The following is a 58,274-nucleotide window of genomic DNA, read 5'->3' on the forward strand; positions in this document are numbered from 1 at the left end:
TAAAACTCCAACTGACTTATGATTTAAAAAGTCTAAAGAATAACAACCGAAGGATCACACCCCCCATGACTTGTTTTTCTTATTAGATAATCGAATTCCTGATTTTCCTCCGAAAAAAAAAATCTAAATGAAATGAATTCATGCATATATTTGTTGTGGATGTGCTAAGTTTTAAGGTTTGTACAATGTTAAATCTTATAGTAGGTAACAAATTATTACAATATAACAAAAAAACAATATAATAACATAATCCAAATTAAATAGATTAATATGATAAAATGTTTAAAAAATCAAACTATGTATTGCACCTATGTATTATATTTCATATAATAGTTGCAGCGGTGATCATTGTTGGAATACATTATATTTGTTGATGTATTCATGAGCTTGAAGAAATGTAAGAAAACTAGTATGTAAAATAAACTAATATTCTTACATTTTGTTTGTTATTGCCATAATTAAAAAGAAATAATTATATGTAAATCAAAATCCAGGCTATATGTCCTTGCATACGTATCTCAAGATATTGCTATGTGAAAAAAATAGCTAACCTGTATAAGTAGTGTATTCTGTCTAAAAGAAAATTATTGATTAATAATATCCGAGAGTATCAATTATATCTGACTTGTGAACGTCTGCATTTTTTGTTTCATAGCAATGTTTTCGTATAAAATATTGAAAAAAGTACTTTCTGAATTTTAAAGATTTTATTTAAGATGCTTTACTTATCTTAAGGACGCCGTTGTTTTAATTTGTTAAATAAAATGTTTGGATTATCATGATATATAAAATGAAAATTCAATGTTTATTTTAGAGTTAAAACAAACTATATGCATCCTTTTGCTTGGGCGTGTTATGAATATATCCACACACCGGAAACAGTTCATCACATGTAACTGAGATGTCGCCATTGTTAGCTAGAGTCTGTTTCCTCAAGTGACGTGGTTTATTATTGTCTCGAGTATAGTATGAGTAATTTTTTCTTAAACCTCTAATATATTCATCAAGGTCAATTATTTTTTTTCGAATCTGCGATGATGCGTGTATATATGTAAACGTATCTATATTTTGGTCATTGATATGGATTTATGCATCAACACTACGTACTATGCCTAAACTGAGTATATGTTTTGTGTTTGTTTTCACATAAAAAAGACAGGTTTATAAAAAAAAGCCCACTGAACTGTATTCACATATTTTTGAAGTTTGACTGGAGAATAGTCATGTAGGGTGAATTTACGATATTGTATTTGGTATACACTTTCAGATTCTACAAGTTCAGTACAATTGATATATTTCTTGACTACGTTAATTTCAGCAGTAAATGTTTGTTTTTATGCAAATATTTGTTTTTGTATTGATTTGTTTTGTTTTGTTTTTTTTTTTAATGTATATTAGATTAAATTACGTACATGCAATTGATATATGAATGGAAATAGTATTTTTTTAATTTAATTTCTCAATGAAGTAATTTTGACTGAGGTACATATAATAAAGGCTCTTTTCTAAACTGTGATGTATTTGAATTATTGTGGAGCTTTTTTTCCTCTGTGCTTGCATACCCACTTTACCTAGCTATTTATGCTTTCTTTTTTTATGATATGATTCTTTGGAATGAAAAATGAAAATGTTTTTACCTTCTATCTCAATAGACTTGGCAACGAGATGGTATTTATATAATAGTGTTGTGTTGTGCATGTACAAATGTACTATGCCTAAATAGTAGTCAGGGTTTGATACACGAGCCGGAGGCGAGTACACTATGTATCAAACCCTGACTACTATTTAGGCATGGTACATGCACAACACAGCACTATTATTATTATTATGCCGAGTGTTATATATACTGACGTGCTTTGCTATAAGTAGCTGTGACGTTTGAGTGTTGTCTTGTCCCAAAAAATAATCACTGGAAAAGCTACCGTTTGTTCTTTTAAATTAATCAATTGATTTCATATTGATTGATTATTTAATCAACAAGTTGTTGTACAATTAAAAATCAACAAAGGTTTATGTTCTTTTCAAGAAACGAATGACGTTTCACCATACCGAGAAAACTCGAAATGTTTAGCAGACGAAATCTCATTGAATGTTGTTCTTGTACATTCTTTATTAAGCGTCATTTAAAAAAGCGTTTTTGTGATTCTCATGTAGAATTTCTTTCGAAATTGTTTATTCCATTTGTTCAAAAGTTTATTAAAACTTTAACTTATAAAAATTATCGTCAATAATGAGGTCTTTTTGGAAAGATTCATAATTTTAATTGCTTGATGTCAATCGTATGTTTCTACGTTTTATATATAATATGTTTTACGGTGCGACCGTTGGGGCAGGCGCAGCGGGTGATCAATAAATGAATTATGATAAATCAATAAAAATAAAAGTAGTGTCGTAAAGTAAATGAATTTGAATGCAAAATAAAATAAATATACTTATTTTTCCAGTAAATTTTCATTATTCATAAGATTTTTTATTTATTTACATACCAATCTGATTAAAACCAGATCTTTGTAACTCTCCGAAATTCTGATAGTTGCTGAACAAAGTGTAGCGACATATCAGAATTTGTTGGAGCGGATCAAAGATCTGATTTTAATCAGATTGTTTATATACTGGTCGCACGCCAGTATAGAATTTATCTCAGATAAAATGTTGTTGAATAAAAAAGATATTAACATATAATGTACATTGCAGTTTATTTCCTCTTTTCTTGCAGCAGACATTTTTCTTAAACTTACAAATAAAAATTAACTTATCACAGATTACCCCCTCCCCCGTTTAAAAAAAATCAAATTTACGTATAAAAAAATTTTGTTGGTCACATAAGGAGCATGTAATACCGTAAATAGTAGTGAAAATAAAGACACTTTTGAGCAGCTAAAGAGCTAAAGGCATACCACGCACTCCCCATTCTTCACCCCGATTAGAATTTCCCTGATTTTGAGAATTTTATTTTTCTTTTTGCTTGTGAAGATTTTTTGAATGATGTTGCCACACCCAATTTAAAACACGTTCCTGGAAATTACTGTAAATATAGTGAATAAAATAAATGTGAGCATTCATCCAAATGAGAGCAAGTTACAGCTGTTTCCTATCTCTGAAGAAATGTCCCGATTCGTTAGCTCTGCAATATTTTGAGAAGATTTTGGTATTTATATTTCAGCAGATTTACAATAACTACTTAGAGTAGTTTCCCCTTGTTGTGACGTCAAAGTTCACGTCAGTCAAGTGTAGTCTGTCTCTTTGAAAACACACTAGAAAAAACTACGCGAAAAATACTTTTGTTTACTTAAAAAGCATGATGTTCTGGATATTACACAATTTATCTGTTTCTCAAAAGTTTTACATTGATTCTCGCGAGATGGTAACCAGTCTAGTGAGATCGGCCGACATTGAGGAATTGCATTGTGGGTCGAAATTTACTGACGCCGAAAAATTCTGTCGGATCAATGTGTAAGAAATCCATTGTGACGTCACTCGAAAGGACGATAACTCCGTTAGTCTTAAAAGTAATGGAAATTGGCGTTGTGTTTTTTTACAATTATGCATGTATATAGTCTTTTATCTTGTTCTCGTGAGAGTGTGAAATGGGAAACCATAATTACAGGGAACTACTGGGACGATTTAAACAAGGCATTACTGGTCCGATTTACTGACGCCAAAAAAATCCGTTGAATGAATGTGCAAATAGTCCAAATTTTCTATTCACACACGCCTTGCCGGTAGAGCTCGCTTCGCGCCGGCGCGCTCGCTATAAATACTGTCTGATACATCCTCGGCTGCTGTAGCGTACCGGTAACGCATTGGGCTTCAAGACGTAATGCTTTTAGTGGCAAGAGTTCGAAACCCACTGTCAGCGCTTGCAAAGTTTTCGTTGTAAACATGTTCCGTGCTCTATTTCGGAGTAGTATGCTTACGCTATATAAACCCATTGTATACTATGCGAAAATAGATGAATATTGAATATATAGCAACAAACTGACAGGAGGCATAATAATATACAATTTTGGACTTCATTGTAGGTCAATATGTGGTTATATGGACCCATGTCGAGTAATGTCGACCAAGGTCTGAGGTCGATATCACTTGACATAGGTCCATATAACCAAATATTGACCGTGAAATGAAGTCCATAATAGTTATATTATATAATCACTCACAATACAGTTAGGCCTAACGTTATGGCTGTCAAGACGTTCGTTTATAAATACAAAAAGGTTAATGAATTGTACATTACGACGTTAGAATAATCTTCAATCCTTTAAAATACTTAGCGCAATAGTAACGATTCAAGCTTTCCTAGTTTTAATTATCACTTTTAACATATGACATTACTTACAAAAGCGTCATCAGTCCTACAAAATAAAAAAAGCGAAAGGCCGATCTCACTGAACAGCTTACTATGACGTCATCTGCCTCTTGATGACACACAAAGTAAGGAGATAGTAGGCTTTCTATAACATATTTTAAACAACAAGAATTAGATTTTGCTGCAGGAGCCTATAGAAAAACGGATAATGGCTGAAGAGCATTTTGCACATTATCATTTTTGATATTTTGTATTAAACAATTTTCGTCGGTAAATTGTCTTTACAATAGAACCTAGTTCTGTTGATCCTGCAAAGTCGTGCAATATCAGATTCCGCTGATGGGCTTTTGCGTCGATATTGTAAAGGAACGAATTTCACGTGCTGTGAATTCAGCCGATCGAAATGACGAAAATTATTGCCTTATATAATATTAGATCCTACTGTAATGATACGAATTTAACTTAGATGAAATAAAAGAGAAATAAGTTGTTAGTTTTCTTAATGTTTACCGATTATATTGCAATCACGTCTTTTTCATTTTAACATCAAGGGACACATCCTACATAAGTTTCTCTGTGTAGAGAACGTAAAACATTAAAACATTTTTTATAACATTAAATTATGCTTTGACTTGCAAGACAAATGCTGTTGATAGTAATCACTACTGAATTCAAAATCCACTGATATTCCCAAAAATTGACTGACATTGTTTGACATCCACTGTATATTCACTGTACCCTACTGTATTTCCACTGTACACCCACTGTATAGAACTAGTGTACCACACTGTATCCCACTGTACAGAGCCACTGAAGGCCACTGTACTCCACTGTACCTACCCACTGACCAGCACTGTACCTCGATCACTGTACACCACTGTACGTGGCACTGACCAGCACTATTCCCCACTGTACACCACTGTATAGGGTACTGACAAACACTGTACACCACTGTAACCCACTGTACCTATGTTTTTATAAGTTATTAATATGTTTGAACAATGAATTGAATATTTACTTTATTTGAGACCAAAATCTGGATTAATTTTGTTTTGATTCTTTCCTATTGCTTACAAGAGAGAAAATGGGCTTCTATATCTTTAAGTTCATATAAAATTAAATGCGCGGTCAGGGAAAGAGCAGGGATATCATCGATTTCTCGGGGAGCTTAGACATATTTTGGATAGTTGTACAATGTAAGTTTTAAAAAATTGAATTATCCTCTGACCGCCCCCCCCCCCCCCCCCCCTCCGATCCATGCATGTACATGTATTAAAAACTCAGAATCCAATTATCATACGAAATATAGCAACTCATCCAATTAAAAGGAGGAAGTATTTATATATATTTCAATATCAATGTTTTAGTAACTAAATATTTAGTTGGTTTTTTTTTTTACAATGAATTTAATTTTATCAATATTGTCAAATAAATATTAGTTTACATGTTACATTAAAGTTTTAAAATTCAGAGAATCTAAAACTATGTATTACAATTTATAGATAAAAAAAAAAATTCCACTATATTGCTCAGCATACTGATTTTTTTCAAAAGAGAGAAGATAACCAACTGGTCTGGACTTTAAAATGTCTTTGAAGTTTTACTTCACATGAAGATCATTGAGGCAGTGTCTGTGTATAGTATACACACTTTCAGTAGATCAAAAGGTGTGAGTGTAGCAATATTCAACCTTGTAAATTGTCAGTCTGACACCTTGTTCAAGATATTATGTAATTCCCTTATAGGGGTATTTGTGGTCTTTAGAGTATTAAATCCAGTTGAAATTTTTAAAAATATAACATGTATGAATAAACGAAATTATCTTGATATTCATCATTTTAGACGCGTTTTTTATTATTTAAATCAAGTCAGATATTAAACATGTTAAATATTTATAAATCCTCACCCCCCCCCCCCCTTCCCCCAGCAGTCGCTGATATCAAAATAAGTATAGTGTTAAATTAAAATGAAATGTGGTGATAACGAACAGTGTTCAAATAATATTTCACTCTGTTACGGTACTTTAAATTATATACTTTTGAATTTTAACAGTGTTCTTTAGTTATCACCACATGTCATACATCTACATGTACCTTCTTTTGCACGGTTAAGAATGTTGCCATGATATAGTTACATAGTTTTAATAAGAAAAAAATCTCTCTCTCTCTCTCTCTCTCTCTCTCTCTCTCTCTCTCTCTCTCTCTCTCTCTCTCTCTCTCTCTCTCTCTCTCTCTCTCTCTCTCTCTCTCTCTCTCTCTCTCTCTCTCTCTCTCTCTCTCTCTCTCTCTCTCTGTTATGTTGTTACTATCAACCCAAATGTTTATGGACCAAGGTCAGGAACTTCAAGGCATAAACACCCCCAGTATTTTTGCTGCATCACAATTTAATTTGAACATCTCTTCAATTATAAGCGACACCTCAATAATTGGCAAACATATTTATTTTCTCTTTCCGTAATAGGCGAATTGTGTACAGGTCGGATACATGAGAAAAATATTTCAATATTCAGTAATTGAAAAATAATACGCAATTTATATTTGAATGTTTGTGACCTAATAAATTCCGCGAAGATAAATGAGCGTGAAGCCCAAATCATGCGTATAAATTTTCCTTATTAAAACAAACTTATGAGCTATTAAAACTGCATTTACTGGTTATACTATAGCATTGAATGATTCATTTTTGACGTCGTCGTGTCAATAACTGCCGTCAGGTGAGCAGACAAATTGAATAACGCGCGTTAGCGCGTTATGATAATTTGTCTGCTCACCTGACGGCAGTTATTGACACGACGACGTCAAAAATGAATCATTTAATGCTTATATTTACATTCCCTTACTGAAGAAATCAATTGTTTACTTAAATAAATCGATATAAAGTGCAGATCACGGAGGGAGTGAATAAGTAACAGCAGGAACAGCTGTTTTGTAAAACCGGTTTAAACTGGTTTTCACATAGACTGTTGAGATGAGATCGACGAGCATGAAAATATAATCCATGATAAATAACTCTTGAAATGGTGCTTTAAACAATAAAGTCAATTTTTTGTTGAATAATTATAAAACATGAAGTTTTTACAACATTCATGAAATACATTTTTTAACAAATAACATAGAAATCACTGTTTGAGAACTACTTATGTAAATTACTCGTAAATTCATACGCAGTGAATAGGTGTTGCATTTAGAGGCATTTAAACGTCACGGAATTTAATGGAAAAACACAGTAGAATGTAAATATAGACAATTGGAACTTGTTGCACGAAAACGTCACTCCATTGAGAACGAACTCCATTAGTTGTCATCGTATAATGGCTGCCTTTACATTCAATATTTTAACTGATCATATGGTTTTCTAAAAAAAGTATATTTGTTAAAATTAACGTCTTAAACAATGTCAAGTGCTAAACACAATGTACCGAGTAATTTTTTTTTTGGGGGGGGGGGGGGTCAGAATTACATGTAGTTGACTAAATTTTGCTTTACACACTTAGAAAAAAATCCGGACGATACGTAACATTTCCGTATAAAATCGCTTCCTGTTGTCTTTAGAACAATAAGATATTCAAACAAAGACCAATTCTGACTAATCATTTATATCTTGTGTAATATTTGCTTCCTGTGTATAGTGATTAGCAGCGTTCACGACCGCATGCGGGTAGACTTCCGGCCCCGGAGGCTTTCACACCTCTAGAAATTAAGCCCCGCCCTCACCTGAGATTTACCAACCGGTAAAAAAATGATTTTTCCTTTTTTTTTTTTACTTCATTCACTGAAACCAATATATTGGTATATTGTATCATAGCAAACAAGATAATTTCTATCTTCTATACTCTCTCTCTCTCTCTCTCTCTCTCTCTCTCTCTCTCTCTCTCTCTCTCTCTCTCTCTCTCTCTCCATGCTAACGTACAAATATTTTAGTATTTGAATAAAGTACCACCGGTAACATGTATAGTAATATTGACAGCGGCTAAATGTACATGTTGGCATAAAAAAAATTAATTCTAGTTACGGGATAATGTCCATGAATTCAAATGATTTGAAGCTCGTTATTGAATGATTGTCTAAAAAATTCATAATGAACAGTCTGGACGGGACTCCCAAAACGGAGTTAACTCCCAAAACGGAGTCTTTGGCTCCATCATGCATTGCGGTAAAATGGCGTTTCTAATGTAAACAACGTGTGAGTTATGCCCCTTAGTTCTAAATAAATCTCTAAAATTGGCCAAAAACACGACAAAAATTAATTCTAAATTTTCCAAAATATTTCTTAACGTTTATGGGTCATATTAATGTCATAAATTCATAACCATTTACTTGTATTACGTAAAATTAATTTTTAAAATGAAAAATTCACCCAAAACTTCTATCACGCACAACTATAACTGTTTTGAAATAAATTAAACGCTTGGATATGTTTATTTATCATTGTTTGTTAAAAGTATAGTCTCATTTTAATCATTTTCATGCTAAATTATTCAATTATCTTGAATAAATATGTATTAACATGGTTTCCTAACATCGCAAATGCCGCGAGCGATTATAATTGTTTTGATGATAATTATCAGTTCAATTTAAAGAGTTATTGTGTCTAGAGTGACAATTTGTTTCATTTTCTAGGCTTTTAAACAATCAATCCTATTTTTTAAATACAAATAAGACGTTTTTAATCATCGATAGAGCAGCCAGTATTTGTTTGTAATAGAAGCTTTTTTCGTTTACGCACTTATCAATTTGTATGTTTGGTGATTTTAAATTGTAACCCAATACGAAAAAGTAAAATTTAATGCAATTTACCTTTTATTAACGATAAAATTCCATGAAAAACACATAAATATCACTTTTTAAGCATCGTCCAAACGTCCAACTTCGAAGAGAAATAACTTTCTTAAGTGCAAATAAACCCCTATTTCGTGCAAATACGATCGATAGTAAATTATATCCTGGGTCTTTTAAAACATGTTAGAAGGCTGCCAACACATGCAGCTCTTTGCAAGACGATTTCTTGTTGACCCCATGTTTTCATCGAAAAAACGCCATATTTTGTACCAGTGCGCATGCGTAGACTCACAAAACGGAGTCCAAAATGCCTGCAGAAATTCACTTCCGTTGACTCCGTTTTGGGAGTCCGTCTAGACTGATGAATGAAAGTCAACGTTAAAAAGTATTCTTTTATATCGACGATGTATTGTCTCCTTCTTTGTGTATGTCTACAGATAAAAATCCTTTGGTCTGTCTGGGAACAACGAAAAACTCGGAACAAACAGAAAAGGGCGCAGACTATATACACGCGACCGGCTGACTGCGTCGAGGTGTGAAAACCGACCACCTGTGTATACGTGTTGTAGCCTAGGTATAAACAGATGTAAACGTCGGGGAAATAAAAAATCTGAATTTTCACTTTTGATTAAAAAAACCATTACGGTTGCCGGGTGGCATTTAGAATCTGTCTTAAAAGATTATTTTTATTTACTTACATGTACAATTAGGACTACTTGCATGTAATGCCTCAAAAGTGGGATTTATTATATGTATTTAATAGTTATTACACACCGAGGTCAAAATTAAACAAACATGCATTAATTTTATTAACATAATATTAATGCTTAACATACAATACAGTCAGAAAGTGATATACATGTAATCTCTCTCTCCCCCTCTCTCTCTGTTTAAAATTTGAAATGCATTCTGCAGTATATGTTATTTTGTAAAATTAAAACCCAACATTTGCAATGTATTTTTAAATATAATTTTAATCAAAAGAAATCAACATATGAGATAGAAACTCGCAGGCTTTCTTAAAAATGTACCTGTGAAGTCAAGCGCGCAGTCATGATACACGGACATGTGTACACGAACAAGCAGGAATATATATTGTGGATTCGGTGTTTAATTGGCTGTTTTTCAGTGGGTTAAAGACATTCAATAACAATAGACGTTAATAAATAAATTTAACGACCTGTTGCATTCATTTGTCAGGTTGTATCTATGCATAATGTTAATGCTACATGTATATACAGAATTAGAAATAAATATTGAAGAAAAAAATATCCTGAAGATTTAAAAATCCGATTTTTTCTCAAATTAATAGTACAGTGGCGTACATTGGGATACAGTGATGGTCAGTGCCCGGTACAGTGGCGTACAGTGGGGTACAGTGCTGGTCAGTGCCCTGTACAGTGGCGTACAGTGGGGTACAGTTGAAGTCAGTATAGGACTGTACAGTGGTGTACAGTGGGATACAGTGTTGTTCAGTAGAAATGTACAGAGGGGTACAGTGGAAGTCAGTGAAATGTACAGTGATGTACAGTCAATGTACAGTGGATGTCAGACTGGATAATATCAATGGATTTTGAATTCAGTAGTGAATGTGACTAACCGTTAAAGTCAATATCTAGTGAATAATTTGTTTATGTTTTTTTTGTTGCTTTATCATTATGATGTCATGATTGTTTCGATACATTTTTCTCGTACCTTATTTTCTTTTAAATGCGATCATATGATACTAATGTTTGTTAAAATGATCACATGCATGTAAGTAAAAATTGAATTACTGCGTTTTCTTTTATTCCCGTTTGGCCAAAATCATTCTATTTAAGAGGTCACAGCATCTTTTAAGGGGATATGATAAAGTACTGTTCCTTGTACTGAACCATCCTTTCATGCCGTTTACGGTATTAATGGTACTTTACGCGTGGGGGAAATTTAGACAAGTAAGGGGATAAGCTTAAAAAAGACTAAAATATCCCCGTACGTTGGTAAACAATCAAGACCTGCGTGTGGTTAATCACACACATGCGTCTTTAATACCCACACGCATTGTTTGACTCTAAAAACAAGTACTTTACTATCAGCCTAAATAACTAATTTAACAGTATGTAGATTTCAGTTTGTTGAAATCATTGCACATGACATGGCGGAGGGTTTTGATCTTTTTCAAGGTAATTGTTAGGTTTTCTGTTTATATGCTTGTGTAAAGAATATTCACATGGTTCGGTTTTGTACAGAGTAAATGCCAAAAAATTCAGAGATGTTTACAATAAACAACACAGAATTCTTAAATGACTTGAAAAAAATCTTTTAAAATCACTGATGGGTTTGTTGTTTACCCATTTTTTGGTACAATATATAATATAGGTATGAGAATTTTTTGTATATTTTTTTTTAGCAATCTAGCAACTTATTAGGATATTAAGGTGGAAAAACCTCTAATTGTTCGATAACAATTAATCTACTAGTCTGCTAATCAATATTGTTGCTCAGATAATATGGGTCCCATTCTGCTGATCAGTACTATATCAATTGTAATATTGTTAAATTAACAATTAACTAAATAAAAAGCTGATATTATTGTTTATCTTTATTGAAACACTTTTGAATTTCGTTAAATATCAATTTGGGTGAAATTATGTGAAGTTGGTACTTACGAAATTAGATTAAGTGCGGTATAAAGTTATAAATAGTTTTACAAGAATTAGTTTTCAAAAGGCGAACCGTACCGTTCACAAAATGAACTGTACCGTTCACAAAACGAACCATACCGTTCTAAAAGCGCACCGAACCGAACCGTGCAACTGGTGTAGAAGCACGTTTCAGGGACTGTATGGAAGTAAACATTTTATTCAAATTCATCGGCTTGTAAGAAGACTCAAAAAAGGGTTCCATCCTCTTGGATATAAATGCGTTACAAATGAAATCTTAATTTAAATGGACTTTTGGTTCCAATAAGATTTCACTCAATCTGTATAAAAAGGAGCCATGTACAATATCGCTCCTATATGCGTTTTGTAATTGACAAATAAATAATATACTTTCTAATATTTATGCACTTTGTGGCCCAGAAATAAATAGACACATAACGGATCTCACAACAGCTCAACCGTCGAATTCTCTAGTGTTTGTGGTGACTTTACGACCAAGAGGAAGGAAACAGTGATTATATAACGATAAGTACAATGTATATGTACTATCTTTATTATAAAGTCAATGACCAGAGTAAATCCCTGTTAAGACACGCAACGTAGTGTCAAAATGGAACTTACATTCAACTATCATATTGTGATATTTGTAATTATGTATCTGTCAGGTAATGCTTAATTTAGAAAGTTATTTTGTTTATGTCAGTTCATAGTTTTCGAATTAAATCGACCATCTCTCATTTAAGTCGTTTTTAAATAGGTAAACATGTGTTATTTTTATTTGCAGGTATCTATTGCAACCGTACAACACGTATTTCTACGACAACGGACTATGGATTAATGTATTTGGACGAATATGGAATTTCAACCAGTGGTTCAACTTACATCACTTTTCAGGTACAAGCTTGTAGCGACGCCCATATAGCCCTAAAATACCAGAAGAAAAAACAACCAATCGAAATTGTCATAGGTGGATGGAGAAATACACGATCTTGTATACGGCTCACCCCACAAGACAATTGCTCTGTTACAACCATGGGAGCGATGTTGGATTGCGCAGAAAATCGCCAATTTACTTTGTATTGGACAGGAAGCCAAATTTTTGTTAAACAAGGAAACAGAACGGCAGAGAAGTCAAACATATTTCTTAACCTTCCTTTAAACTTTAACATTTCTGATATAAAAGTAGGAATATCCACCGGCTATGGGTTTTCTGGAAAATGGATGCTTGAAGGTAAGTCGTTCGCAAGTTCGATTTCGATTCACATTAACGGCTCAGGTGAGCAATGGATTCCAATTTCCGTGGATTTTAATGATTAATCGAAATATAATGATTACTGAAATACAATTTATAATTACATACTTAGTCTATATTGATTGTAACATTTGACACGGATTTGCGTATCATTGTTCGTAAGTCCATGCAAATAAATGACCATGAATATCTATGAAATAACTGATAATTAAATTTCACGATAGAAAACGCTCACTTTAGGAATGATTAATGCATTAATTGAAGGTATTGAATATAATTCTTTAAGAATTAACAGGTGATTTTTTCCCTGAAAGGCTTTATAATAGATTTCAAGACACTCCGTTTATTATATTTCACGACAGCGTCCAAAGAATATTCAGAATTTTTAAAATTAAATATGAAAAAAATTAATGACATTTTTACGGGTTTTTTTTTATTTCGATTACTTACAAAAACCGTGCTTGCACCCCGATACTACCACGTTAACGACATTGATGAAATGTATTGAACAATACCTTAAAAGTTTGATTCGCAGTATGATCACAATAATACATTTGAAAATGTATAGATTTAACCTAGTGAGGCGAAAGAGGAATGAAATAATAACAAATACGAATAAGTACTTACACAACATGTTATAGAGTAAATGAGCTGCAAACACCCTTAAAGATCTAACTAACCTTATACCAACAAGTTACGTATTTCAAAGATGAACAGTTCTGGTTTCACTTACTCTTTACAATAAACAAACATATTAACTTACTGCGTATGTACGATATGAACAATTGCCATTTGTAGATATCAACTGTTTGCAAACAACATGTTTTTCTACATCAACTTCATATGGATACATGTACTTAAGGGATTATGGAATTTCAACCAGTGGTTCAACTTTCATCACTTTCATGGTGCAAGCATGTAGCGACGCCCATATAGCTTTAAGTTCCCCATCGAAAGAAAAACCAATCGAAATCGTCATAAGTGGATGGAATAACACACAGTCTTGCATACGGCTCAGGTCAAGAGGCGATTGCTCTGTCACAACTCTAGGGGCGGTTTTAGATTGTAGAGAATATCGCCCTTTTACGGTGTACTGGGGAGACGGAAACATCCGTGTAAAGAAAGGAAACAGCACGGCCAGGAAATCCAACATATTCCTCAGCCTTCCTTTGAATTATAATCTTGATGACCTTGACGTAGGGATATCTACTGGATTTGGGTCTTCTGGAAGATGGATTTTTGAAGGTATTTTAATTTTTTTTAACGATAAACGACGTTTATAGAACAATGTAATTTAAGTATTCTTAGTTTCAAATGATATCCATTGTCTTGAATTTCCTTCACATAGATAAATCTGCCAGTGTGACAAGTAAAACAACAAAAGAGCCTATGTCCATTGATCTATCCGTTGTAGTGGTCGTTACATTAGGTAAATAATATTCGTATTTCGTGTATTACTTCCTTAAGTTTTGCTATTGTTATCGCTAGATGCGGCTTTTTACATTAATTACGTTCAGGAATCCTTACTAACAAAATTGTTGTTCAATACTGAGTTGATATTTAAAATTACTTTTTCTGTGATAGATGACAAAACAAGCGTACCTTGCAGAAAAAGAAATAGAATTTGACACCCCCCCCCCCTAAAAATAATCAATATGATGATTACATTCCTACCACAAGCATATACGAAATGTATACATGTTGTTGATTTGTTGTTAATAAATTCAAAGGCTTGAAAGATATTAAATTTTACAGTAAGGCTGAGAAATATTTTTCACAAGATATAAAATGATGCACATTATTCAAATTAGTTAAAGAAAACTGCATGAAGTGTTTCAAATAATAAAGTTTTGCATCTTTCATTACATTTAACTCGATAGTTGGAGCGGTGGTCATTTTTGGAATAATTATTGGCGTATTCATGAGCTTGAAGAAGTGCAAGAAAACTGGTAGGTAGAATAAATCAATATTCTTACCGAATTGTTGTTCTTCCAGTAATTAACATTTTAAAGCAATGATGTATTTCATACTCTAAGCTACGTATTCCTGCTTACGAACGGAAAGCGATGACTAGAATCGACCATATATATATATATATATATATATATATATATATATATATATATATATATATATATATATACAAGGTAAAATAAGAAAACACGAAAAATATATAATGTATTTTGTCTATACATGATTCATATCCGATTGTGTCAGATGTAAGGACTATATCTGACGCAAGAACGTAGTCACATGATGTATGTAATAGAACATATAAAGCAATGTTTTTAAACAAAAACTTAGATTAAGTATTCTACATTAAGAACGCCGTTGTTTTAATAAATAATATTTTTGATTTATAATGGACAAATCTTCACGGTATACACAATTAAAATTCAATGTTTATTTAGATTTAAATTTTTTTTTACTTCTCTCTTACTGCTTATAGGGGTAGAAATGAATCCATATACCAGAAACAATTGAGCTGTTACCATTGTTATATAGCGGGTATTGTCTTAAATGACATGTCTATTATTGTCTCGAGTGTAGTAAATCAACGTCTAAAATGGTTTTGGAAAAACTAAAAAAAAAAAAAAAACACCAAACAACGTTAATGACCTTTACATTAAAGCGTTCAGACTTACGGGTTATAAAATTTGCCAAATTCAACACGTACGCAAACATTTTTGTTTTTCGTAAAATAATCTTATTTCTACTACACAAGTTTATTAATTGTTACAAACCATTCTTTTACTCTTTTCTCGATTTGTGTTTGCAATGTAATATAAAAAGCGCTTATGCTTTTAACCGTATGTAGATTGCAGCATTTTAATTTTTGGCTTAAATAGTCATTTTTCCTAACATTCGAAAAATATATACATGTAGGTTTTATACTTTTTTCCGAAACTGCTATAATGCATTAAATGCTTCTATTCTCTAGATATTGATATATTTATGTTAAGTATTTTTTGATAATGTATAGTAAACATTTTTCTGTTTTTTTTTTGTATCTTGAAATTCAGCAAAATCACCAAGTTCAGCAAGTTCTCAACCTGAAGGTTGTACCAAGGCAACCATTGAACCAGACAGGCAGCACAGATTGGGGATAGTGAACGACCACCTGTACGATTCAATAACAGACACCAGTGCTCATACATATATGGCTCTTCGCTAACAATAACGTAAATTGAAAATCATGACTAAAAAAACCCATAATAAAAGCGTTACAATTCATATATACCCATTAATTTCATAATCATAGTTTCGACTGTCCGCAATTACAGAAATGCAACTTTCAAAATCAGTATATAGGTTCTCAATTTCATTACAACACCTGTATAAGCAAACAACAGGGCAAGCATAGTTCGGTATTTATTTTTTGTTGGAAAAATTACACTTTTGCACTCTGTAAACGTCTAACTGTTATTTGCAAGGTTCCACAATTATTGTGCTACTGCATCATATCAGGTGATAATACAAAATAGAAAAAAACATGAACCATAAAAACAAATTCAGCTTTCTCATGATAGAAATCAAAGATATTGAATTTTTTGTGTATAAGGCAATTATGATTAATTTTGAAAAAATAAAACAATCTCATACCTAATTAATGTTTTTATATATTGAGGGAGGTATGAAAATTATATGATAAGGTGAGAGATTAAGTAGCATAAAATCATGTGATCTATTCAAAATATTATGCATTCTTTGTGTGTTAGAAAAAAAGAAGATCGAAAATAACTTAGTCTGTAATTTATTGAACTGAAAAGAAGTTTTCGAATTTTTATTCATTCAGTCTGATGTCTTTGTTTGCTTGTTATGTAGAATATGGAGTATCTATTAAACACTATTATACAGTCTCATCAGCTTTTGAGGAATGGTGCTCGTTTTTTCAAAAGGGATGATTAACACAAGTTTTAACACTATGTTCCGTCAAGATATGTAAGAAGTATGGTGGCATGTATCTGCCACCACTTGTCAGATAATTATGCTGACTTGTCAAATAATTATATCGACTTGTCAGATATTTATGTCAACTTGTCAGATCTTTATGTTGAGTTGTCAGAAAATTATCATATTGACTAGAAACTCAATATTGTGTTGTCAAAGCGTGTTAGTGCCACTAATTGTCATTAACTTGTCATCATAATGTCTAACAAGTCGACATAATCATCTGACAAGTCGACATAATTATCTGACAAGTCGACATAATGATCTTACAAGTTAACATAATTATTTGACAGAAAAAACAAAATGAAGAAAATTATCACTCATATGGTGGCATAGATCTGTCACCACTTGTCAGATAATTATGTCGACTTGTCAGATCTTGATGTCGACTTGTCAGATAATTATGTTAACTTGTCAGTTCTTTAAGTCGACTTGTCACTTATACACGTGTTTAAGAATTCAACACTTTAACCTTTCCACGCCCAATTTGTGCCATCCATTTGAAATATTTTCTGACAAGACGACGTAAGGATCTGACAAGTCGACATAATCATCTTTTAAGTCGATATAATTATTTATTATTTGACAAGTCGACATAATTATTTGACAAGACGACATTACATCTGACAAGTCAACATGATTATCTGACAAGTCGACTTACAATATGAATGAAAATTTTCTTTAAACTAGGGGCCATATTATGTTTTCTGTCAGATAATCATGTTAAATTGTCAGATCTTGATGTCGACTTGACAGATAATTATGTTAACTTGTCAGATCTTTATGTCGACTTGTCAGATGGTTATGTAAATTTTTCAGATATTTATGTCGACTTATATGATATTATGATAACAAGCAAATGACAGTAAGTTGCTATGGTGGCATAGATCTGCCACCACTTGTCAGATAATTATGTCGACTTGTCAGATCTTGATGTCGACTTGTCAGATAATTATGTTCACTTGTTAGTTCTTTAAGTCGACTTGTCACTTATTAACGTGTTTAAAAATTCAACACTTTAACCTTTCCACGTCCAATTTGTGTCATCCATTTGAAATAATATTTTCTGACAAGTCGACATAAGGATCTGACAAGTCGACATAATCATCTTTTAAGTCGATATAATTATTTGACAAGTCGACATAATTATCTGACAAGTAGACATAATTATTTGACAGGACGACAAAACATCTGACCAGACAACATCACTATCGGACAAGTCGACTTACACTATGAATGATAATTTTCTTTAAACTAGTGGCCATATTATTTTTTTCTGTCAGATGATTATGTTAACTTGTCAGATCTGTATGTCGACTTGTCAGATGATCATGTAAACTTGTCAGATATTTATGTCGACTTATATGATATTTTGATGACAAGTAAATGGCAGTTTGTGGCACTAACACGCTTTGATAACAAAATATTGAGTTTCTAGTCACTATGGTTATTTTCTGACAAGTCAACATAAAGATCTGACAAGTTGACATAAATATTTGACAAGTCGACATTATCATATGAGAAGTTAATATAATTATCTGACAAGTGGTGGCAGATCTATGCCACCATAAGTTGCACTAACACGCTTTGACAACAAAATATTGAGTTTCTAGTCACTATGTTTTTTTTTCTCTAAAAAGTCATTATAAAAATCTGACAAGTTGTCATAAATATCTGACAAGTCGACATTATCATATGAGAAGTTAACATAATTATTTGACAAGTGGCTGCAGATCTATGCCACCATACATTAATATTATAAGTCGACTTGTCAAATAATGAAGTTGACTTGTCAGATAATTATGTTGACTTGTCAAATAATGATGTCGACTTGTCAAATAATGATGTCGACTTGTCAGATGATTATGTCAACTTGTCCGAAAATATTATGTCAACTTGATGGCACAAATTTGGCGTGGAAACGTTTCAATGTTGAATTTTTTCAACATGTGAATAAGTGACAAGTCGACATAAAGATCTGACAAGTCAATATAATTATCTGACAAGTCGACATCAAGATCTGACAAGTGGTGACAGGTCTATGCCACCATAAAGAAGCACAGGTGCGTACAAGACGTTTAATATACTCTACTTAACGAAATAAAGAGAGCAACATTTCAAATGTAGTCTTTTATGGCTTAACACGATATTTATTGTCTAGAAAATCGTGTGCTTTCAGTTTGTACGTGTAAACCATACAAATAAATGAATTAATGTTTAACAAGGCGGCGTTTCTTAACATAAATATTGATATTTACAGTATATATTTGCAAATTATACAAATGAATTGCACTTAAAATATGTTTCGTTAAATAAACTTTTAACTATTTTTTAAAAATATTTATTAATATCAAATCTAGACCTTTCACAAAAGGGTACCCTTTTGTTGATAATTGGTGTACTATAAAATGATTTACTGTTTAGTTACGTCCCCGAAGCACAGTAACATTAAGCAGGTAATTAAGCCCGTTTTTATCAATTGTGAGGGTTTTTAAATTAATATCTATAATTAATAGCTATCTCTGCGCTTACACTTCTCATTTACCTAGACAATACTGTTTTGTGTCATTCGAAAATATATGTTCTATAAGAAAACATAACAAACAGCAATGCAAAATGCTAGTGTCCAACAAAGTCAATAAACCTGAGATTGTTTTGAATATGTTTTACTAGCAGACAAAAATAACACAAATTTTAAGTTTACTTTAGTATGCCGTTTGTTTACTTAATAACTAGCTATTATTCCCATTTCATAATTGCAATATTTTATCATTCATGATCAAATGGTAAAAAACCCCATAAAATCATCGTACATAAATGACGGAATGCATGTATTTTGGGGATCTGTTATCATTTAAACAATGAAATACTTTCTAAGGTGATTCATTCTGGATATGAAGATAGCGGTATTGCAGTAAAAATACATAACCCATGGAAGCGGGTAATGTAATTTTTTACATAACACACATGAATTATTAAAGAAATCATTTAATTTCTAACATTTTTCTTTGAACTTGTTCGTTAATTGATTATGAAAAGTAGGTACAATTCACTAAATAACTGTTGATATACATAAGTGCGTTAGTTAAAAGATACAGCCAAATTGTCTTCTGTGAGACTTTGTTTCTGATATCATCAATTTTAGTCCTGTCAGTTTCTTTTCAGTTTCAGACTCTGTATATTTCGACTAATCGATAAACGGGGCGTGTAGATTTTAGTCTTGCTGTTTCTATAGAGCTATGAATTAGCTTCAACTTTCCGTAAGAAATGGAGGAAATAATTCTTGGTAGATGTAAATATATGATGGTAGTCAAAACTTACCTAGTTTGATATCGATTAAATTTAAATTGTTTCCACAATTTAGCCAGTTTTTCTTAGTTGTATTTTTTTTTCTAATCAGATATGCAACAATGCTGTTACAGTAGTCCTGTAAAACATATGTCAATTCATAGTGTCTATTTTAAGGTTACAATCCAGAAAGTTTTCTATTCTACTGAGATAGGCACCGGTGATGGTTCAGTAGTCCTGTAAGATTTAAGTCAATTGATAAAGTCTACTTATCGATTACTGAAAAGGGACTTAATGGTATAGTTATGACATTTATGCACCTTTCAGTTAAATGCATGGGGCATTATTCAGACGATCTTTTTATTATTTTAGATAAAAACGATTCCGGGTATTAATAAGTTACTGTGTCCAATTATGAATCGTTTTTATACGTGGTAATCGATTCACTCATTGAGCTATCGTGCCATGATATCATTTAAGAATTATAAATACATCCTGCTTCTGCCTTTACAAAAAATAAAAAAAGTGTAACACTATCCTAAAGTTCATTTGTAGGTTTGAAACACTAATTTGAAAGGTAACTTATTCATGTGCAATGATATTACTGGTAGAATCCTGTATTCTATTGCATAAAATAAATATTGTAATTCTATACCGCAAACTCTCGGTACTTTCTTCGTTGAAAATACAACGTAATTTTCATTTACAACAACAAAGCAAAGAATTTTAGCATTACTTTTTAGGTAGTTTAAGTCATGTGCTTTTGATATTTGCCAATTTATTTTTCATAATATTTGGGGATGTGTTGTACAATTGCCTTTTTTGCACAAACTGACAGAGGAAAGGCCGATCGAGCCAAAATAAATGCATATATGCTTACCTTATAACAATTGCTGATGAAACAAAATCGCTATGCCTGTTTTGTCCTGACTATTTCCCAGCTGAAAGCCCTCTACATATTGGTTATCCGTATCAAATAGGTCTTATTTCGATGTTGTTTTCACTGCATTCCCGTGATTTGTCTTTCGACATAGATCTTATCTTAAACATGCCAGTGACGTCTTCAATTAAAATCATACGTAATACAATAAAATTAAATATAAATTCAATTAGTAGAATTTCAAATGACTAATTACGCCTATAGTTTTTAAGATTTGGCAAAGGGGTATAGTTATAGAAGACATATATTTTAAGTAATATATGTTATCATGCTGCTTATTGTGACGTCATAGTGATGGGATGACATTTTACTCGACCAAACACTAAGAGTTGCCTTATCATTCTTACCTGCGTTATGTTTGCATATTATGGTATCATCGAATTAACTTCAGATTATACGTCCAAACCCAATTTACGACCGAAATATACCTATATATGTAAGCAATTCTTTTATAAAACACGATTTTAAAGGTTTGCATTATAGAGCCCATCTACAGTCAATGATACGATACAGTTTAAGATTTACATTCCATACTTATCACTTTTCTATCGAATGGTTAAAACATTTTAGTTCTATATGCTTATGACATACTAGTATGCATAAATGGATAAATATTACATTAACATACTTACGACGCGTAAGATGACTCAGCCTTAAATACATAAAAGTTTGTATTAAAAATCTGCGCATATATATCTTCTTACGGAAGATAACATTTTGTTTGTAGGCTTCCCTGTTTGTTTAGCTGTTTAGCTGTCCAGATTTAAATTGCAATTACACCAATTGAATTCAAAATTTACAAATCAATGGATTGGACATTATTCCTGTTAAAGTTACTGAGTAGTTGCACCAAGTGATAATTATTTCTTATATTAAATCTTTCGTCAATAGTTGGCAGTGTATACTTTGTTTACAGCCACGTCACTATTCTTCAGGACATTATGAAGTTAATAATTGTTATCTTGTTTGGATTTCTCTGGGATAATATTAATTGCTTTGGTACGTATAACGATAATGCATTTATTCCAAAAAACATTTTGTTCTACTAAAAGAAGAAAAGCAGTTGTCAAAATGATTTAGAATACAAATGAGAAAATAAGTCGAAAAGGCGTTGTCATTGTATTAGAAATTCAACTTATTATATCTCTTTTTTTACTAAGTATAAACAAAGATTTTATTTTGGAACTACACAAGTTGGTTTTGATTTAAAACACTTTGTTATTGCCACATCTAATTTTTTATAAGGTTTTATTTAATAAGTGGGTCGTACATGTGTGTATAGTTAATTTAACTAACACATGAACATTCCAGATACGTTAAAAATAAATCCTTTATGTTTATATCTATGTTCGATTATTTCTTAACTAAATTATTATCAGTCATAAACATTAAATGTTCCGTAAAAAATATGATCAATGATATAAGCCATTTGATTTCGTTTGATGCTTTGATCATAGGTTCGTGTAATAAGACATTTGTTAGCTGGAGGTTTATTAGTCTATATACAACTTATTTTTAGGACGCATTACGTAGTATGAAGAAATTGCCATATATAATAAATTTCCATTATGGATGAAACCACCGTAATACATTCTTAGTAGAACTTAATAAACCGTTTTAGAACGTATAAGTTCGTTTTAACTCTGTATAAAGCCGTAGTTATTCGTATGTATCAATTTGAATCCATTCTGTAGTTTACCGTACGAACGATCATTAAATTGTCCGGTGCCATTTAAAACCCGATGAATTTGCATTGCTTAGGTTGCAGAATTAATTTTTGAGAATCGGTTTCTACAAATCTCTTAGTAAATATGATTGTTTTAACCTAATACCTTACGCAAGTTTGTTTATCGTAAAATACATTACATTTAATTTAGTACTCTCTGTACAAATACAAAGCACTGCAAATTTCAGATTTAAATACATGTAGGAGGGTTGTTGGAAAAGTTCGCGGACAAAGTGATTTACGGCAAACTTACTGTGTACTTTGCAGGATGGCGTATGTTTTACTAAATGACTGTCAATTAAAAATAAGTATACAAAGAATCTGATGAATTTGAATTTAAAAAAATACAACAATTATTACTTTGTATGAAATAAATCTATGGAGCACCATTTCATATTTCCACGACGTCATATTTTAATGTGCATTTAAAACATACAAATCTGTATATATTTCTGAGAAAATACGTCAAGTTTAAATCTGAAAAGTTTCTCTGGTATCATGTAAATAGTCCGCTCACAATCGAAATTGTCCGCGAACTTTTCCATTAACCTTTGTCCATGTTAAATATTACAATTTCTACGAGGACTGGATGGTCATTTTAAATCTATATTAACCTCTTTTAGACAAAATTCAGTATAAAGATATTGGGTGCTTAAGTTCTAATACAAAACTATTTTGGAACTTTCCATTACTAAATGAGAGTGTGAGGTCCAAAATATCATACTTCAACTCTCATGCAGATCTGATGGTTAATTTATTGACAATTAAGCCTCTTTAATATATTGTATTATGTCTAGGTTATATAGAAGACTAACGATTTATGATTTACTCACAGATAACATATGTAGAGGAAATTCGACAACTCTTTCACTGAGTTCAACATACATCAATCTCTTTGCAACGTTAGCAAATGACGGTAATTTTGACACGACGGCATCCTACTGTTCGCATACTGACATCAACAAAGACATTGCCTGGTTTCAAGTGGATTTTGGAAAATTGTATAGCATAGCAAACGTGAAAATATATTATAGAAAAGAGGGTGAGTTGTATATTCAATGAATAATAAACTTAGCTATAACACTGTAAACAAACGTAGACACAGTTTTTAATAATGAAGGAACACAATTTTACGTAATTCAATTATATATTTTTCCCTTTAAGTAGTTACTTTTTTCGGTATTTTTGTGCTCATTGTTAAACTGGTTAGCTCACCTGAGCTGAAAGTTTAAGTGAGCTTTTCTGATCACATTTTCTCTGTCGTCCGTCTGTCTTGCCGTCTATCTGTAAACGTTTCACATTTTCAACATCTTCTCAAGAACCACTGAGCCAATTTCTACCAAACTTGACACAAAGCACCCTTAGGCAAAGGGGATTTAAAGTTGTGAAAATTAATGACCATGTCCTTTTGCAAGAGGAAATAATTAGAAATTATTGAATATTTTCGTGAAATTTTCAAAAATCTCTTTATCAAGAATCATTTGGCCAGGAAATCTGAAACTTGTGTGGAAGCAACCTCATGTAGTGTAAATTCAAATTTGTAAAAAGTCATGACCCCCGAGGTAGGGTGGGACCACAATGGGGGGTCGAATTTTTACATAGGAATATATAGAGTAAATTTTTAAAAATCTTCTTATAAGAAACCAATCAGGAAGGAAAGCTGAAACGTACGTGGTTACATTCTCAGGTAGTGTAGATTTAAAGTTGTGAAAATCATGACTCCTGAAGGTAGTTATAGGCCACAATAGGAATATATAGAGTAAATTTTATCAAAATCTTTCTTCTCAGAAACCAATCAACCAGAAAAGATGAAACGTACAAGGAAGCATCCTTAGGTAGTGAAGATTCACAGTTGTGAAAATCATGACTCCTTAGGGTAGGGTGGGGGCCACCATTTAGGGTTGAAATTATACAAAGTGATATATAGAGTAAATGTTTAAAAATCATATTCTCAGAAACCAATCGGCCACAAAAGATACAACTTGTGTAGGTTCATTCTAAAGTAAAGTAAATTCAAGTGTGTTCAAATCATGATCCCCAGGAGCAGGATGGGGTCACAACTGGGGGGAGGTGGGCAAATTTTTAATTGGATAAATATGTGTATTTTATATGGATAAAAGTCAGAAAAAATCTTCTACTAAAACCATTTACTTAGAAAATATGTAACTATAGTGAATGCAACTTCAGATGGTGTAGATTCAAATTTGTTGAAAACAAAATCTTGAGGAATAGGTTGGGGCCACATTAGGGATCCAATTGTACAAAGCAAAACCTTTCCATTGTTCCAAAAAACCTAAATGTTATTATATATGGTTTTACGTCTATGCAATCAATCGACATATCGCTGATTCTTTAAAATTGTTTAGCCTTTGGCCCCTGGACGATTCTTGGGCCTCGCAAAGGGTTCAGAGTTTGATCTAGGTTTATATCCCGTATATAAACAATTATTTGGGATCGTTTCTAGAACTGCAATGTCAACATGTGATATGACTATAAAATCATCCTGTTAGAAATGAGACCTGATTATAAACATAAGAATATCCAGGGCGTCGGCGAGGAAAATTTATTTTTATTTATGCAGGATCTATATGTTTATACCACATTGTCCAGATATTTTGTAATATGACTCTATTTAACTGATTTTATCATGTCTATTGTTGCTTAGGCGAGCGATGGGGCCCATGGGCCTCTTGTTAGAGTTTATTGTCTAATAAAATTATTAGATTAAAGTAATGGATGTATGCCTTATTTAATAAAGATGATGACGGTATGCATTATTCAATCAGGTGATGACGGTATGCAGCCAATAAGATTTAGACAGTTCTACCTGGATGTCTCAAACTCATCAGCCACACAATCAAGTACAATACAAAGAGTACGATGTTATACTGACAAAACAACCGCCCCAGACGTACCTCGAAACATCCTAGACATACCGTGTAAACATACAGCAAGATATGTCATTGTAGAGACTACTTACGACGCCCCAGACGATGGGTTATATACAGGAGCCATGTTGGAAATATGTGAAATAGAGGTTTATGGTATTTCGGATTTATTTATTTTTAGTTTTCAGTATTTGACATGAGTTAATTTTTTCAGTATTTTATTTTAAAATAATATAGAATATTAATTGTTAACGTTCGTTTTTATTGTAAAAGTGGAAATGTTTAAATCAGACGACCAGATTCCTTCTTGTTTACATCTTTTATTTTGATAAATATTTTTGACTTTAGTGCATGCCGAATATCTTATTAAATCATATAATAGATAAACAATTAATAATTCTTAAAATAATCAAGTTCACGGAGACAAAAGTAAAATTGTAGAATCATACACTTAGAAGTGGATCAACCCTGATACATATGTTAAAGACCTGGTGAGACAACAGCAAGAAACCTTTAGGAATGAGTTAAATCTATATCGCAAATGTATAGCGATTTTATTACACAATAGTTTAAAATAGGAAATTCATTTTAAAGGGTACCTGCAGTGCCGGTCAATTTTTGATATAATGGAGATCTATGTGTAAAAACATCATCCTGAAAATTTTACAGCGATCGCATAAGTAGTTTTCGAGATATTTGGGGAAAACCCGATTTCACACCTGAACGAGTTTTGAATCAAGCCGATTTGGCGCGAGATGAACTGTGACGTCACGGGGTCAACGCGACTGTATGAGAAACAGGAATATCGTATGAAAACTGTTCGTTTTCTTGCATTGTTTTATCGATATATGAACATTTTTTTCTGTTGTTTTATTTGTTTATCAACCCTTGATGACTAAATATACTGTTGTTTGGGTTTAAACCCGTTTTTTATCGAACAAAAATGCCGAATTCGGAAAATTGTTTACTTCATGAATTTAGTCAAATGTGTAACACATTTTGCATATAAATGCACGGCATATGTAGCAAAATGGCAATTAATCAAACTTTTGTTTTAAGAAACATATTTTGTTAATATTGTCATTCTTTCGAATGATGTTTCGGTGACATTATTAACTGATTAATAATATTGATAATACATATTTCGTAAAAGGTAACGCGGGGTCTATTCCTCGTATAAGGCATAAAATTACAAATGATTTCGCCCGATTATTCAATAATAATGATATAGGACTAATAACAATCAAAATAGTATGCATTCTTTAACAAACAAACACGGGATTATAAACAGATCAAGGCGAAAGTCCAAGATAGCTGCATGATTAAGTCTGTCTCGTATTCTTTTAAAAATACGATAATGGAATTTCATTTTACATTTATTTACATCCTTTGTCAAAATGTTCAAGTTTATTCAGATTTCATAATTATTCGCTGTCAGTATAACAATTTAAGTAATGTGGAGTTAAAGCGTTAATTAAATTGCTGACCATAGCGCTCGAAAGAAAGTTGCACTTGATTACTTTAAATAAGAAATTTAGACCAACGTAAATGTAATTACTTCCGAAATAATTACTTGATCACATAAAAAAAAAAGGTTTAAATTGCTGGTTGTAAATTTGGTCATTATTTCAGTGATTAGATAAGTAACAATAAAGGCAATTACTTCGAACATTAGTTTTACTATTTGATACTCTTTAATCACTGATTGACGGACTATATAGAGGTATTAGCTTACGAATGCTTGATTCACACAGTCGAATTCATTTTTCTTTTTTATTGTTAAACAATCGAGTAGCTAATTATACACAATTCATTTTACCAGTCCAGAGGTGTGAAAACCTCTCTTTGTTCACCAGACTCGTGTACCATGTGTATACATACCCCATATACACGTGTGTCTGGAGCAGTGGCTTCGTTAGTTTACCTGTTTACCTGTGTCATTGTCTCGGATCACTCGTGTGTGAAAGGATATTATGTAATCAAAGAATGAATAATGAACATAAATCTGCCCATGCAAGCGTTTTAAGATATCGTATTCATCGGTAAAAGGGCGACGAGAATAGCAAATTTTAAAATCCTTTAAAAATAAATCTGACTGTAATAAAATAATTACGGATACAAATTTCTAAATCTACAATACTTAAAATAACTAGATACGTCAAAACATCAGACCTATATTAATCATTTTGGCTGAAAAATCGAATTTAATTTGTATAGCTTTGTAAAGAAATTTCCTCCCTGTTGACCTCGTGACGTCACTTCCGCTGAAGCCTCGTTATCGCCTAATTCTGTTTTCTCTTGATTAGATTTCCCAAAGCAGGTAAAAATAGCCACTTTGAAGCGGCGTAACTCCGTTATTTTTGCATCGATTTCGACGCGGTTTTTTGCATTAAATTTTGGTAATTAAACTCTTTGACATATGTTTCACATCGGCTTGGCTGCAGGTACCCTTTAAAGATGTTAACGTAATTACGATTTTGATGTTTGACCGTTTGACCGTTAAGTGTCAACATCGATATTGTCAGCTGGGGTGAATTTACAGTCATTTTGTTAGAATTTTTGTACGTAGAAACTGTTTACAAAAATATTTTTATGGATATTGCAAGGTAATATCACCAAACCTACAGAGTGATTTTTATGAAAAACTCAGTATTTAGCCCAATGAATAAAAAAAAAGCTCTTTAAAAAGTTGCATATGCATATGAACTTCGTTAATCACGTAATCAAATCCTGTAAATTACAAACAGCTTCTCAGAAAATTTGATCACGTACCAACCAAGTTCATATACTCTAAATATGCTAATGTTTCATGTCAGGATCTAGTAAATGACACGTGCCTACAGGATTTTGAAACCCAATATATAAGTTCTGTTAATGAAGCTTCATAACCATGGATTTGTTTGATAGGGTGTGCCAAAGGTTATATATTTGGAAAACACAATATCAATACAGTTTAAGTTTTAAACTATCATTTGTTTCAATATGAAGGAACAATCTCAAGGTTTTTTTTTTATTATTGACTGATGAATTATATCTAGAATGCCTTCTGTCTCTCCAAAAAACAAGATTAAACAGGTTTTGTAACATCCTCTTTAAAATGACGTCAAATTAGATATATGTATATGTCAAATAGAATATATCATACAGAAAATGATTTGTAATCATTTTTTTTATAGATATCAAGATACTTTTTTCTTGAAGGCCCTTAAATGCGGGAAAAAGTTTTATCAAATCAATTACGACGTCATAATAAATCAAGCACAAAAAGACACTCTTGAATTAATTTGAAATTAGATCACGAGAAAAACAACTCGTCTAGAATTAACAGTTCCGTGTCTTCATGTTTACAATAATGCAGCCGTTAAATGAACAGTTTAGTTATTCTATGAGTTCATATGAGGAAGCATATTTGTAAATGTAAATATTGTTGAGATAATGTATTAAGAGGAGATTAAATAGCAACGTCGTGTCATTTAGTCATCTCCGTTTTTAATATTAAGTTATTGTATGTTTGACTACTGAGAAGATTATAAGATCTGTCAAGGCTGAAGAAATGTACGCTTTGCAGCAGTGTACAATAAAGCTTAAATTACTGGGACTTTTTTCTATATTTATTTCTAATTCATGCAAAGATTATGGCACATTAGTGAAACGATCCCCTTAACAATCGATTGTGACATTTGCTGATATACCGGTATATGATTTCCTATTCTTTTTAACTGAAAATAATCTTTACTTTTCATACATTTCATTCATTTTAAACATACAAACTACATTATGTTATGTAGACTAAACCAAAGTACTAAGTTTTCACCCAATATAATGAATTGGGTATAAGAAATAGACAATTTCGATTTGGTTGAGTTTTCCCCCAAAGATTTCGATTGTTGTTAGCTGTCGATGAGAATGACGATACACTTATAACATTGAAAACTTATGTTGTAGAAAGCTTTTAAAAATACGGATTGTCAAATATATAAATAAAGAAATGAACAATAGTTTTAAAGTAAGGGCAACCCTTCCTAAGAACATTTATGCCCCCACTTTTGAACGGCTCTGATTCTGTACACTTTCAGTGCTGTCTATTTAGACTATTTGGAACTATTACTTAAGACTAATATAACTTTCGAAAAGTTTCCATTAAAATGCTTCACGTGCGGAGAAATCAAAAAAAAAAAAAAAAAAAAAAACCTCTTCATTTTGAAGCATTTCAAAGTTTTTAGTTTTGGAAAACGTTAGCTGTAAGAAGTGATGACGAGTTCTTTTTCAGGATGCGAGAGTGGCAAATATGGTGAAAATTGTATGCCGTGTCAAGGATGTGAAACATGTGATATAAACAGCGGGCAGTGTGGTAAGACCTAATATAAATCAATATTCATATTCAGTGTATTTCCCCTAATGTTAGCATTGGAAATCTGCGACGTTCAGTGTTCTATGAATACACTTTGCTAATTCATGCGCCATGAGCACAGATATAAAAGTCTTCAATTGTTTTGAGTATATTCATTTTATAAGATTACATGAAACATTCCAATTTACATGACTAATTTGATATTTACTCTTGAAAAATAATCATTGAATTATATCCACTCCTTAATGAAAAAGATTTTTCTATATTACAAAAATGTATGCTTTTAATGTAAGTAAATTTATCGCATCTTATAGAGGAGTGTACAGATGGACGGTATGGGCATAATTGTACAAGTATTTGTGGACATTGTGTGAATGGCAAACCATGTCAACGTGAAACAGGAGTTTGTGATCGAGGATGTGATCCGGGATACCAAACACTTCTCTGTTTAGAAGGTAATTAAAACTATCAAAACATATCGTTTAAAATATTGTTTTATGATTAACGCAGAACAATTTGACAAGCACATTACTTTAAGATGGTATTGAGATTTAAAATATTGTTTTATGATTTACGCAGAACAATTTGACAAGCACCCTACTTTAAGATGGTATTGAGAGTAAAACTTTTAAAAAGTTTTTTTCTTCTCTTACTTTACATGCTATAATCCTAAGTCGTTGTTTGTATTTAGTACAAATTATTTTTTCCATTGATGTTTTGTTATTTAAGTTATGTATACTATCATAAAAAATACATTAGGAACAGATTTAGGAACAGAAATCTTTCATTTAAGAAAATGAAAAAAAATATTTCAAAATTTCATTACGTTTATTACCTCAAAATTAGTTTTTGCAGGCAGAAGTTTTGAAAACGGTTTTTGTTCTTTAACATAATTTTAAAAACAGCACTTTCATTCATTTTCATCCCAAAACCGATCAACACTTCCTTGTGATTACATGTAAATTACACTGTCATTTCATTTGCTAATTCCATTTCAACTTTTCGATGAACTTGACAAAAAAGCTATTACATCACCCTTAAATGATTTCACAGCATGTTCAGGTGGTGTGTATGGACAAAATTGTAGCCTACCTTGTGGAAAATGCTTGGAGAACGAACAATGCCATCATATCAATGGAACATGCATGAATGGCTGTGGGAGAGGTTACCAAGGGTTAAACTGCACAGAAGGTCAGCGCTTACATCAGTTCACAACTTGTTTACTTCAATATTTTTGCGTGTCATATGGACATCAATTCCTTGTTTAATAAAATAGCTCTGCTTTTTATTAAAACATTTATGATACATATTTTCTTTTAAACATTATTTTGTTTCAGTAATGTGAATATGAAAATTTCGGAGAAAATTGAAATGAAAATGCAATTCAACCTATGAAAGTCTTTTTTAATACAATATATCCATGTATTTAAAGTTCATCATGACACTCAAAATAAGATGTTCTGATCACATGTCGTCTTCGATTAAATAATATCCCTATTGTTGAATTCTTGTCGGTGTGTTTAATTTATTAAAATTAAAGTTGACATTTAACATTAAAACACACAATCACAATAGTAAAACAAATCGGTAAGTATTAATTAACACATAACATATTTTGTTTATTGACAAGTGTGCACTGCTGGATATTATGGAGAGCACTGCAGCAGTATCTGTGGTCACTGTCTAAATAATTCGGCATGTGATCATATTACTGGAGTTTGTGAACTGGGATGCGAGTCCGGATTTCAAGGGGAAAATTGCACAAAAGGTATATGGCACTAAGGTAGAGATTCAGCAAATTATTATCTTGGAATGACAAATTTTATTGTAGGATTTATGAAATTTCATTTTACATTGGAAAAGTATGAATAGATTTGATATAAGATCTTGCCCCCATCCTCCCCCCAATAATAATAAAAAACTAAGCCAGAAAAGGTAGAGCACAATTTTCCTCTGTTTAGAAATAAGTTGGTTTCTCCATCTTTGATTAAGAAGAAAAAAATTAACATAGGCATACTATCAGAACCATCATCTCAGCGACTGCTTTCCAATTAAACGTCGCATGAATAATTTACTGATTTCCATAGTAATTTTGTAAAGAAATTAATCACAATCTTCATGTATTTAAAGATTTTAGGGTCATTTAAAATTGCAGGTATTAATGATGTCATATTTACAGTGCATTTTGATACAAATTGTCAAATATAAATATTACAGTTCAACACAATAAAATGTCCACAACATTTTAAGTAATGGTTCAAACTCACTGAAAATGATTATATCAAATTTTGTCATTCGTTATACATCCTATCAAAAGCTGCGAATTAATATTGACCTTGCCTGGTAAAAACTTATGAGTTATAGTGTCTGTACACGATATCCTTTGTACGGTTTTTCATTGAATTCAGTAATCGCGTCTAAACTCTTTAAATTGTTAGATTTTAATGTCATTTCACTTTATATAATTTATAGTGAACTAATGCAAGTTATAGATAAATAATGACAAAGCCAGAATATTACTCTAATAACATCATAGCCAATAACGGTAAAATATTCCGGAATTTTTCCGATGACGTCAAGCGACAATCGAATGACCTTACACCGAAACAATTATTAATATGATACATTTGACAACTGAATTCTGAATACTATGTTATGCAAAATTTATCAAATGATAATTATATTTATGTATTTATCTATATATTTATACATCTTACATTGTATAACGATACATTTGTTTACATCTTGTACTTATAGTTTCATAGATAATGTTTTTTAGCTTGTACTGGTGGAATGTATGGATCAAATTGCAGTGTGATTTGTGGAAACTGTTTTGAATCTCAGCAATGTCATCATATCAACGGAACGTGTATGAATGGTTGTAGTAGAGGTTACCAAGGTGTTCACTGCACAGAAGGTTTGCATTCATTCTAAAAGTGTAAACATTGTATAAAACAATATTTCTGCTTTTCATGAAGACATCGTTTTGATTCATTTTTCCTTGTAAATTATTTTTTCAAGAATGTGAAGATTACTTTTTCGGAGAGAATTGTGAGAAAAGATGCAATTCAACTTGTAAAAACTGTAACAAAACATCAGGTGAATGTGAAAACGGTTGTTATCCAGGGTGGACAGGGCGTTTCTGCCAGGAAGGTATCGTGTGTTTTTTATTAAAATCAAATAATGTATTTGGAACTGCTCATTTTTTCTACATGAATATCTTGATCACGTGTTTTGATTTCATGAAGCCAGAAGTGTTTATTATTGTTGGATTAACAGGATGAACCTCTGTCATTAAGTGACCCCCATGATTCCCGAAAGGTCTGGCATTGTTAAATCTGAACAACAGAGATTCATCCTGGTTTTGTTTCAATTTTTTTTAAGTATCAGCTGATGTTTACATTAACAAATAAGACAACACAAATCAAATTAAGCAAATAACGATTTACCACATAGGTAAAACAAATAAGTAAATAATGATTAATACACAAAATATTTGTTGAATTGACAAGTGTGCACTACTGGATTTTATGGAGAGAAATGCAGCAGCATTTGTGGACACTGTCTTAATAACTCGGTATGCGATCATGTTACTGGAGTTTGTGAACAGGGATGCGAACCCGGATATCAAGGGGAAAATTGCACAGAAGGTATGTGGCACCAAGGTAGAGATTTAGTAGATGAGACACTTGGAATAAAAAAGGACATTGGACATTTCATAAAATGTCCATTATAAAAAATAATCAGATATTATTATTTTTGAAATTAAGGATTTTGCCAAAATCTGTATTGTTTGATTTATAAAACTTATCTAGAAAAAAGTGCGTTATTTCCATCTTTCCATCTGTTAGACAGCAAATATATTTCAGCAGGAATATCTAGTTCAATGAAATTACCATTATATAAATTCAGAATGTTTAAAATATGTGTGTTTTAATGCTGCAATGTATACCCATACATTTTATATAGATTTCACGTAAAGTTTCTTGTATAATGTTGACAGTTTGTCTTTGGGGAATGTATGGATCAAATTGCCGTGTGACTTGTGGAAACTGTTTTGAGTCTAAGCAATGCCATTATATCAATGGAACATGTATGAATGGTTGTGGAAGAGGTTACCAAGGTGTTCACTGCATAGAAGGTTAGCACTTATTTTAATTCAGACCTTGTACAATTGTATAGAACTACATTTCTAGTTATGAAACAAGAGCCCCATGGGTCATATCGCTCACCTCGCGGGGGTGTTAAGGAAGCATATGGGCAATTTGCCGTCTTATTTTGACTGTTGTATTCAAAATCGTGAAATTAAATAATTATTTTGAATAAGATCAAAAACTTAGTATTATCCTTTAAAATAGATGTCAGTGCAATAAAATCGGGTAGTACATCACTGCCACATTGGTGCATTATCACGTGACAACTATAAATAGCTTACGTATATTCCTTAACATAAAATGAGATAGAACAACACTACCCCGCGGTTTCTAAAATAAAATAAACATACCAAGCGAAGGCAAAACATCCCCGTTTAATCAAAACCGCTGCTAGAATCCTATGTATTTCCTTATTAAAAAGTTATTCATCAGATTCTCGTAAAACCTTCCCAACATTTATAAAGTTTGCACGGAAAACGGCAAATTGCATTAAAACAACATACAACATGGGATTCTAGCAGCACTTTTTAATTTAAGCATTGATCAAACTAACGATACGTATAAAATTTCAAGTTCAATATACACGGGGTAGTGTTGTTCTAATCGGATTTTTATATCGTAAACAACGACAGAGGAAAGCCTGGCCGAGAAATAAAAGCAAATTTACATACCTTTTAGCGAATGATTGATGAAACTAACATCTACCCCAGTATTCTTATGTTCAATTCTCAATAAATCACACCACAATACTTTATTAGAGTTCTTAGATTAGTTATATTTTGAATTTGTTTACAATGCTTTCCGATCAAATTCACACGGCATTCAACTTTTAGTCATGACGTCATCAATGTGTAAATCTACGTAATACAAACTAATTTCTGGCGAAAATTGTCTTCAGTAATTTTTATTTGTTTTTGGTCTACGTTTCGTTGCTTATATTTTTGAATATGTACATAATAACTAAGATTTGTGATTTCACGGAATTACATGTAACTCAGATTCCATATGCTTCCTTAACACCCCCGCGCTGAGGAACAATAGGTATGATAAAATCAGCTTAATGGAGTCATAATACAAACTATCTGGACAATGTACAATAATACATGTAGATCCTGTATAAATAAAATCCATTTTCCCCTGGATATTCTTATGTTTATAATCATTAGACCCTTTTCTAACAGGATGATTTTATAGTCTTATCACATGTTGAGTATTGCAGTTCTCAAAAAGTTCTTAAGGAGGGAGTATTCTCGTTATCAAACATACTTCTTATAACAAGAAATTCATGAAATTTTGACACATTCAAACGGATCATGTTACCAAATGATTCTATCAGTTTAATCAACGTTGACCTTTTTGTTTTTGCATTAAGGTCAGGTCAAGGTCACTACCTTTTTCCTCAACGTAAAGGATAATAAAAATAAGTATAGCTCTTTGTAGTTCTGTAGACATTTGTTTAAGATTTGAAGATTCTATTCTTCAATGAAATGATAGAATATAAGAATGTCTATCAGCTTATCCTACTAAATTGGAATGGATATTTATACTAAAATTGATATTGCTTAATCCGCATTTCCTCTAATTATCTTAAATTTTGAAGAAATTTTATAAAATTTTTATGCTTCCAATAATAAAATATTTCCGATTTTTATGTATTATGGAGACTTTATGAAAAGATATAAATTGACAGAAAAGCTATTATATCGACCGTTTAATAAGAGATAACAACTTATTTTAGTGATTTTCTCTCAAAAACCAATGTATAGAAAGGGCGCTTTAAAACGCTTATAAAATGTAATTTGATAGGCAAATCATATTTTAAAAACATATTCTGAAACCCAAATATCATATCATTAGTTCACATTAGTAAAAAAAATCCAACATAAATGTTATTGTTTTTAAGATCAATTCTATGTAAGAATCAATGATTTATAAAGGGGTCTGGCCACGCATAGTCACCAATTTTCCTTATATTTCATACATGGACACACCTAGGTTTGAAACGCAAAAAACCACTAAAAGTTGGTTGCTGGGAGTTACCGTTGCCATGGTAATCGAGGCTAAAGATGGAAAAATAGCAAAACTTACCTACTTTGAAGCCATATTAGAAGGTTTTGCCCACTAATGTAAACTACCAAAGACATAAAACAGCCTTTATCCTATTTTCAACTTATATAAGAAAATTGATAGAGACACCAATACTTTAAGAATGTTACCATGGAAACCGTTATAAATTTTTAAAATCAGTTTTCTGCGGTTTTTTAATAAGCCCAAATGGGAAACTGTTAAATTTTTACATCCATATCAATGTCCATGCAATATATATTTTATCATGAAAATTGACATCCGTTGCTATGACAACAAAGCCAAAAATTAAGAAAAACTGAGAAATTGAATATTATTTTGATATGCTTTCATTCCTGATTTTAGAATGTATTTGCAATTGTTTTAGTTGAAACTTGTAAAAATATATCTAAATTTTTATTATGTACCACCAAAACCTTTGTTACGCAACAGAGAAGTGTTGTTGCTATGGAAAATTAAGTTGCGTAAAGAATCACACAGAAATTCTTACTTTTTGAAAAGTCCATAGCAACGGCAGTTATTTGTAAAAAATTTCAGATTTTTTTCAAGTGTCATAAAAGTTAAGGACATACTTCATTTTTTCTCACCATTTGATTTTATATATTTATTCATTATAAGTGAATAATATCCATTTAAAAATGCCTAAAAATTTGATAATTTTCCTAATTTTTAAGCTTGTTACCATAGCAACGGTTCTCAATTTTAATATCTATATTTTTAATTGCACAATCATAATAGTGTTTACTAAAAAATCCAAGATTTGCACTTTTTAATCAAATTAGATGAAGAAAACAGATTTTAAAATTTCTGTTTATTAACCATAGAAACGCTCTTAAAATATGCGTTTCTCCGTGAATTTTTTTCCTTCTTTTGAAAAATGACAACTATTTTTAATAATATATTCTACCCTGGAAACCCCAAGTTCTCCACATTACTCACAATATGTTCTCAAATTAGCATTAAAATGCCATTTTTACATCTTTACCATCGGTTACCATGGCAACGGGACCACATAGCAACCACCGAATGGTGTTAGGCTTTTGTACTTACCAAAGTCTATCAAATTATCAAGTATGAAGAAAATCCGTGACTTTGCGTGGCCACCGAATTTTGATTCTTACATAGAATTGATCTTAAAATGCTAAAACAGACTCATTAATCTGCAGCAATTCTGAATTGCGAAACATGTGATATTTTCCTACGCCAATATTACGCCAAAAATATAGTCCTTGTTAGATTCTATACATTGATTACTTTTTCTAAGCCAAGTTGTGTGATAGTAAAAGGGGAGAAAAATATACTATTTTAATTTCCTTTCATCTGGATTTAATGAACAATTAATCAAATTTACGTTTGACAAGTCGAAAACAAGAAAAGACTCCTTCCTTAACAATTGTTTATATATAGGATATAAACCTAAATCAAACTCTGAACCTTCTTGTGAAACCGAAGAATTGGGGACAAAGTCTTAACAATTATAAAGAATCATCTGGCTGATTAGTTTCTGAGAAGAAGATTTTTAAAGATTTATCCTACATATTCCAATGTAAAACTTTATACCCCCCCCCATTGTGGCCCAACCCTACTTCCGGGAGTGTCATAATTTTCACAACTTTGAATCTACACTACCTAAGAATGTTTCCAAACAAGTTTCAGTTTTCCTGGCTGATTAGTTTCTGAGAAGAATTTTTTTTAAAGATTTACTCCATATATTCCTATGTAAAAATTTAACACCCCCCCCCCCCATGTGGCTCCACCCTTATTCCATGGATCATGATTTTTCAGAACTTTGAATTTACACTACCTGAGGATAATTCCACACAAGTTTCAGCTTTCCTGCCTGATTGGTTTCTGAAAAGAATATTTCTAAAGATTAACTATATATATTCCTATGTTAAAATTTGACCCTCCACTGTGGCCCCACCCTACTCCTGGAGATCATGATTTTCACAACTTGAATCTACACTACCTGAGGATGCTTCCACACAAGTGTCAGCTTTCCTGGCAGATTAGCTTCTGAGAAGAAGATTTTTAAAGATTTACCATACATATTCCTATGTAAAACTTTGCCCCCCCCCCCCCAATTGTGGGCGAACTCTACTCCCGGGAGTGTCATGATTTTCACAACTTTGAATCTACAATACCTGAGGATGCTTCCACACAAGTGTCAGCTTTTCTTGCTGATTAGTTTCTGAGAATCTGAGAAGAAGATTTTTAAAGATTTACTATTTATATTCCTATGTAAAACTTTAACACCCCCCCCCCCCATGTGGCCCCACCCTACCCCGTGGGATTATGATTTTCACAACTTTGAATGAGGATGCTTCCACACAAGTTTCAGCTTTCCTGGCTGATTTGTTTCTGAGAAGAAGATTTTTAAAGATTTACTCATCATATTCCTATGTAAAACTTCGATCCCTCATTGTTGCCCAAACCTACCCCGAGGCGGTCATGATTTTCACAACTTTGCATCTAACCTACCTGAGGATGCTTGCTAAGAAGTTTCAGTTTTCCTGGCTGATTAGTTTTTGAAAAAAAGATTTTTAAAGATTTACTCTTTATATGAATATGTAAAAATTTGACACCCCCCCCCCCCATTGTGGCCCCTACCTTCCCCTGGGGATCATGATTTTCACAACCTTGAATCTACACTACCTGAGGATGCTTCCACACAAGTGTCAGCTTTTCTGGCTGATTAGTTTCTGAAAGGAAGATTTTTAAAGATTGACCCTATATATTCCTATGTAAGACTTTGACTCCCCCCCCCCATGTGGCCCCATCCTACCCCGTGGGATCATGATTTTCACAACTTTGAATCTACACTACCTGAGGATGCTTCCACGCAAGTTTCAGCTTTCCTGGCTGGTAATTTTCTGAGAAGAAATTTTTTAAAGATTTACTCTATATATTCCTATGTTAAACTTCGACCTCCATTGAGACCCCAGCCTACCCCCGGGGATCATGATTTGTACAATAGGAATCAAATTTGAATTGGATGCTTCAAAACAAGTTTCAGATTTCCTGGCTTAATGGTTCTGAGAAGACGATTTTGAAAATTTCTCAAAATTGTTCATTAATTTCTAATTATCTCCCCTTGAAAAAGGATGTGGCCCTTAGTTTTCACAACTTTGAATCTACACTACCAAAGGATGATTTGTACCAAGTTTGGTTGAAATTGGCTAAGTAGTTCTTGAGAAGATGTTGAAAATGTGAAAAGTTTACGGACAGACGGACGGACAGACGGACGGACAGACAAAATGTGATCAGAAAAGCTCACTTGAGCTTTTAGCTCAGGTGAGCTTAAAAGACATCGTTTTAATACAGTTTTCTTGTTTACTTTTTTTCAAGAATGTGATGATTACTTTTTTGGAGAGAATTGCGAAAAAAGATGTAATTCAACTTGTAGAAACTGTAACAAATCATCAGGTGAATGCGAATACGGTTGTTATCCAGGATGGACAGGGCGTTTCTGCCAGGAAGGTATCGCATTTTCTTTTTTAAAATCAAGAATGTACATTGTACTTTAAATTTATCCCTACAGTTAACAGGAACAACTTGATAACGTGTTGGTTTGATTTAATGAAACCAGTGAAGCTGTTTTCACAGGATACACCTCTGCCATTCGGTTAATCGAATGTTACCCAATCGGTCTTGAAATATGAACTCTGTATAGCAGATATTCATTCTGCTTTTGTTTCACTCTTTAAGTATAAATTGATGTTAACATTAAGAAACAAGACCACAATAAAACCTTAAGAAGCAAATCTATATTTGCCACAATAATGAAACAAATCAGTATATATTGAATAATAAAAACATATTTGATGAACAATAAAAAGAAATACAACAATGAAAATAAAATTAGTAAGTATTGATTAGTACAATATGTTTGCTAAATTAACAAGAATGTACCGCTGGATATTATGGAGGGCTCTGCAGCAGCATTTGTGGACACTGTCTTAATAACTCGACATGTGATCATATTACTGGAGTTTGTGAACAGGGATGCGAGCCCGGATATCAAGGGGAAATTTGCACAGAAGGTACAGATATAATTTTAAGTTAGAGGTTCGGCAAATTAGAGAGAAACTGTATTGTGTATTGAACGATTTATGACCCTTCGTTTGAAGCGTCGCTATATTTTCTCATTGAAAAAGTATGAATGGAATCTTACCAAAGTAAGAATGAACGAAACTGATCTAGGAAAAGCACGAAGTGCTTTATTTTAATCCCTTTAGAACGCAGTATTTCAACGAGATTGTCTCGCTCAATTTATTATGATAAGAATATTTATGACTATTTAAAAGTGAATATAGTGCTATTTAGCATTAATTTTAAATGAAAAAATAATTTTAATCTATTCTGTGTATATTATATATATATATATACATGTAGTTATTTGCAGCTTGCACGTCTAGTAACATATACAGTGTATAATGTTTACGGCCTGTAATGGTGTATAATGTTTACAGCCTGTAATGGTGGAATGTATGGTACAAATTGCAGTGTGACTTGTGGAAACTGTTTTGAGTCTCAGCAATGTCATCATATCAACGGCACATGCATAGATGGCTGTGACGATAGATATCAAGGCTTGAAATGTATTGAAGGTAAGGACAATCAAAGTAAGAAACGGAGTATCGGTGTGTACCTGTGCTTCTAAAAGAATGGTTTGCCTTTGTTAAACATTAATTGGATAGTTAATACTCCAGGATATTTTTTATTTTTCATAGATTAATTCAAATAAATAACTTTTAAAAAATTCTTCCGATTTGTGGATACACTGCAAGTTATCTCCGTCAAATTCTAACGATAACAATCCCAGCATTGATGCAGGCCATCTTTAAATTATAGGGTAATCAAGAGCCAGTTGTTCGATATATTTAAATTGTTGCTTAGAGTACCATAGTGATAATAACTTTGCTGCTAACATATATAATTTTGCCATTTTTATTTGTTCTTTGTGTAACAATATTATTTGTTTTTATAGGATAATAATGATCTTTGATTTACATGTGGAAATAGGTACATGTAACATCATTCAGAAGAAATTATGAAACTTTTTTATTAATTACGGAATTTGAATGGTAAAAGCACGATTCGAAAGTCTGAGCATATGCATTATTTCCTCTGGATGTGTTTGCTATTTTTGCAAATGTAACCTCCAAAGTGTTTTCATTTGGGGTAAGGTTCATCATTGATTTTCTAAAAAAAATGTATTCAACTAGTAACGAAATAAATATGACGATCCAGATTTTTTATTTCTTTTATTTCAGAGATACTACAAATACTTCAGTTTAAAAGTAACAGTTTGGAATTGAGAGAAGGCAAACCTGCCTGGTTCGAATTACAAGTACTTAGTCATTCAGATTTTAAGGTCGAATGGTTTCATGATGGATATATGATTACCACCTCACGAGCAAGATTCATTATTACATCTACTGATATGAAAAACGCAACATCGTTTCATACTTTGCAAATTGATAGAGTTATGCAGCGTGACACAGGTGAATTTTCATTCAGCTTTATTTAAGAAATCTATAGTCTACGGTTTTTTAGCTCACCTGAGCTGAAAGCTCAAGTGAGCTATTCTGATCACATTTTGTCCGTCGTCCGTCTGTCCGTCTGTCTGTCCGTCCGTCCGTCTGTAAACTTTTTACATTTTGAACTTCTTCTCTAAAACCGCTTATCCAATTTCAACCAAATTTGGCACAAAGCATCCTTATGGGATGGCGAATATAAATTGCAGAAATAAAAGTCCGATCTGTATTCAAAGCGGAGAAAACCTTGAAACTGTAGAAAAAGGGGTGTGCATTCTTAAAAATCTTCTTCTCAAGAACTACCGAGGCAAATTCAACGTAGTTTAGCATAAATTATCCTTATGGGAAGGAAAATATAAATTGCAAAAATTAAGGTCTAATTCAGTTTCAAATCTGAGTTATTACGAAAAAATGATAAAGGAAAGGCGTGTTTCAGCTTCGGTTCGGTTCGGCATCCGGTAAAATGGGTAGGCAAGACTTTGCCTGGTCAAAACAAAAGATTGGCAGTTATTAATCTGCCAATCTCATTAAAATTTCAGGATATTTGATGGACCAGTTATATTTGTATTCGCTGTAAATATTGCCGCAAAATAATGCGTATTTGGAATTGACAATTGCCGATCTGCCCCGGCTTTTATTTTGCCAAGGCCCGGGTTTGCATACCCATTTTACCAAGACTCGTATTCCATACTTCTAAAACGAGGTTCTTTGTTTAAAGCAGCCATGACATTATACGAAAAAGGGTCGATCTGACTATGATGAATTTGCTTGTTATGCAACGGGAAATTTTTGAAACATGCAAAATATATTGGTGCCGATTTTGTGAAGTAAATTGAGGCTAAATATTTCAATGCGTTGACAGATTTCACACATGACTTTGGTGTTAGCTTGTTCTGATTTTCGTTTCGTTTTCATTATTTATGCTTTGTAATTTAACCTGGGAACTCTCGTATTTCGTGATTTTACGTATCAATTCAAACAGAGACTTCGGTAAATCAAACAGTTAACTGTTTACCTGCGCAAATTAAGCAAAATCTGATGTATCAAAAAAGTACTGAAATACAATTCATTCTATCTGTAATTCGGCATTATCTTTTGCGTAATGGTAGATTAATGCAATAGGTTTTGTTGAGATCGATGCTCGGCATTTTCTCGAGTTTATTCAGTTTAAATAGAGTTTGATATCGCTGAAGGAAATATGTAGGTATATATACATGTATATATATGATTCATTTCGAAAAAATAAATTGTGTTCTTTATTTGTCATAGTGCATGCATGTTTCTTGTGTTTAATTGTTTACAATTTCTATTTACTAACCATATTTGAGTGTTAAGCTTCGAATTATAAGCAAGATAAAGAGATTTGCTCACAATTCTATGTTTGTACACAGATCTTAAAAACTAAAGATTAAAAAAGAAAAAGAAATTGTCAATATTTATTAAGAAAATTTTCAAAGTCTGTTCTTCCAGAAACCAATTTTAACAACTTATTGTATTGTAAACTTAACCTTTTTTCGTCATTATTACTCCTACTGTACATGTGATCCTTGACTGTGTTTGTGTACATTTGTATAAACTGATTTTGAACCTTAAATACCAATGAACTGGTCGTGAGTGAATAAAAGAATTGAAAATCTTAGGCCATTCTTTTTTTCCATTTTAAATGCTGAATAGGAAATACCAAGTTAAAAATCTTAAGCTGAATGTAATAAAGTCATGTCAACAAAATATGACTCAAACCTAGGGAAACTGTGAGCTCTGTATCTTGCTTATAATTCTACGATTGACGCTGAAATTTTGGTTGAACATTAGAAATTCTATATGAATTAGAGTATGTTAAATACTTGTACAAACAAAATAAAAGAATGATATTCTGTATATACCTACTCTCTGGGGTCCCCTCATTATACAATGAATAATGTGAAATCTACATCAATTTTGATAGTTTTTCAGACACGAGTAAATAAAAACGACATCTTTAAAACAGTTTCCATAGTTCTGACACATTTCTGTTATGGGGATATAATAATAATCGCTATTCCTAAGAAAATATCACAGCGTTTGTACGCACAGTTTGTACGCGAGGTAAATAACAGTCATTTAATTATAATGGAGAAGACAAATTAAATTTTTGAATGTTTTAATTTGAGGAATTGAGCACATTGAGGTACAATTTTCTTCTTCACATCTATACATGTAGGATTTTTTAAATAAAATACAATAACTATTATATATTTTTTTTAAATACAATAACAAGTAAGTAGTTGATGAAACAAATGTACCTATATGCTCTCATATATTTTGATCGCTTTACAAAGTGGGGGGGGGGGGGCAGAACGAAAATATAGGGAATTGGAAGTTAACAACTTAACAGTGTACCCCTACCAAATGTTTAGTTTTATATCTTGCGTAGGATTTTCTTATTCTGGTAAAAAATAGTATTTCATGAAGGTACAATGTCAATGATTACTTGTATGCAAAAATAAGTGTAAAATTCGAATACTTGACAATATTTATTTTTTGTTATTCTACCGAGGGACCATATGGCACAATATCTTTTGAACGCCCATTGTTGCTCAGGTGAGCGATGTGGCCCCATGGGCCTCTTGTTTGGAAAGGAATGTTTGTTATTCTCAACACTTGTCATTGTAGGTGAATGGAAAATAACTGTATCTAATGAGGTGACCTACGTAACACGGAAAGTGACAGTTACAGGTGAGATTTTCGTTTCAAAACCATTTAAAATGACATTATATTAGTAAGTTAATGGCAAGTATACAATTAGTTTGAAAAAAAACAATGCCGTGGAACTGTTGCCTTTTTAAATCGTAGAAATGATGTTCTGTGTTTTGTAGTTATTCCTGAACTGGTAATTAAGACGAATCCGCAGTTTGACTTTTCAGTACCGAGTGGAGACAATATTTACCTTCAATGTACAGTATCTAATCCAGAATCTTTGTATCATGTCACCAATGGAAGGATTGTGTTCATGAAAAATGGGTCCCTACTCTCAGGTTTGATAAACAATATGCTGTACCTAAAAATTGTTTCCTTAATATATCAAAAAAGAATATTTTCATTGGAGTTTCCGGGGGCTTCAAAAACCAATTCACAAAGTAGTGTTCACTTTAATTTTCAGTTGGTGAAAGTTATACTAATTTTTCCACTATATGGAGAAAGTTGTCAGCAACAGGCAATGACTCAGGTAGATACACCTGTGTACACTCCGGCTACGATTACCAAGTTTCCGTGTCCGTCTATATAAATGTTATTCAACCACGTGAGTTAAAAAGGAATTTTTGAAATAAATGAGGAGTAAAACAAATCAATTGAATAAATAAACACATGATGCAAATATTGATATTATTTAAAGTTAGAAATTCCAAATGGAAAAATGATGAACTATTTATTTTGAATTTTTTAATGAAATATAAAATCATATTTATTGTTCTTTTGCTTAATGGTTTAGGAGTGGGTGGGTATATAAATTGGATTCATTGCGATGAATTATTGCTCATTTTAGTTGCCTTTTGTTAAATCTGTAGAACAGAAAGGATGCAAAAGTGAACAATCAGACGGTATAATATGGAATACTACACTTGCTGGAACAACTAAAAAAGAACCTTGTCCAGAAAATCAAATCGGTATCACAGTTTGATTAAGCTCTCTAAATTAAAAAACATAAATCTAATGAATAAATTAATGAAAACACATTCTCAATATTTTAAAAGATATATATTAATATATTTTAGGCTTTGTAACAAGGTATTGTAACTCAGATGGAATATGGGTGTCTCCTAGCTTTCTAAAGTGCATGGACGAAGCTTTAATGATTGCATCAACTGAGGTATTTCTATTGTTGTATAGTACTTACTGTCTATGGACATTTGTACATATATACATTTTTGTATAAGACACAATTATACAATCAAAGATCAAACTACTTTATAGATCTATATCAATTTTTAATAAAAAATGCATTGTTTATTAGTTAGACAGTATAATACAAGACGGAATTCAAAATAAGGAGAAAATTCAAGAGACGATGAACAATACTCTACAAGTCATGCAAAATCTAACATCGTCTAAGAATGAGATCAATTCTGGAGACCTAAGTTCCTCTTTGGATATCTTAGAAAAAATTGTTAACGTCACTAATTCTACCCAGTCAATTATCGAGAAAAAGGTAATCTACCATTTTTTGTTTAGTTATTTCATTTCCTGATAAGTTACAAGCCATCTTTTTTGGTTGCTAAAACAATAAGGAATAATAAATGAAAAATTACAATAAGGTCTTTCCACCTTTCTCATTTTTTCCAGGGACAGCTTTTTATTACGAGAGATTAAAAAAAATCTTTATAGAATTGACCATTGAAAGTTATGGTACCAAACGACCCTTTGCTTGATAGCTCTCAGAACTTACAAAGTTATTGCCCTTGTGTATGAAAAGCTTGTTATCACTAAAGCTGTCAGAGTTAGAGACTTGAAACTTTTACTAATGCGTTATGTTCACTTAGATGCTCCTTCAATCTATTTTTACCGAAAAGACCTGGGGCCCCCTTTTAGCAGTTATTGCCCCTGAAAGTTTTGAAAACAACTTTTTTACCTAACCTCGCAGAGACATCGGATTGATTGGAATTAAAGCGTCTACCTTGGCCGATTAAAATGACATAAAGATCAAAGGTCAAGGTCTTTTAAAATATGTGTACTAATGAGCTTTCATATTTATTTTGTTAATGAAGGTATTGATAAACTTTTTCATGGATGTAGTAGGGCTTCTTACAACATTTCAAAATATAACCCTTTAGCCTCTACCTTGAAACAATTACAGAGGCATTGTCCCTATTGAAAAAATGCTGTTATTATGCTACTCCTCATAAACCGTTAGAGGTAGATACTTGAAGCTTTTACCACTGTCGTCAGTACACTTAGAGGTTCTTTTATTCTATTTATACCGAAGGGGTCCACCTCACCATTCTAGCAATTATAGCCTCTGAAGGTTTCGGCATTTATTAAAAACACTAACAACTTTTGAACCAATAATCATAGATACTCCGGCTCACCTGGGATGGAAGCGTCTACATTAGCCGGTCAAAATGACATAAAGGTCAAAAGTCAAATTGCATACTAAATTGTTTGACATTTTTTGAAATAAAATAACGCAGAGAAAATACTTCATTAATTGAATTAAAACTAAAATATTATAATCATATAAAATAATGAGGTGGAAAGACTTCCAATAGTTCGAGAAAAACAAGTCTACTAGTGTTTATTTCTTTCTAAAAATCATTTGGGATCAAATACAAATATAAAAAGTATTTTAGATCAAAATGCGATGTTTTATACACAGTTAGTTATATATAAAATATGGTTTAATAAAAAAGGCCATGTAATGAAATAGTATTTTGGATTGGTATGATAAATAGGAGCAGCATAACTAATCTAATTCTCTGTGAGGGGGTTGTTTTCCTTATCGTTTATTTAACTGTTTAATTTTGAATGTTCACAGGTTTTTTATGCTGTTGTCGATAATGTTTTGTCCTCCAATAACACGAGGTCATGGTCTATTGTCAGTAAAGAGGTATATACATTTTGAATTTTAAAGGGCATTTACTTTATATTTCTTTCGGAAAATTTATGGTTACAATTAAAAATGACGAAGCAAATTGCATCGGATTTGTAACAACATCTTTTCCTATTTCAACTGAATTTAGACAGCTTTTTAATCCCATTGTTTTTATCTTTAGTCAGAAAAGGATGCTAGTTCTCTCTTAAAGACTATGGAGCGCCTTAGTGACATTATTATTAAAAACCACAATATTACAACGACTCAGTTTAGTGGCTCAAATTTTGGTAAATATATTTGAACAGTTCATTGTTTTATTTTAATTTTTTAGAACGGTAGCCTATTTCCGTGTTTTCTTTTCTTTTTTTAAGAGCTTAAAATTGACAAAACTAATATTGACCAAAGAGAAATCCGTTTTCCCGATCCGACTTCGATGAACATTTCTAGAAATTTAGAAGACCCATCTACCTTTCTCGAGCTACCAAAACAAGGTGGACATGCTGAAAAGGGTATAAATATAATACTTTTTCGCAGTATTTGAATATACCTATTAAACAACCATTTGCGTAATTGAGAAAAAAGTTACAAATTATGGGTATTACTAAAAACCCTAGTTTAGAATAATATGTCACGAACTAGAATAAAATGATAATAGAAAATGTATTTTTTGTGCAAAAATTCCGTATACTTCTGTTTATCACACTGAAACATTCTATTTCATTTTGATAGCTATCAACTATGTGGCTGTAATTTACAAAACAATGTCAGACATTTTGTCCTCTGATTTCCACAGGTTAGTCTTTTGCATTTTAACTGTAATCGCGACATTATATAACAATGAATATAGCGTGTGTTTAAAGAAAGAAAACCATTAAAAACACTTTATCAAAATACGATAAGAGATTACCTAAAACGATTTTAGGAAATGCATTCGTCGGCAGCAGAACCGCAGCACGTTTTAAAATCTTAATAAAATTTAGACGTAAATGTAAAAAAAAAAACGACGCAACTATTTTGTAGTAAAATGATTCTGGAAAGTCGCGATATGATTCTTGAAAGTTATGATATAGATCAAAATATACAAGACAATTAAAATTTAATAAAACAACATATTTGATGCAATTCTATACTAAACCAAGCATGGTCCTCTGATTTGATATTTACCTAGTGTCAATAGATTTACCGAATTGAGATGATAAACAGTTTTCAACATTTCAAAAGCATATCAATTTCACAATTTCAATGACATCAAGTTCTGGATTAAAATCTTTGATTCCTGAAAATAAATTTATTGCATAGTATTACAGTGTAATAATTTTTAAATTACTTTATGTATTTATATAACATGTTTTTAAATAAACAGAAATGATAATGAAAATGAAGAAAAAACGTCACCAAAGAAAATGGAATATGTCAATTCTGCAGTACTCTCTCTTACAACACAGGCTGATTTTGGGGAGTTGGATCCGCCACTGAATTTAACGTTTAAACACGTCAACCAAGTAAGAATTCATTACTTATCAAATCAATTACAAAAACAGTTTATGTTTATAATATGTAAACAATAACATATTTTGTACAATAGGGACATTTTTAAGAAATTGAGTTGATGTGTATATGTGTATAAAAGGGTGGGTATATCTTCAGGTTGATACATGATACAAAAATAATAAAGAAATTTAAAGACAATACATACGAGCTTGTATGTTGATCTCCTGATACCGAAGCTTAAATGTGATAGAGTATTGATAAAAGTTACATATGTTGTACATGATGATATAATCTTTGTTTTATACATATATTGTGTTGACCTAGAAAACCTGCTTCAATAAGAATGACAACTCAATATTTGTTGAAAAAGAAATCGTAAATAGTTTAAACCTACGCACAAAAAACAGAGAGCGTCGGTGAATTTTAAATACCTTTTTTAAAGTTAAATTTATTGAGTGGTTAAGATTTTGAAAATAATAAGACTGAAATCAGATTTAGATGGATTTTCAAAGAAAATCGTACCGTACTTCAAAATCACCGTGTTTTTCCCGTAAGATTTAAAAACAAGCTGTTCATTTTTCTATTAAACAAATCAGACAGTGAGGTAAAAAGCAGCTATTTTACATAGATAGTATACATGTATGGTAAATGCACAATACAAAAAAATATATGTTCAGTTATTATGCTTTGCGATTTTGCTAGGAATTTGCGAGAAAATTGTATTAAGACGTAGCAAACTGAGTGTTTCCTTCTTTGACAGTTTGCAAATTGTCACGATGTCGACCATTGCATATAATCTTACACAACTTCTAATCTATGATAACTTGCATGTATTATAATTGCTGTTGTGTAAAAATAAATAAATGCGATTTTAAATTGCAAACAATACATATGCTTTAAATAAAGTTATTTCCATTAATGTGCTTCCATTCAGATACTAGGGAGATTCCAAGTGTTTCATTTTGAATATATCGTAAACGAATTGCAATGATAAATATCAGGTTCCTAAAATATCAATTTTTTTCATTCAATTTGCATTATTTCTTCATTAGATTGAATCTAAAAGAATGCAAGTCATATGCGTCTCCTGGGATTTTGCTATAAGGTATGCTTTCCTTAAAGATGTTGTTTTCTCAGGATGTAATATTTTAGGGATTTATTTTTACTATTAAAAACATGGAAGTCACTAACCTTTAAAGTAGGCCATTGGCCTATTGTTTGAAAGTAAAAATACTAACTCTACAATCAAAGCTCTATAACCAACAATAGATGGTATTCTCATCGTTTTTTTTATATTCTTAGTAAACATCATCATTAAGATATGATTATATTTTTATAGGACTTTACTTTGTTTGGCATATAAAGAAAAATAACGGGTTACAATCGTTTTATCTGCAAATGAATATATTCAATCGTTTCTATTTTGCCGGAACTAGCAAATGGACGGAAAGGGGATGCAAAATGAAACAAAGCGACCACAGTACAACAAAGTGCCAATGCAATCATCTTACGAACTTTGCCATTTTGATGAGGCCATATTCAGCTGTGAGCTTAATTTTCTTTTTTTCTTTTCTTTACTTTTCTTTTCTAAATTATATATACATACCTTAAAGGAAAATTAGTTATCAAAATAGTTAATAAATATATAAGATATGAATTTCATATTAGAATGTGAAAGACAAGCAGTCCTTGAAAACGATGTCTCTGGGTGGTGTCATCATTTCCATATTATTCACAGTTATGACATTGATTATATATGTCCGGATATGGAGGTATGTATATTTCAACGGAAGACCTTGAACTGATTGTGATGGTAATTCTTTATTATTGTTATTTTTCTTCTAGACGATTTTTAAACCTAAATAACCTTTTTGTATGTCATCCGATTTCATTCCAATTTTAAGGGTGTGTTGTAAATAAGATTTAATTTTTAAGTCAGAAAAAAAATAAGAAATCGTAACTTCCGTGTTTGAGTTATTCCCTTTTAAATTTTAATTAGGGGCATTCGTTTCCGGACAAAGGCTCCGAAATGGTCCGTAGCAAAAACTCCAAAGTTAGAAATCTTTAAAATTGACGCTTTGAATGTTGTCCTCTGATTTTTGTATTTTGGTTTTTTCCAATTGTGCTACTTGAACTACACAATTGAAATCTATGTTTTAAAAATTGTTTATTTTTACTCATGTTTTTGCTTCGTAACTTTTTAGTTTGAAATATTTTCTAAATGCATATAGAACAAAAGTTGTGCATACGTTAAAGGGCTTTCATTTGAGACCAAAAAAGGGGCTGGCCCCTTAAAGAAGGCATCTAGGTACCTGGAAAGTCTTTGCTGTATAACTAAGTTGTCCTTCATTATCTTATCAATCTAATTGTAATAAAGTATTGTTTGGATATTGCCTTATATGAGAGTTAAAAGCTTCACATGAGGACATGCATACCCGCTTTCATTTTGCTTATAGGGAAAAGCTTCTTGTGCGTAATAGTGTTTTAAAGAAGCAGGTTTTTGTCATAATATATCCCCAACTTATCACAGACATGCCTTTATTTGTTTTACGAGATATTTAAATATTCAATAATCTGCAGTCAGGATGTTACATTAAGGAGGAGATGGTTTTATTAAGACTGATTGACAATCCTTTTTGACTTGATGCTGTAACGGAAGACCTCCTCGTTGCTTGCAACGAGCTCGGCTCAAGTTAATCTTATTTTTGCTATTTTGGAAATTATACGTTGGAAAACCTTCTTCAAATCAAATTTTGTTTTCCAGATATATCAAAAGTGACCAAAACATAATAATGCTGCATCTTTGTAGTTCATTGATATTGTCCTATATCATATTTTTATCTGCGGTGGAATTGACAGAAAATGAGGTACGTGTACACGTATACGCGAACTCATCAATGTTGAACATGTCCATTGTTAATCCCACAACTTATTTAACAAATCAATTTAACCTCCAAAAAACTGGTTTCTTTAATTAGCTCAATATAGAGGCTCGAATTAAATGGGAAACTGGTCGCAAATTGATATTTGATTAATTTACTTAAATTAAGTAAACACAATCAGCTGTATTAGAAATTTAAACTTACAGTCAGCCTCTTATTTCTGAAAAGGAATACTGATAACAATACAAATGAACTTTTATCTTTTACATTAATATTTGTATAGATGGTGAAATACTCGGCCTTTAATTCAAAGATAAAACAAACTTTAACTCAATTTACCTTGAACCAAAAGAGTTTCAAAGAAAAAGTTAAATAACACCAGATTGGAATCTTGTAAATTTGCCCAGTTGCTGAGTATGAAAAGGATTGGCAAACTATTTGTGATATTTTATAAAATGTGTTCATAAAAAGCTGGAAGGAATTTGTAAGCAAAATATAGCAGAAGAAATTATATTTTTATTACTTTATATTAACTAACATATAAATGACTTTGATACCTATTGTTCCCTTCTCTTTCTCTACCCTCTTTCATACCACCCCCTAAACTAAAATACTCAAAATTCCATGGTAAAAGAGTCGATTAAAGAAAATATTTGACACCGTTTGGGTCAAAGATTGGAATAAGAGAGATTTCTGATAATCTTTGATTTTTTTTTCTTCAGAATATGTGTATCGCAATAACGGCCATCATTCACTACCTTTTCCTGGTGACCTTCTTCAGTATGCTCGGGATGGGCGTCTATTACTTCATGAGCATAACTGTCACGTATTACGCCATGTATGTGGCAAACAATTTCAAGTCTAAATCCAGAGTCCGCTGGTTTCTGTTGGTAATATGGGGTTGGTACTAGTGATTGTGTCATATATGCTCCTCTTTTAAATGTTAATCAACTATAAATTGTCAGGAGGTATCCTTCAATATCGTCCAACATATCATAAACGTAAATTTCTGCATTCTTTGTAGGTTTTCCTGCCGTGATCACAGTAACAAATGTTGGAGCATTTTGGGGAAAGGATTACCACTTGCGATTTTAGTGAGTAGTTAATTTAGATAAATTATATTTTTCTATTCGAAACTGATATTAATATTACGTGTTCATTTTTGCTATTTGGGGTTTGAATTATTATGATTGAATATTTAGTTGCTGGTTGTCTATGGAAAGCGGTTCCCTATACATGTTCATTATTCCTGTCTGTTTAATTGTCGTGGTAAGATTAATTATGATACTTTACTTTTAACTTTATCGAATACTTATTTAACCATGTTGAGTCATCTGAGCTCAAGAGAGCTTTCCTGTCCATTGTTGAACGGAATCTGTCTGTCTATCTGTCTATGTATCCGTCGGTCTGCGTGTCTTTAAGGTATTCAATGTATGATGAAGGGATGTTGAAATTTTTTTTATCATTTTAAACCAGTTAAACATGTATTGCTAGATAACAATGAAAGTGAAATGAACCAAAATCAAAGGACTGACAACATATAAGAAGCCAGTCATTTCGCACCTTAACATTTTTTAAAGAGTTATCTCCCCTTGAATTAATTTTGTCAAAATATCTGCGGTAAATGATTCATTTTATTTCATATTTTTATTTTAAAAAAAAAAGGTTATGCATGTATTAACAAAAAGATTTTTACAATTTTTAATTTACTTTTTACAATATCTTAATAAAAACATACGTTGCCCATAGACTTCAATGCAAAATTCAAGGTGTAATTAGTTGGACCATAATTAATATTTTGAAAATTACTTTGGTGGAGTATTTTTATTTGATAACACCTTCAAAATGATATCATGATTAAGAATATCGGACCATTCATTTATTAGGTAAAAAATGTGGTCGTTATGCATCGGATACCTTAAATTTTCTTACATTTTTACTTCTTCTCTAGCACCATTGGTTCAATTTCAACAATACAAAATCCTTAAGAAGATAGAATCTGTTTAAATCTTATAAGGAGAACAGATAAATGATAATTATAGTTGCCGTCTTAAAAAAAAATCTAAAATCTGTTTCTCACAAACCGTTTAGCCAAAAAATTCAGACATTGTGTAAAATTATCCTCCGAAATATAAATGTAAGTTTCTTCAGATCATAAACCTGGAGGGTAAGGTGGGACTACACTTAAAGGCAGTTTTTAACAAAGGAATGAATAAAAAATCTTTTAAATATTCTAAAAACTTTTAAAGAATATAATGTATCTGATAAAAAAAACTATTCATTTAAAGACCTTTTGTGTTCTCTTGTATGATTAACTATTGGAATATTGTCACCAAAAAATCGGGTTTTTTTCCTGCAAATTATGTAGTAAGATCAAACACACACTGGGCAAATGTTGGTAATTAAAAGGGATTTAATGTTTGTTACAGGACGTTAAATAGAAAACCTTCTGAAGAACTGAAGTATATAAAGCATATATATGTGATATGACTATGCAAGCCTGATAAAGCGTAGTTTATAAATTGTGAACTTTGGCCACAAAGAGAGATTTTAAGATTTAAAAAGAAATTCGTTTAGATTTAAAATCATGTAACTTATACTCGGGTTTCTACAGAGGTTCAAAAGTCTGTATTAGACTATATCTTACCTCCTGCTAATTTGTAAGAAAATCATTTGTTAACAGCATTCACATTCACGTGGAAACCAAGTCAATCTTATATAATCAGTAAGATATATGTCTCCCCTTGAGCATTATGATGTCATTCTAAGTGTATTATGACGTCAGTTTTCGTACTCAAATTGGAACTTGTAAAAACTTGTATAGAAGCTTGATTTTCATTTTTTTATTTATTTTGTAACCATAAGAACAAAGGCAGTAGGTAAGATTTAATCATTACTTGGTTTGTATGTAACCTAATATGGTTTTACATGGTCAGTAAATTCTATATGGAATTTACATGTATTAACCATATTACGTCACATACAAACCATTTAACTAATAGCATGGGAAGGTTTTTTAACGTAGTCTTTTCAGGAGCAGTAACGCTATCTTATTATGCATTAAAGCAGTTTGATATAGTTTTAATTGTATATTGTTATAATAACAAAATATACCTAAAGAGGTTCATTGTTAAACATCTACATCTATCTGTGGAGAAAAATCTTAAGATCATTTTATATCACATATATCACATTTTATAGATAGTAGTATACTTTATGAAGCTTCTTTGATGAAAATTGTCACCAAAGTTGCTCAGATTAGCAATGTGAGCCCTGGGACTCTTGTCTTTGATGTTGGTGTCTTATAGATATAAGACGGATAATTGTATTTATTAATTTAGTACAATGTTAACGATAAATGAATAAATTAAAAAGTAAATCAATAAAAAAATAATAACACAGTTTATTTATTTTAAAAAAATGAACTTTGTCATGCTAACTGTTAACACTTACTTTTAATTTGATTGTATTTCAGTTAAACATTGCAATAATTGTTACACTTGTAAGAGTACTATGTGCTTCAAGCGCAATATCAAAGTCATCATTACAGAAAAAGGCAACGTGAGTGAAACATTTAAGCAACTTTTAAGCAACCTTAGTCAAAAACAGACAAAAGAAATGTAGAACTGATTTAATAGTACTGTTTGGTGAATCATGTTTTATCAAAATATCTTAGTTCACATGTCCGATGTAAAAGAAAAGCCTCGACTAATTTATAGACCAAGTTACAGAAAATTAAGTTAAATATACTTACCCTGACAGATCTGGTCTGCGATCACTGGGAACTCTCATACCAGTTCTTGGAGTAACCTGGCTATTTGGAATTCTGGCCGTTAATGAACATGTAGATGTATTCCAGTATATTTTTGTCATTGCAAATTCTTGTCAGGTGAGCTTTAGTATTAACTTTTTATTTTTGGAATTGTGTGTCAAATTATCTTCTGTCAGTATTTAAACAGAAGATACTATAAACATACTTTTTTTCAGGGCCTTTTCATATTCATTTCACATGTTGTGCTAAAAAAAAAGGTACGTTTTTTTTTTTTACAAGAAATATATTTCAGTTTTGGACTATAAAATATTCATACGTGTAATTATATTTTTTAACTGACATGTGTACATGTTGAGGAATTGTTTTGATGAGGTGATGCAAGCCCTGCGACACGAGTACCCCGCCTTCAGTGCTTTTAAAAGTATCACTGAAGAAAGCAAAAAAGAAACTACTACTGTTGCAACAAGTCAGCTTACTTCAAACTTGGGTTCCAAATCGTTTAAAGTCAAGGTGAAAAAAAAACTTAATATAAAATTACCTATAAGCATTTTTATGATGATAAAATGATAAAATTCTCAAAACCTGTCCAAGAATTTTTTTCTTTCAAATAGTTTTTCCCAACCTCAATGAATTGTAATGCATTTTTTAAACAGAGGAAGGGTATAATTGAAAGAATCCGTGCTTTAAAGAGAGGTAAAAATAAAGTGAAAGATTCCGAAGTGATTGTATTGGACGAAACATTGTCTACTGATTGTTCAACAAGTTTATCCCATGAAAAGGTGAGTCATACATGTCCAAGTATTTTGTATATATCTCTCTGACAAAGCTGTTAAAACAAAATATAATTTCATAAATTTCATAAAATACTATTGCATTCGTCACAGAGCTTTAAGGTTTCCGAAAATGAACCGACGATCAATACTTTAGAACTGGAATCAGCGAGAGAGAACACGGTAAAGCGGCATTCATGTTGGTGAATTGGTTTTTGAATTTATAATGGTAAAAAAAAAGACATATTTGATGATGATGGTTTCATAAAAACACGTTCCTTTTTGTACTTCGATTTTCAGAAATTATTTGCATTATTTATTTGTTTTTGCAATGAATATTTCGTGTTGTCATATGGTAATTTTTTTCTTTACAGGGAAGACGATTTCAATTTTCTTTCAATTTAAACCCTTGGAAGAAAAAGTACACTATTACAGAAATGTAGACAATGCATTGTATGCGCATCTTTGTTATAGATGTGATTATTTGGTTTCAATGCCTGTGAACTTTATGTAATGTGTTCCCTAAACTGTGTTATTTGTTGCATAATGAAAGCACATTCATCAATATTATTAATGCACTTTACTAGCTAATGTATGCATATTTATGTATCATTTTAAAATGCACCACTAACATTGAATTTGTTTGGTAGGAAAGGGACATAATTGCTTTCAAGGTACAAGATTTTAATGTATATTATATGGAAAAGGTTCAGCATTTAATTGAATGCATTGTTACTTTTACGGTGAATACGTAATCCTTTTTAAAGAATGCTATAGGTAGCTTGTCTGTGTTAATTGTCTGTGCTTTACCTCGCCCCACCCCCCTTTTCCCCATGTTACTCATTAAACATACAAGACCTATTTACTATACAGATATGTATCTTTTTTAATAAAATATTATGATATTATCATAAAAATAATAATTGTATTAACTTTCTGCATGATTTGATATGTATTCTTTAGGAAAACTTTATAACTTTTTAAAACTATTATCTGAGCTATACATGAACACCATTATGTCACAAACAAAAGAAAAGTTATTGCAGTAATGTACTCTGGGTTCTTTAACAATTCAGTAATTAAACAGCGTAACCTTTATAATACCACTTTTTTCATTTGATAGATTCTATTAATTGGCTGACACTCATTTTTGATCATTTTTTTCGGTAAATGTATATAGGGGTATTGTAAAAACTAGTTAAAATATATATTAAGTATTCGATGTGTCTTTTATCTTTGTTCTACAAAAAAACCTATGTATTTTCCTACGTTTTACATTAGTGACATTTTAAAGAGGATATATAAATGAAATTTTATTTATTTGAGTATAAATGCAAGATATTTTCTGTTTGACAATTTCAAAAATGTCTAAATGTTATTGCCTGTATGATAAAAGGCACGGATTCTTTTTACATAATGATGACAACACTTATTAGAAAAAAATCTGAAAACAAATGAATTAAATTGGTTTTTTTTTAAGTTTACATGATAATGTCTATTTTAAAGTTATGCACCGTAAATAATTAAACAGAACTTGCGCATCAAAGACAATTAAAAAATATTCTTATGGAAACCAGCAACGCCTTCCTGCCTGAGCACGCACGTTATAGTCAATTTCATATTAAAATGCGTTAGTGTGATAATGATATCTACATGTTATATTCATCAATAATAGTAGAATCCACATCCTATTTTCATTTCTAGAATATATTTTCTTCTATTCCATACAAAAGAAAAAGAAAAAGCCTGTTTTGTTAGTATGCATTTGATTGTAAGCCATTTTGTTTTCTTTCTATGAATAATCCGTCATTTATTTACATTTTACAAAGTTTCCAGAAACTGCTTTGGCGATTAAAGAAAGCTCAAATGGCTCAAAATAGATCAAACCA

At 31.7% G+C, this 58,274-nt stretch overlaps 2 protein-coding genes across 8 annotated transcripts; both read left to right on the forward strand.

Moving 5' to 3' along the window:
* Nucleotides 1-12,226: 12,226 nt before the first annotated feature.
* LOC117691704 (uncharacterized) lies at nt 12,227-16,588 on the forward strand. The gene is made up of 6 exons (XM_034478313.2): nt 12,227-12,394; nt 12,514-12,960; nt 13,780-14,226; nt 14,330-14,410; nt 14,862-14,930; nt 16,005-16,588. The coding sequence occupies exons 1-6, from the start codon at nt 12,340-12,342 to the stop codon at nt 16,154-16,156; spliced, it is 1,251 nt and encodes a 416-aa protein (XP_034334204.2). The 5' UTR covers nt 12,227-12,339; the 3' UTR covers nt 16,157-16,588.
* A 5,292-nt stretch (nt 16,589-21,880) lies between these two features.
* On the forward strand, nt 21,881-57,313 carry LOC105329135 (adhesion G protein-coupled receptor B1). Of its 7 annotated transcripts, none has more exons than XM_066071048.1 (39): nt 21,882-22,159; nt 23,722-23,928; nt 25,673-25,930; nt 30,045-30,125; nt 30,440-30,580; nt 31,179-31,316; nt 31,756-31,893; nt 32,905-33,042; nt 33,147-33,278; nt 33,638-33,775; nt 34,129-34,266; nt 39,713-39,844; nt 40,270-40,407; nt 40,837-40,974; nt 41,641-41,871; nt 44,557-44,619; nt 44,760-44,918; nt 45,044-45,184; nt 45,450-45,548; nt 45,657-45,751; nt 45,896-46,090; nt 47,414-47,485; nt 47,652-47,757; nt 47,842-47,979; nt 48,200-48,263; nt 48,834-48,972; nt 50,014-50,066; nt 50,398-50,506; nt 50,630-50,733; nt 51,726-51,828; nt 52,566-52,743; nt 52,868-52,937; nt 53,046-53,112; nt 55,319-55,404; nt 55,606-55,732; nt 55,831-56,125; nt 56,227-56,394; nt 56,500-56,568; nt 56,760-57,313. In XM_066071048.1, the coding sequence occupies exons 1-36, from the start codon at nt 22,102-22,104 to the stop codon at nt 55,918-55,920; spliced, it is 4,464 nt and encodes a 1,487-aa protein (XP_065927120.1). In that variant the 5' UTR covers nt 21,882-22,101; the 3' UTR covers nt 55,921-56,125; nt 56,227-56,394; nt 56,500-56,568; nt 56,760-57,313. The 7 variants fall into 7 exon arrangements, with proteins under 7 accessions (XP_065927124.1, XP_065927120.1, XP_065927119.1 ...); XM_066071047.1 differs by having other exon boundaries at nt 56,269-56,394; XM_066071049.1 differs by lacking the exons at nt 53,046-53,112; nt 55,831-56,125; nt 56,227-56,394; nt 56,500-56,568; nt 56,760-57,313 and having other exon boundaries at nt 55,606-55,657.
* Nucleotides 57,314-58,274: the final 961 nt, after the last annotated feature.

The sequence above is a fragment of the Magallana gigas genome, chromosome 9 (assembly GCF_963853765.1).
Source record: "Magallana gigas chromosome 9, xbMagGiga1.1, whole genome shotgun sequence".
Taxonomy (NCBI): domain Eukaryota; kingdom Metazoa; phylum Mollusca; class Bivalvia; order Ostreida; family Ostreidae; genus Magallana; species Magallana gigas.

Coding starts and splice junctions, on each gene's coding strand:
- LOC117691704 (XM_034478313.2), top strand. CDS start 12,340: ATGGAACTTACATTCAACTATCATATTGTGATATTTGTAATTATGTAT. Junction 12,961..13,779: donor TGGAAAATGGATGCTTGAAG/GTAAGTCGTTCG, acceptor TGCCATTTGTAG/ATATCAACTGTTTGCAAACA. Junction 14,411..14,861: donor TGTAGTGGTCGTTACATTAG/GTAAATAATATT, acceptor TTAACTCGATAG/TTGGAGCGGTGGTCATTTTT.
- LOC105329135 (XM_066071048.1), top strand. CDS start 22,102: ATGAAGTTAATAATTGTTATCTTGTTTGGATTTCTCTGGGATAATATT. Junction 25,931..30,044: donor ATGTGAAATAGAGGTTTATG/GTATTTCGGATT, acceptor GTTCTTTTTCAG/GATGCGAGAGTGGCAAATAT. Junction 40,975..41,640: donor AGGCTTGAAATGTATTGAAG/GTAAGGACAATC, acceptor CTTTTATTTCAG/AGATACTACAAATACTTCAG.